Raw genomic sequence first — 72,089 nt, forward strand, 5'->3', positions numbered from 1 at the left:
TTTTTTTTTTTTTTTTTTTTTTAAGTTCAACGATATAGTTTATATTAATAGGAGGTTGCTAAGTCACACAATGGACAATCTAATTTGGTATCAAATTCGTTATATACAAGATTCGAACCTAAGATTTTTCACTGAAAAAAAAAATCACCAGACCGTAGTTAATTAGCGGTTAAAAATTATTGTTAGGTTGATACTTTTACGTATTGTACCTCTTTTACCTAATATTTAGTCATGATTTTGTATTAACTTGTTGAATTTAATGTGTTTTGTGCGAGTTTTGTTAAAAATGATTTGAGAACTAAACATGAATCTCATGGTTAATTTGGGAAAACCCGAAGATTATCGAGTTGTGCGCATGACTTTGTTGGACCGGTGCAATTATTGGAACTTGGGCCTTCAAAGCATTCCAAACCGTGTGAAATGGTTAGCTCAATTAAGAAGGTTGGTGTAAGTTTGTCATTAATTGGCTAGTCCAATTGGTTTAGGCGACAAGGAATTGTAGTTTTCTGGTCCTTTCTTTCAATATTTTCGAATTCTAACGTTGTATATTTTAATTTTATCATGAATTAATTCCTTTTGTTAGAACTAGGGTGGCTCTTATCATGAACATATAATTGGTTTAGGCAACAAGGAATTGTAGTTTTTCGGTCCTTTCTTTCTATATTTTCGAATTCTAACGTTGTATATTTTAATTTTATCATGAATTAATTCCTTTTGCTAGGACTAGGATGGCTCTTATCATGAACATATAATTCTCGTTATTTATATTAATCTTAGTTATTATTTATGTTGAGTAATTGTTATTGTGCTTTGTTGTTATTAAATAACTGGCTATTATTTATGTGAAGAACTAAATTGCGATTTACAAGTTGAGTTTAGTAGATTGCTTTTCATAACAATTATCATGAATTTCATAGCCGAGTAGACATACTGGTATGATTTCTGAAGTTTCGTATAATTATCTATTGAGTTTAAAGGGTTTTGATTATCTATAACTATGACTAGACATAGCATGGGTAGATAGTTAAAAACACAAGTAGTATATTCTGACAAGAAATATTGACGAATCAAGGGATAATTTCTAGCAACATGGGAATAATTTGAGGTTAATATGAATAACAGGATTAGATGGGATTGAGAATGAGAAACATGATGTCCTAGTGTTTTCATACATTAATCTTTTATAATTCATTCACTTTTACTTCGTGTTAGTTCAAAGTTAAATCGTAATAGTAAATTTAGGTTAATCCGATCCTTATTAGAATAACACGCTACTTATCACCACTAGCGGAGCCACATTGGGGTCATTGAGCTCACATGACCCCAATAACTCAATGTTTTCCCTCTTGTTTTTTTGTCTTGACCCCTATCAGTTTGGGAAATAAATGGTTTGTAGGTTAGCATTTTGTTTCTCAACGGTCTCCTCTCTGCTGCTACAGCTTCAATTTTCTTCTTTCTATCCTCTATCTTCTTCTTTTGTGGTGCATCTTCTTCATAATTCAGATTTTTTTTGTCTCTTACAATGTGCTTAACTCAAATTCTTATTAATTGACCAAAAAAAACTCATGTTCTAATTTTCACTTACGTCCTTGACTACATATTTCCTGGATGTATTGACTTCTTGATTCGTGGCTTATTGCCATGTGTGGTGCTTGATGTTTTCTTTTACTTTTTGTTAGCGCTTTACATATAAACAAAAAATACGATATTACTACGTGGACAAACTATAAACAAAAATATGCTTAATTTTACACTTACTTATCATGATCCCATTGTTATATAATTCTGGCACTGCCACTGCTTATCACTATATTACTTGGATGATGTTGTACACTTCCAATTATCACAACTATTAGTGGCAAACTACCGCATCCAAAATCTCCTAATAAATTAAAACAACTGCATCACAATACTGCTGTATTGTCCATGTACAGACTCCAGAACTGTTACAATAACTAATACTTGGTTCAAATGTGTGTAAACATTCCAAATTAAGCTTCAAGAAGCCAACTAAATGCAACAGACAAAGATATGAAATTAGACATATATAAATATTGCAGTATCTACCATCCTATCCCGTTATGAAGATGATGATGAGCTGCCAAATCTCTGTTTGCACTGCCATCTCCACTCTCATGAATCCTACTGAAATTGTAAGCGCCATGACTACTCGCCAAATTGTAATTTGAAGTCGTCACTTGCTGCTGCTGCTGTCGTCCCCCAACTGAATAGAAACCTTCATTCGAAAAATCCATCTTGTTACTTAAAATAATGTTGGTTTGACCATTAGAACCATGAGGGTGGTCTTCTTCTCTGGCCATGGAGTTCTTATCTCCCTCGGTCTCCCTGTACTTGTTGAGATACATTTTCAAGGGTCCAACATAATTCTCGAATCCCAGAGTTGTCATGGCCCAAAGTAGGTCATCCCCGTTGATAGTCTTTCTCTTTTCTCTCTGGCACTTGTCCGATGCTTCGCCCGTGATGAAGCTTATGAACTCCGATACACATTCTTGGACCGTCTCCTTGGCTTCCTTTGAAATCTTGGCATTTGCTGGCAGGGACTTCTTCATGATACGGCTCACGTTCGCAATGGGGAGGAACCTGTCTTGCTCTTTGGAACTGCTGTCTGAGACGTTCCCAGACAGCGGGCTTCCAACCGGGCTACACGTTTGATTTCTTTTTCCACTCATTGTGTTTAGGTTTTTTCCCTCTCTTCCTCTTCCTTGCGTTGAAGTGTTTATGTTGTGGAATCTATGAGGAAGAGTTGGGGGTTTTTAAGCTAACAGAAGTGGGGGGAAAAGAACCTAGAAGAATATTTTATTTTTGAAAAGAAAAACGAGTGGAAAGGCGGTTTGATGTGGACAAAAAAGAAAAACAAACACTGGTTGGTTAGAACAAATGCAAAGGATGGTGTGTGAAGGTATGGAATCTTTGGATGAGAGAAGAAGAAAAAGTAATATGTGGTGTTAAATAATAACAAGCTACTCAATACTATTGTTTGGTGGTATTTATCTTCACTTGTAAGTGAGGGATTCGAATCTTGTAGATGATGAATTCGATACCAAATTAGGTTTGTCATTGTATGGCTTAGCCGAAATCCTTCCTCCTGTAGTATAAAATATATCGTTATACAAAAAAAAAAAATAATAATAATAATAACAAAAGAACATCAATAATAAATTGACACTGTGACCTTTTCTGTGACGGAAGTTCCATGGAACCAAACATGAAAAATTGAGTTGGGACATGAAAAAACAAGCAATCACCTTTCCAAATATTGGTTTTTTATTATCTATTTTTTAATCTCTTTTGTTCCATAGTGTCAATTTCCTTTGTGGCTTTTGAATATAATTTAAAATCGATAAACCGAATGGGAACGAAAAATATAATTTCAGCCTGCACGGCAATGGGGAGACCTTAAAACTGTTGAACACGTCCACCGGCAACAGATACCGTGTGTAATAAGTTATATCTTGTGACTATTAATCAAAGCTAAAGTCCAATTTTGTAAACTCGAGAATTTTATTTATATTTTCAACTTTATTTTTTTTCTTTTTTGAAAATTTAAAGTAGTTACTCAACGAGTTTTTAGTTTTCAAAAAATTAAATACTATACAGTTATCAAATGACTCTAAGAGAGTGAAATATATAAGTTGCTTAATTTATACAAAGATGTGCAAGTGCAAATGACATTCCTATATTGCCCTATATGAGTAATACTACACTTACTATTTATGTGTATTATCTCTTTGATGGAGGTAGGCTCTTTCTGATAGAGGTAGAGCCCGTCAACGAATGTGGGTCTCATCTCTATTACAAATATGATACAAATAATAGTACAAATAAATAGAAAAAATAGTATTTTGACCCTACATAGGCTGCGACACCCCCAATTGCCTAGGATTTGTTGGCACCAAACAACTCGTGCCGCATCGATGCGTGACAATTTTCGGGACCAACATACATGCATTGTTGTCGACCAAAGAATCAACCACTTCGTTGTCCGACAGTTGGCCTTGTCTCTACACTATAGCACCTAGGTAAATTTAGGTGGCATATATGCTAAATAAAGTTTAGGGTACCATTGATAGTAGCCAGAAACCACACCATGTTCCTGTCTTCAACAATCCTTCTTTGTAGATACTTTGTTGATTTATCTTCAGATTTCATAAAAAACTTGGACTGCAATTTTATATCCAATGAATCACTCGGTATCTTTGTACGGCTTAAAAAGGCATAGCAAATGGTAGAGTGGAGCACATTAACACATATATTTATTTATATATATATATATATAAGGCCTTTAAAGAAAGATATCTCCATTTAAAAAAAAAAATAAGGATTAGTTGTAAGGACTATATCAGATCAAATTTCAACGATCCGAATCGTCTATTTTTCAAGTTAGACCTCATTAATCATCCTTGTACAATATTAGTCAAATCGAAAATATTTGAGACATCTAGTTGAATTCAAAGAAATTGACGAACATTTTGTTCTATAAGAAACAATGAAATTACATCATGATAATTAAATAGGCAAATGGTTTCGGATTAAATTAAATTTTTGGAAAGATGATCTATGAATTAAGATTTACAAAATAAATAGCTCGAATCGTTGAAATTCGACGTTAAATAGGCCCAAAGACCTGTATATATATTTATACACATATATATTGCTCAGCTATGAGCTATTCCTACTTGTCTTTCCAAGACTCTCTCTATCGATCACATCTCTAGACCGTAAAGATTATCATCTGCCTGCCATTCTCAATCTTTCTTTAGTTGAATATGGTTTCCCCCTTAATTACTAGTTAAAATAGCCTATATGTACGCATACGTAAGCCCTTCGCGGGCGTATGAGGTTTTTTTTTTTTTTTTATCCCAATTTGGGTGACTTAAAATCGCAAACAAGGACTTACTCATTTTAAAATAAGTGCTCAAGTTTAAGGTCATAGTTAGATGATTTATATTGCAAAAAGTTTGTAGGTCAAATAATGATACACGGGAGATCTTGTATCCGATTATTAACTCCGTAATATCGCTTGTATTAAATGGTTAATTACGGATACTAATATGGCCTAATTCATGAATTGTGGTTATAGTTAGATGATTAATCGTGCAACAAGTTTATAGCTCAAGTAACAAGACGCTCAAAGTTTTATTTGATCAATAACTCTGTAATTTCGCTTGTATTAAATGGTTAAGTATGGATAACAATATGCCTTAATTCATATCTGCAATGTGCCTTAATTTAATAAAATGATTTGCTTTGTACTTGCTTAATTATTTTAATGCGTCAGACGTTGTCCCTGATATGTAGTCTCCACCGTAGCTTTGAAAACAGTATAACTATCATCTTACAAAAAGGAAAATAAATGTATAATAAAACACACTAAACATCTTTTGATATGTTTTTTATTTGGTCAAAAGCCATCTTTTGATCAGGCTTGTGACAAATGGCTTCTTTATCAACTGCCTCGACCTGCCCCTCTCTACAGAGAATTCTGGACCTGTCCATGCCCTGCTGAATCGCTGACTTGCAGTAGGCGGTCTCTAGAAGGATTTGTATTTTTTTAAAATAAATTTATTATATAACATATTAACATATAAATATACATATATTCACACTTTGAAAAACCATATTTGTATAGAGAAATTAGAAGAAAAAAAATGTAAATTAAAAAAATACATAAATAAATATTTATTATAAAGAATAGTGGAATTAGTTTTAAATCAAAATGGACCTAACTTAAAAGAAAAGCCCATTTTTCAATTAAACCACCTTGATTCCTTGTCCATAGCTTTCTCCAAGGCCAAGGCTTTCACGACCATCATTTGGTTAGTGGAAAAGTGGCTCTTGCATTTATACCTTTTTTTCTTCCTTTTTCTTTCGACTCTCTCTCTCTCTCTCTCTCTCTTTTTTCTCTTTTCTTCTCTGCAACAGATCCTCTTTTCTCTGCAGCAAAACCCATCATCTTCTCAATCTACTTGAGGCGTCGTGAATTCTAGTTTTGTTCTTTAGTTTTTTTTTTTTTTTTTTTTAATTTCAATGGGTTTATCGACTAATGTTGGGTGCAGGAGTGCTGGTTTGAAGATTTGGGTTATTGGTGGTGGATCATGCGGATGTGAGGCAAGATTTGCAGCGAGATTGGGAGTTACTTCGACTGCCACCTAGGTCACCGCCTAGCACCGCCTAGACCGCCTTGAGCACCTATCGAGCGCCTAGGCGGCTGCCTAAATTCTCCCTTCCTCACCTGAACGCCTTAGCCTAAATCGGGTCGGGACTCCACCGTCGAGCGCCTAGGTGCCGCCTAGGCCGATTTTTAGAACAATGCTTAAACTACATATGATGTGGTGGGGGTTAGAAAATATTACAAAGATCACATTTTTTTATCACATTTTTAAATTATATGATGTGATAATTATTGTAATTATGTCACATCAATTAACACAATGAGCTCTATTTAATATGCTTATTATAATATTCTACTTAATAATTAGTCTCTTCACGCGCGAGAAAAATTTGTCTAGAACTTAACTTGTCATTGGACATGTTGTTTGATTCTAAACGATATCTTATTCATCTCACCTTGAGGTATATATACATGATTTACAAACACTATCTCACTACTACAGAATAAGTACAACTAATTAGGACTATTACATAAAAGTCAACATTCTCTTTTTTTTTTTTTTTTTTTTTTGGAGAATGGAATATAACTAAACTGGGAAAATATGCCAAAATATTACAGAAGGCCTACCCCGAGGCAAGTAGTCAACACAAACTACTAGGAAAGAGTAGTGTAAGGAGGTACAGAGAATCATGACGCCTCATCTAATGCTAAAAGCGTCCCTCCTTACACCACCTACTCATCTAGGGGGGACAGAAAATGCCATCATTACAAAAAACATGTACCAGGGAAGATGGCGGTCTGTACCAGGGAAGATGGCGGTCTGTCGACCCAAATTACATCACATACTTCCCTACAACACCGCCACGCCAAAAGGTCCGCAACCGAGTTGGCCAATCTTGGAACCCAAGACCAGCGGCAATTTTGAAAAGACCTCCCCATCCTGTAGCAATTTACAAGAATGGGAAAAGTTTCCCAACTGCCTAACTTTGCTTGGTCCCGAAGCTAAGAGATGGATTCGGAGGAGTCAAATTCAATGATTACAGAATTCCAGCCCTTAATAATCCCCAACTTACAACCATACAGGATAGCCAAAGTCTTTGCCATTGCTACACTAGTCGCCTTGACACCATATCTGCATGCCACCAGGAACCTCCCCTCGTTATCCCTCGCCACCACACCTATAAACCCCATACTCCCTGTACCATCCAACTTGCATCCACATTTATTATCACAAAACCCTAACATGGAGGACACTAATGGGTGATATTCTCCAAGATAAGAGAGGAGGGCAATGTCCAAATAATTGTAGAAGATGTAGCCTCCTTGAAAGCATTAACCGAGTGTGAGGTGGTTGCTAATACCTTCCTTGGGTATATGTGTTTCTAGTTAAACAGGAAGTTGCACCTGGCTAACCATATCTGACAGCATGAAAAATCAATATATGCTAACCACATACGCTTCTCTTCTTTCGAACCAATGACTGATTTAAATGTTTCCTTCAGCCACATCACCCATGTGGAAATGTCCATCATGTTAATACTTAAGTTCATATTCCCCCTAAACCAAACCACTTCCACCCAAGGGCATTGTAGGAAGAGGTGTTCAATTGTTTCCTCTTGCAGATTACAAAGGGGGCAGGTGGGTGATTAAGACAAACGTCTTTTATATAAATTGGCCATTGTCGCCATGGCCCCATGTAGGGACTTCCACAAAAAACACCGTATCTTGGGCAGAACCTTCAAACTCCACAGACACTTCCACAATTCTCTAAGAATAGAGGCCACCGAGTGATTGAAATGCTTCGAGTTGGCTGGTTTTTAGCTAGCACCCAGTAATATCCAAATTTCACCGTATAGCTTCCTTCTTTCACAGAATGCCACATAAGTCGGTCCGGCAACTCCGGGTCACCGATGGAAGTCTCCAGGATAGCCTCATACACCAGCTTTTCCACAAAAGGTTTCAGGAAAGTAATGTCCCAAGACCCATTATTTTGGTCAATGAGCAAATTTACCTTTAAGTTTTTTGAAACCTACACCGTGCCTAAGGGAGAAGAAAACCAGAGGGAATGGAGGGGATCCACATGTCAATCCAAACTTTTACATCAATACCGCTTATTATCTTCCAGTGTGCTCTCTCCCGAAGCAGATATCTTCCAACTAAAAAACTTGACCAGGCCCAAGAGGCTTTTCCCCTCCTATTCGCATCAAGAAAAGAGCAATTAGGGAAATAACGGGCTTTAAGCACCTTCACCCACAAAGAATTGGGCTCCATAATCAATCTCCAGCATTATTTCGCCAGCAAGGCCTTGTTGAACTTTTCAAACTCCTCAGACCAAGCCATCATTCCTCTTTCGATCAGCCCAACTTCTCTCTAGACACCCAATGGATCTGATTCTCCCCATCTTTTTGCCTCCACCAAAATTTAGAAATCAAAGCATCTAATTCATTGTAGAATGTCATGGGAAACTTGAAAAGGTTCATTGGGTATGCCAGAATTGCTTTCGCCACCATTTTAAGGAGGACTTCTCGCCCTGACTGTGAAAGAGAAGATTTATTCCATCTTTGAAGCTTACCCAATAACCTTCCCGTGACATAAGCAAGCCCATTTTTCTTCGAGCATCCCCAGATGGTCGGAACCCCCAAATACAGACCTGAGTCCCCGACCCTTACCATACTAAGGGTGATAGCCAACTGATTTATTAAAATGTCAGGCCCATTAGATCTGAAGAAAACACTCGATTTAGAAATATTAACCTGTTGACCAGAAGCCGAGTAATATTCATCGATCATATGAGTTAAATGTTGGCAATTTGATAGGAGCATATTCATGCGACTTAATTAGCTTGTTCTCGTGCATTTATGTTGTGTTTACTTAGTTATTTTAGTGTTTAAGGCCACTTTTGTGTATTTTCAGATTATAAGGCCAAAGTGTGCAAGAAGATGCAAATTGGAGTCTTTTGGAGCGAAAGAGGAGTGAATGAGTTGAAGACTTGAAGAAACGACGAATTCCTACTCCAACGATGAATTCTTACCAAAACGAGGAATCCTACTCAAACAAGGTTTCCTATTTTATATAGGAAAGTTAACCCTAAGTTTCCCGTTTTGGTAACCTTTCCTAAATTTAAACGTCCGTATTTTCTAGCCACTTTGTAGGCCTTGTATGCACTTTAGTACACAAGACCAAAGCCTTAGCCCAATTCCCTTCCCTTGCCGTGCAAGGGGGGGTAGTTTTGTCTCATTTTATGCACCTTTTTCCTAACCCTAGAGATTTCATTCATACTTCCCATTCACATTAATCAAAAGCCGCACCTAATTTTTAGTCTACACAATTCGCAGCCACCATCTACCCTTCTCTCCAATTCCCTCCTTCAATCCGTGCATCCATACACGAAAATATTGATTCTTCCCATAAGCCGTGCCCCCCCCCCATTAGCCATTCACCATAATAAAGTATTCTATCATTTACCCTAAGAAACCAAACAAAAGTTTCAACCCGTGGCCACCATCCCATTTTATTTTTCTTACCTTTGCCGTGGCCCCCATTTATCATGCACCCAAAAATCCCATAAGCCGTGACCCCCCCTCTCATTGATTCTACACACTAATCAGCCATTTACCCTAATATTTTACAACAAAGCCGTGGCCCCCCATTATAAACAAAAACCTAATTCCCTTAAAAAAGAGCGGCAGCACCATCCCATTTTTCCTTAACCTTGCCGCAGCTTTCCCATTATTGCCGTGCCTTCCTCCACCATTCCAGCCACCTTACACACCTTCCTCCACCTTCCAGCCACCTTCCAAACCTTCCTACACCACCCCATAACCTTGCCGCACCACCAAACCTCCCTAAATCCATCCCCAACCCAAAATAACATCCAAATCATCCATGTAACCTCACTGCCGCAGCAAGGAGAAGAGGAAAGAGGACTTAGACGCGCAGAAATTCAAGTGGAATCGTTGGGCGTTCTAGGTGTAATCCATCCTTTGTTCTTTATGTTTAAATTCAATTTTATTTTTCTTGTTGTGAACATGAGAGGCTAAACCCCTATTTAGCTAGGGGGTGATTCGAAACCATGTTTATGCTTGCAATATGAATTGATTACTTTTGGTTGGAATTTCATGAATGGTGAATTCAATTTGTTTAACTGCTTGATCGATAACTTATTTATGTATGTTTATTGAGAGTGCACGCTTAATTTTCATGCATGAATATGACGCTAGAATATAAGTGAGTTTCACCTAATAATTATGAACTTATATTCACAAGTAGTGGAGGTTGCTTATAAACAATCGCGTTAAATGAATTCTTGGCACTAGTTTCATGCTCATCATAGTAACGAATGCCTCGTCAACACTTATAGTTTTCATGATGTTTAATGATCTTTGATTGTATCTTTATTGTGCTTTTCACGTAAAGGACTTTTGGAGAATGTTTTGAATTGCGTTGCGCTAACCCATCCAATTCATTAACTTAAGGAAAACTTGACGGTTAATTTAAGCGGACCTAATTAACCCGGGGTGTTGAGTTTCATAATTCATCGAAAGACCAACTGAAAATCATCTTGTATGCAAGTGTAACATGTGTGGAGAAGAACCTTCTAGCTAGCATTCATCCATATTTTCATCACATTCATATTTACATTCTGTCTTTAAATTACAATCTGTGCATTTAGTTTAATTTCGTCAAAACCTCAATCCCCCTTTACTTTAGTGTCTTATTTAGTTAGAAAGTGTCTTAGTTTGTGTTTATAAGTGTTTTGTATTCTTTGAGTCTTTTGATTTGTTTTAGTGTTTTATTGTTTAGTTTTGCATTCTTTGAGTCTAGTTTAGTGTTTTTAACGTTTGTTTACGTTTTTGAGTCAGTTTCCAAGTGATTTAGTAATCCCTCCTAATCCCCGGTCTAGAACGATCCCTACTTGCATCTTTACTACAATTGTCAAAAGAGGGTTTTAATTTGTGTGCTTAATTAGTTCGCATCAAATTTTTGGCGCCGTTGCCGGGGATTAGCAACTTTGCTAATCCCTTGGTTCTTTTCTTTTTGGTTTAGTTGTTTCCGTTTTAGTTTCTAACTTAGTGTTGTCTTCTTTGTTTGTTGTTACTTTTGATATTTATTTAGTTATCTTTCTTTGATTTTAGGTACTTGAGAAGTAAGATATGGATTTTGCTAGCATTCAAGCTCAATTGGCAAATCTTACTTCTCAATTGTCGCCGTATGCCGAAAGGACCACAATGCAGAGTGTCCCTACATTTGGTGCTTCATATAGGCAAGGATTTCAAGCCAAACAATGTCCACAAAGAGATTGGAGGGATCATTCGAACTCTATGTGGTGGGAAGCTCAACAAGTTCAACGTGAAGCATATTGGCAGCCATATGAGGAGTTCTATTCAAGACCTATGCAGCCACCACAACTTCATATGCAATATGCTCAATTAAATTCAAGTTCGTCAATAGATTATAATCAAATTCTTAATGAATTAAATTCTTTGGTGCAGGGGTCACAAAATCAAGCCAAGGAAGCTCAACAAGAAGCATATTGGCAACCATATGAGGAGTTCTATACAACACCTATGCAGCCACCACAACCTCCCCCACAACAATTCCAATCAAGTTCAAGTATGTCCATGGATAATGATAAAAATTTTCAATTACTAACCTCTTTGACGCAGGACGAACAAAATCAAGACAAGAAGTTGGGTAAATTGGAGGAGCAAATTGGGCAGATTATGGAGTTCATGAAACAAATTCAAGAGCAATGTGAACTCTCCAACTCAACTATTGAAAACTCGAAGGAAGATTTTGAAATCCATAATGCTATCACTTTGGGAAGTGCTATGGAGGTTGGAGCTGACCTAAAAATGTCCAAACATAGCCTAGAAGTGGATGAGGAACTGCTAATTGAGGAGGAGGAAGAAGACATGCACACGGCAAGGGTAGAACAACCCTTGCCGCAGCCCCTTAAGCCCTCTAAACCACCCACCACAAGTAAGGACGTCCCAATTCCATGTTATTCTGATGTTATTCCACCCAATGTCCCTTTTCCTAGCAGGTTTTTGAGTCCCAACCAAGAAAAGAGTAAAAAGGACATCGTGGAAGCCTTCCCAAAGGTGCAGAATGCTATTCCAATTCTTGGTGCAACACAGCAAGTTTTAGATGGTGTTGAATTCTTCAAAGGACTTTGTGCACCAAGAAGAATGATTCAAGAGAAGGTAGTGGCTGGAGAAGATGTAGAAGGCATCAAAGAGGACATATTTGAAACCACAAAACCCAAAGAAGTTGAATTTGATGACATTGGACAAGTCATAACCATCACATGCAATCTGGCCAAGTCCAATATCCCTGAAACTTTCAAAGGAGTGGTGTTTGTCATTGAGTTCTTGTCGGACAAAACAAGTAAGTCATCTTCTCCAAATTCCATTACATTTTATACTAACTGGCTGATTTTGATGAATCAGGCACCTACACTAGAATTCAAACCAATGCCGGTTCACTTCAAGTATCACCTTCCATTCAAGGATCAATTCCATGCCGTGGGACCTAGGGAAGTTTGAATGGAAGCATTGTCCGGCTGCAAGACGTTAAAGCAAGCGCTTTGTGGGAGGCAACCCATGCATTCAACAAGGAGAAGATGGAATTTACACTCCATAACCAGATTTGCGTCCCTAACCTCTTCTCTTTGTTATTTACATTCTGCCATGTTTAATGAGTTAGTTGTTGTTTATGTGTTTGCTTGTGTTTGGTGTGATGTTAAGCTTGAAACATTGAGGACAATGTTTAGTTTAAGTGTGGGGGGGGGGGGGGGGGGTAACATTCTGTTTTGAGATAATTTTGCATGAGATTCGTAGGGTATTACCACCTAACATGTCTAAACTTGTTTCCCACTGTTTTTAAGTGTTTTTAAGCTATTTTAGAGTGTTTTAGAGTGTATTAACTTAAAAATCCGAAAATCCCATAAAAATTTGAAAAATTGTTTTGAAAAACCCAAAAAAGAGTTGTTTTTGTGTGTTTGTTTGTGTCGTAGGTCACCTTCCAACGCAATGATGAGGATTTGGTTTTTAATTGCATGATGGTTAAAGAAAGTTACAAACATGGATGGACGTTTGATATACTCTTTGGTTTATGCTTGTTTGTAGTTATAGTTTACGACTTCACATGTAATCACAAATGATAAAAATCAGTTTTTATAACATGCTTGAAGGAAGGAACTTAAACAAACGCTACATCCCGGTGAGACTTGAGCCTAAACGTTATTTGGAGAGTTAAAATCTGTGCATTATTGTTTTCTAAAGTCGTTGCATGATCTCATTATTCATTGCTTGGTTACTACTTAGAAGGCGTTTTATCACTTAGTTCCAAATGCTAGAACTCATGCCCATTTCATTCAAAGCATGTCATTGATTTGCATAACACATATTCAAGATGAAGTTGTGTAGTAACCACCATCAAAGCCAAATAGCCATGTGCCCTTAACTCATTTTGTGTTTAAGTTTAACCCCATTGAGCTATGTTAGCCCATGTTCTTTGTTAACCCATATCATCCTCACCTAGCCTAGATTAGGACCATCCGTACCCTTGTTCTTGAAGCATAGTAAGCATGAATGAATTCCCTTTGATTAATGTGTTGCAGAAAATAAGTGTGGGGGAAGGATTATTGATATGAGTTTATGTGCCATAGGCATGGTTAGAAAAAAAAAAAAAAAAAAAAAAAGAAGTGAAAAAGAGTTGAAAAGTATTGTTTGTTGAAGTAAGGGCCCAAAACAATGAATTAGGCCCTAAGAGTTGTTTGAATCTTCCCCATTTGTCTAAAAGTTGATTTCTGCATTCTAAGGGAATTCTAGGACTTAATTTCAATACTTTGCTTGCTATTGCTTAAAGAACTTTTGTTTATCCCTACCTTTCGTTGTTAGCCAATACCCCAGGCCCCGTTACAACCCTTGACTTCTATCTTGAGTGTTGTGCATTTCAATTGTGGAGTTTGAATTTGGTATGAGCATATGGTGTCACTGGTTCTCGCATCTAAGTAGTAGCATTCCATTCATGAGATCATATCTAAACATGTTTAATTACTCCAGAAATTGCGTTCTTTGTTATAACATATGTGAGTACTAGTCTTTCATGTTTACATCAATCTTCTCACATATAACTAGTGTAGGGTGTGTAGTCAGAAAATCTGAGTGAAAATTGAGTGCATAACTAGTGAGGAATTGAGGGAATTCTCTAAGGCATGTTACTACATTCAAAATGTGTTTTAATTGATTAAATGCGAACTAGTGAATGGTGACTAGAATTAAGTATGTGCTTGAGGGGAAGGAAGACTAAAAGCTATGTGAGTAATGATCTTTGACATGTCATGTTTCATTGGAAATCCCTGAGGCAAACGTTGGAAGGTTTAGGTTATGTTTTGTTTGTTTTGTTTCGTTTTGTTTAGTTTAGTTGTTTTGTTTTGCTCGAGGACTAGCAAAAGTTAAGTGTGGGGGAATTTGATAGGAGCATATTCATGCAACTTAATTAGCTTGTTCTCGTGCATTTATGTTGTGTTTACTTAGTTATTTTAGTGTTTAAGGCCACTTTTGTGTATTTTCAGATTATAAGGCCAAAGTGTGCAAGAAGATGCAAATTGGAGTCTTTTGGAGCGAAAGAGGAGTGAATGAGTTGAAGACTTGAAGAAACGACGAATTCCTACTCCAACGATGAATTCTTACCAAAACGAGGAATCCTACTCAAACAAGGTTTCCTATTTGATATAGGAAAGTTAACCCTAAGTTTCCCGTTTTGGTAACCTTTCCTAAATTTAAACGTCCGTATTTTCTAGCCACTTTGTAGGCCTTGTATGCACTTTAGTACACAAGACCAAAGCCTTAGCCCAATTCCCTTCCCTTGCCGTGCAAGGGGGGGTAGTTTTGTCTCATTTTATGCACCTTTTTCCTAACCCTAGAGATTTCATTCATACTTCCCATTCACATTAATCAAAAGCCGCACCTAATTTTTAGTCTACACAATTCGCAGCCACCATCTACCCTTCTCTCCAATTCCCTCCTTCAATCCGTGCATCCATACACGAAAACATTGATTCTTCCCATAAGCCGTGCCCCCCCCCATTAGCCATTCACCATAATAAAGTATTCTATCATTTACCCTAAGAAACCAAACAAAAGTTTCAACCCGTGGCCACCATCCCATTTTATTTTTCTTACCTTTGCCGTGGCCCCCATTTATCATGCACCCAAAAATCCCATAAGCCGTGACCCCCCCCCCCCTTCTCATTGATTCTACACACTAATCAGCCATTTACCCTAATATTTTACAACAAAGCCGTGGCCCCCCATTATAAACAAAAACCTAATTCCCTTAAAAAAGAGCGGCAGCACCATCCCATTTTTCCTTAACCTTGCCGCAGCTTTCCCATTATTGCCGTGCCTTCCTCCACCATTCCAGCCACCTTACACACCTTCCTCCACCTTCCAGCCACCTTCCAAACCTTCCTACACCACCCCATAACCTTGCCGCACCACCAAACCTCCCTAAATCCATCCCCAACCCAAAATAACATCCAAATCATCCATGTAACCTCACTGCCGCAGCAAGGAGAAGAGGAAAGAGGACTTAGACGCGCAGAAATTCAAGTGGAATCGTTGGGCGTTCTAGGTGTAATCCATCCTTTGTTCTTTATGTTTAAATTCAATTTTATTTTTCTTGTTGTGAACATGAGAGGCTAAACCCCTATTTAGCTAGGGGGTGATTCGAAACCATGTTTATGCTTGCAATATGAATTGATTACTTTTGGTTGGAATTTCATGAATGGTGAATTCAATTTGTTTAACTGCTTGATCGATAACTTATTTATGTATGTTTATTGAGAGTGCACGCTTAATTTTCATGCATGAATATGACGCTAGAATATAAGTGAGTTTCACCTAATAATTATGAACTTATATTCACAAGTAGTGGAGGTTGCTTATAAACAATCGCGTTAAATGAATTCTTGGCACTAGTTTCATGCTCATCATAGTAACGAATGCCTCGTCAACACTTATAGTTTTCATGATGTTTAATGATCTTTGATTGTATCTTTATTGTGCTTTTCACGTAAAGGACTTTTGGAGAATGTTTTGAATTGCGTTGCGCTAACCCATCCAATTCATTAACTTAAGGAAAACTTGACGGTTAATTTAAGCGGACCTAATTAACCCGGGGTGTTGAGTTTCATAATTCATCGAAAGACCAACTGAAAATCATCTTGTATGCAAGTGTAACATGTGTGGAGAAGAACCTTCTAGCTAGCATTCATCCATATTTTCATCACATTCATATTTACATTCTGTCTTTAAATTACAATCTGTGCATTTAGTTTAATTTCGTCAAAACCTCAATCCCCCTTTACTTTAGTGTCTTATTTAGTTAGAAAGTGTCTTAGTTTGTGTTTATAAGTGTTTTGTATTCTTTGAGTCTTTTGATTTGTTTTAGTGTTTTATTGTTTAGTTTTGCATTCTTTGAGTCTAGTTTAGTGTTTTTAACGTTTGTTTACGTTTTTGAGTCAGTTTCCAAGTGATTTAGTAATCCCTCCTAATCCCCGGTCTAGAACGATCCCTACTTGCATCTTTACTACAATTGTCAAAAGAGGGTTTTAATTTGTGTGCTTAATTAGTTCGCATCACAATTCTCCTCCTTCGCCTTGAGAAAAATGAGTGTATCATCAGCGAATAATATGTGAGAAATAGGTCGTCCCGTTGGGTTCATCCAAACTCCCTTGATCCAATCCCGGTCACTAGCCTATTGATTCGAAGTGAGAGAACTTCATTGACTAAAAAGAAGAAATAAGGGGATAAGGGGTCACCTTGGCGGAGCCCCCTTGATGGCATAAATTTGGATCCTGGCTGTCCATTCAAGAGGATGGCGAAATTGACCGATGAAATGCAACACAAAATTAAACTTCTCCAACTACTGTTGAAGCCCATCTTCTCTATTATTACCAAAAGAAAGTCCCATTCCACCCTATCGTAGGCCTTATCCATGTCCAATTTGATTCCCAACTCAAATATGCATTTCATATTTCTCGTTTTGAGGAAATGGAAAAGCTCATAAGCAATGCCAATATTATCTTGAATTTGCCTACCCGCCACAAATGCATTCTGGGTTGTCGAAATCAACTCCAGAAGAAACAACTTGAGACGGTTAGCCAAGACCTTTGAAAGCACCTTGTAAGAGTAGTTGCATAAACTGATTGGACGAAATTGAGAAATAGACTCAGGTTTTTGAACTTTAGGAATCAATACCAAGTGGGTAGCATTGATTCGCTTAGGATTCTAGGACCCATTCATCATTTCTCCAATTATTTCATTCATATTTGCCGCTATAATATCCCAATATGCTATATAAATATCATACGTGCCTAACTTATCTAAGAACCTAGAAAGCACTTGATCTAATACTACCTTCGTAAGCATATCAGCTAACTAATCATTCGTCCTGATTGTTGCTACTCCAATAATTTTATCTTCAACTTTCTCTTTAAGTAAAAAACAATCAACCTCAACATGTTTCATCCTATTGTGTTGTACCGAATTTTGAGCAATATCTCACGCAACTTGATTATCACAAAATAACTTCATCAACTGATTAGGTCCAAAATTCAAATCCTTTAGTAATCGCTGCAACCATATGATCTCGCAAACTCCCAATGACATTCCTCTAAACTTTGCTCTTGCACTCGAACGAATAACTGCATTCTACTTCTTACTCCTCCATGTAACAAAGTTTTCCTCTACAAAGGTAAATTAACCTGATGTCGAACGCCTGTTATCAATTGAACTTGCCCAATCTGCATTAGTATATCCTTTAACTTTGAGATGTCCATTCTTTGCAAACAAGATACCTTTTCCTTTACTCCCTTTTAAATACCGCAATATCTTCATAGTCGTATTCATATGTTGCTTTCTAAGATTATGCTTAAACTGACTAACCATACTTAAGGCATAGGCAACACAAGCAACACCATGCCTAGTGTGTGCCAGATACACTAACTGTGGGACCCATGATTTTCTAAGACCATGACACATGGACGTTGGATAGCAAGAAGAACATGAATGCCCATATTCATGACCTGTAGTTAGACATCCTTAGTCCTTGAAGATATTACTTGTCTTCCAAGTAAAGAAGTCTTAATTTAAGTCAAATTAGGATATCTTGAGGATTAGGCAATGGAATCATAATTCTAGGAGAATTGGATATCTTATTCTAAATTCTCTCATAGATAGTTTCCCGATTTAATTGGGATTACTTTCCCTACAAGGACTCTCCATATCTCTATAAATACTCTAGCTTAAATATTTATCAAAGGACGACCATCTTTTAATTATCTAAAAGAGGACGATTCTTCATCTTCTCCACAAGATTATCACAGACATATTGTCTCTATGCCTAACAAAGGCTCATCCTGCATACATGCTACAGTCTACGCATAGTCACGTCCATAAAGAACTCATCTCCTTAACGCCTCGCCATAAGCTATTCGCCAAGGATGGTTCACGATGTATTGCACATCACACCATTCTTTCTTTGAAATACATTAGTGGTTTGATTCTTATTCCTTAAGATGTGTAGACAATTCTACTCAGATGTCAAATTTCTATAGAATTTTGCGGAACTTAATTCAGAGCAATGTGGAAAAAGTTACTTCGGTTTTACCACTCACAGCACATATTGGAATTCTCTACGGAATTCCTCAAGTTCTTCCTCTGAACTCATATCAAATGGCATACAACGTACTGTAATGACCTATGAGTTCAGGACACACATACAATCATAATCAAGTTAACTATTCAACTATCTAACCAATGCAAGTCCCCTCCGACCAACTAAAAACTAAAGTCACTCACAAAGCATTACATGACAACTTAACACTTGTCCTTCTCCACTACTAACTTGTAATGGAAAAAAGACAGGGGCATACTGTATGGTGTAAGAAGAAAAACTTAATGAATTTGAATGACTCGTACACCTTATGTCGGTTATGGATCTAAATTGCCACACATGAAGAATTCTAAACAGCATATTACTTTGGATTACTTTGAAGTTATTCGGAGTAAGGTAGATCGGAGTAAACATGTCTTTGTAGTTTGGTTATGAACTAAACAGCTTCCCACTCAGAGCTACACAAATGGATCAGTGATGCCTCCATCATTTTATTCCAAGGCATCGTTGAGATTAACCATGCTTATTCTACAAGAAAAGGAACCCCGATTTGGTATGGAATTAGCCAAGTTTCCTATATTCTTGGAGTTCCAACAATTTAGGGATTGGCATGAGCCGCAAGTAATCCAACACCTGAGAGGATGCAATATCTACTTCTAGATGTCCCTTGGGATTCTTAAAAGCTTTATAAAAAATGAACGAGGAAAACAACTCGAAGGTCTATCCAACGGGTGAACAACCTTGATCCAAACCAGAAATTGTCGGGGGAAGGGAATTTAAAATGGTGCAAGGTTCAAAAAAATTTAGACAACTAAATCCTTTTAGATAGTTGACAGTATTAATTACGTTCATAATTCATCACTACAAACGAGTTACAATTGTTGCCGATGATGTTTCATGTAGGATGAGACATGTTGAACACCCAAAAACCTTTGAATCACTTCTCCTCTTTTGTTCACATAACACAATATCACCACCATTTGCAGTTGAAACATCTCGACATTCATCAACCAAAAGAGGAAAAAGTACAGCTTCTATATCTTTAGTAATTATATCAGTAGTTTCAACGGCATAAGCATGGACAAGATCTCTTTGAATATCGGAAAAAATATACTTGAGATTTTTTGGAGCATTCTCAAACATAACCTTCCTAACTTTGTCATCATGATCGGCAAGAAGTTGCATAAGCTCCATATAACTACCCCTATTGTTTGATTTCAATGATTCATCATGACCACGAACAAAAAGACCCTATCACAACAACCATCTAGTTCAATCAAGTGCGCCACTCAAATAATGTGATAAATAATGCGAGCTTCATCGGTTTTCTTGATCACAAAGGTTTCAATATGTTGTTTTTATGTCATCAAATCTCTAATTTGTTGTGAAGATTTACTATGAAGACTTCCAACACCTTCCTCATAATCTCGAAAATTTTCAGGTCCTTTCCTTCAATTTGTAAACCCTTCCTCAGTGAAGACATCATTGTGACATTTGAAAAGATAGCAATAACGGCAAAATGCAACATCTCTTGTTATACTATACTCTAACCACTAAAAATTATCTAGCCAACGGGTGAAAACACATCGATTGTCCTTCCTCATAACTTTTCTTGCCTTTTTGTGGGTTTTAGGTTGACAAAGATCATTTTGTTGATAGTGTTAAATTGCTTCACGATAATTAGGCTAATAAATCAATCATTTGTGGCCTAAGTCCATGGTCTATAGGAGGATTAGTCAATATTTCATCCAACTTAGTGACCTCACTTTGTTATGAATTACTCGAAATATTAGAAGGAAGATTTGGACTAACCGGAATTTTCAAAGGAAGACTACCTTTAACATTTGATGGAGGAATTAAGCATTGTTTCTTATAGGATCATTCCATTAGTAATTGTATAATGAGAAAGAAAAATGGGACTACTATGACTAATAACTACTATGACTAATAACTATTAATTAATCAGACAACAATTCAATTAATCAAGGGTTGTTTTATTAACACCCCACATATTGTTGAATACACCCCGACATACTAAATACACCCCACATCTACTTTTTCAATCAAAATTTATCTTAGTACACCTCACATACTTTCCTATACTACCCTCACACCCCAAACTTTCTACATACACCCCACATTCTTCACATACATTCAATATTCATTCTCACCACACCTCCAAATTTCAAGACTCTAGTTAAACATGTAAATACTAACTATGAGGCCGACTACATGACATTCGACTGTTGGTTTATTTTACTAGTAGAGCACAAATCCAAAATTTGTATCCCTCTCTGTTACTCCTCTAGAGCCAATCTCACAAAATTTTGACCCAAAAAAGAATGATAGGACATGAGTGAATTTTTTTTTTTTTTCAAAATTATAATGGGTTCAATTATTCTTACTGTACAAAACTTAAAAGTAGTGCCAACAGCCAAGCTTACCACTTAGCGAAAAAATTTGTTTATATAATAATGGATTTATTCTTTTCTTTTTTTTTTTTTTTTTTTTTTTTGGAGAAGTCAAAAATTTGTTTTGGAGTAGTTATAGATTTTGATAACAAAAAAATGTTGTAGTTCTTACAAAATCCATAATGAAGTATGTCTGGTTACGAATTCGTAACATTTTTTTATTTTTAGGGTTTAAGTTTCTATCAATTTGGGGTTTTTGTCAATTAGGGGTTTTAGGATTTTAGGGTTTGGGTTTAGAAAACCAATTTAGAGTTAGGGTTCATATTAATAAATAATTTGTGTATTCAATTTCTTTTAAATTTTTTGGGGCTAAATAGTCATTTCATGTTAAGATACATGAGTGATTTAGAGAGCTGTTATTCCTACCCCAATATATTATCTTTCCACCCACATTTTTATGAATTTTTTAATTACAAATTTGTCAGTATGTAAAATGACTAATAAGGACCTTAGTTACCCCCTTTTGCATTACTTTTTTTTTAATAAAAAATAAAAAAGAAAAGTTTGGGCGTGATAACTCTCACGCTATGTTTAGACGATTTGTCTCCCTTAAACCGTAACTCATCATTCCCATCTCCTTTCATTCAGAGAAAGCAAAAAAATTGAACTTAGAAGATGATGTTTCTATGGAAGAAATAGATGATTATATTTCCCTCGAAGAGGTAAAAGATAATTTTATGTGGGTCAACTTGATTTGTCGACATCGTATAATTAAAGCATAGCTCTGTGACTTTTTATCTCTAATTATATATATATATATATATATTAAGGGTTATTTTAGGAATAATAGTGGGGTAGGAAATAACATTTTAATTTTTTAACTTTTTATAGTGGGTGTAAATATAATGTGGGTGGGAAAATAAGACAACAAGATGGGTCTAGCAGCTCTCGTGATTTAATAATACATATTTATGTGGGGTGTATTCAACAATATATGAAGTGCTAATAAAAAAACTCATTAATCAATAATCAATTCAATTAACCAATAATCAATTTTCATATATATCTTAAACAATAATTCAATTAATCAATAATCATATATATATATATATATATATATTAAACAACAATTAATCAATCAATAACCATATTAAACTATAGCAATTAACCAAAATTTTATGTTGAATTATCAATTAGGGATTTGAATTTGAAAAATTAGAAATTTACCTCAAAATGACAGTGGCCGGTGGTGGACCTAATGGCTGATGATGGCATGGAGCCGTGGAGGGTGACGACGTATGGCTAGGGCGGCAATGGGCTGCAATGGGTGTGGTTGACTACTGCTTCCAAGTTTCAATGGTAGTGCCTCCTTAATGTTTTTGTCTATCTAGATGTATTCCTTTGTGTACGTGTGTGTGTTAATTTTTTTTTCAGGTCCAAAATGACGTCATTTTGGCATGGGTGTTTAAAAAAAATAGAAATGTAGCATCGGCGCCTTAGAGCAGCAATAGCCTAGCTGAGGGTCAGAAGTTTTTTTCTTAGGAACGAATTTCGGCAAACGAAGGTGCAGCCACACCTTTTTTTACCTATATGTCTTTACCACTGATCTAAATCCTGACCTTGTGCTAACAGGCAAGTTGACGCCAACCAACTTTCTTTTTTTCTGTTAGGCACGGTTAGCACATGCGCGAGAAAAATATTGTTTACTATCGTACTAGGTTGTAATGCTATGTTTTTGCCTTATACTTGAAGTAAATTATTGAAATTAGATAATCATTTTATTTTCATAGAACAAATTTTCAAAGCATAAAAAAATTGTAAATCACTTGCCTTTTCCAAATGAGTGGACTTGCAAAGGCAAGTACAAAAGAGAATAAATAGTGAAGACAACTTACATGCCCTTAGAGCAAGTCCAGCAATCCCAAAGTTGCCCTTGTAATTGGGTTAAACTGTCTTTGGACCAAAAAATCTTGCTTCGGTGGTCCCAAAAGAGGAGAGCAATTGGACCAAGGGCTTGTGCACATTTGATAGGAGCATATTCATGCGACTTAAATGGCTTGTTCTCGTGCATTTACGTTATGTTTCTTTAGTTATTTTAGTACTTTAAGCTATTTTCGTGTGTTTGTAGGTCCAAAGGGCTAAAGGAGCAAAAAGATGCATTTTGGAGACTTTTGGAGCACTTTTGGGCTAAGGATGGATAGCTTATGCTTGGCCCCAAAGTGTTGGACGAAATTGAAGACCTAATTGAAGACCAAAGTGTTGGAACCTTGTTCCCTTTAGTTTTAGGACATTTAAACCTTTCCAATTTCCTTAGCCGTGCATAACATTCCAACATTCCACTCCTTCATTTCAGCCACACTCCCACATATCATTACTTATCATCACCACTTATCATATCATAACCACATATCATATCACTCATCACTTATCACTTATCACTTATCATCATCACTTATCATATCACTTATCATAATCACTTATCACTTATCATCATCACTTATCACTTATCACTTATCATCATCACTTATCACTTATCACTTAACATGCATAACACACATCCATTCTAACACATTGTCATTGCACATGCATTTCCTTCATTAATTAACCCACATGCACCCTTTATTCTTTCATCATTTCAGCCATCTTCCACACCCTTTAATCATTCAAACATTCACCCACATGCACCCTAGATTCTAATCACCCATTCACATTTAATCATTCATTCCCATCAGATTTCTAGCATATTCACATGCATTCCATCCTTTAAAACATTGCACATGCACTCCACATGCATTCATCCTAGCTGTCATGTTTCCCCTTTCATCATTCCCTCACATTGTTTAAATCAACCAACACATGCATCCACCTTTCTCCCATCAGATTTCCAACATTGCACATGCATTCCCCTTACAATTTCAGCCATCCTAGCTGTTTTGCACATGCATTCACTTAACCTAGCTGTCATGTTCCCTCTCCCATCCATTCATCTCCCTATAAAAACCATACACACTTCACACAACATTCATTCACACTCATTCACACACAATTCACTCTTCCATATTCCAGAAATTCGTCAAAACCTCTCCACAACCTTGCAGCAGCCACCAAAACACTTTTCTCCTCCATTGCAGCCACTCCAACCACTCCCCAAACCATTCACACCATCAAACTATCCTTAGACCTTGTGCTACAACGAAGAGGAAGATAAGAGGGCCTAAACGTTCATACAATTCAAGTTTGAGTTGTTGGAATGTTTAGGTGTTTCTTTGATTTCAATGTTTAATTTCAATACTCTTTGTTTTGTACGAATGAGGAATGGAAGAGAAGAGGGCCTAAACGTTCATACAATTCAAGTTTGAGTTGTTGGAATGTTTAGGTGTTTCTTTGATTCCAATGTTTAAATTCAACTAAACCCCCCTTGGCTAAGGGGGGGATTCGAAATATATGTTTATGCTTGCATTTTGATTTGATTACTTCTAATTGCGTTTCATAAGTTGTGGATTCAATTTGTTTAACCGTTTGATTGATAACTTATTTATGTATGTTTATTGAGAATGCGCGCTTAATTTTCATGCATGAATATGACGCTAGAATATAAGTGAGTTTCACCTAATAGTTACGAACTTATATTCGCAAGTAGTGGAGGTTGCTTATAAACAATCGCGTTAAACAAATTCTTGGCATAAGTTTCATGCAATCATAGTAACGAATGCCTCGTGAACACTTATAATTTTCATAGAGCGTAATGATTCTTGCTTGTACCTCTTCTATGCATTCATGTTGAGGACTTGTGGGGAATGTTTTGAATTGTCGCATGCATCATCCAATTCAATAAACGTTAGGAAGATTTGAAGGTTAATTAGTGCATCACGGTTAACTTGGGGTGTTGAGTATCATAGTTTATTGAAATGCAATTGGAAATCATTTTATTATACAAGTATAACATGTATGGAGATGAACCCCTTAGCTAGGTTCCCATCCATTCAATTCCATCAAATTCATCTTTACATTCTGTCTAGTTTATTAACTTCTTTCGTTATTTCAATTCTCGTCAATTTAAAACCCCCCTTTACTTTCTTGTTCTTTAGTGTTTAGACTTTGTTTAGTTTATGTTTTAAAGTGTTTTGATTCAATTTATTTCCCAAAATTCGTCCAAATTCACCAAAGTGCTCAAAACTGCCCAGAAAGTGATTTTAAGGCTGTTTTGAGTGTTTTGGGTGATGTTTGAGTCTTTTGGTTTGTTTTAGTGTTTTAAAGTTTAGTTTTGCATTCTTTGAGTCTAGTATAGTGTTTTATATTGTGTTTTTACGTTTGAATCAAACCATAATCTTAAATTCGTCCAACATTGGGTTTAAGGTCAGAAACTGCCTAGTTAGTGTTTTTAGGCAGTTTTGAGTCTTTTGAACTTGTTTTGAGTCCTTTGAGTCTTTGTGAACGTTTTTAACTTTATTTTACGTTTTTGAGTCAGTTTCCAAGTGATTTGCAATCCCTCCTAATCCCCGGTTAAGAACGATCCCTACTTATACTTATACTACAATTGACAAAAATAGGGTTTAATTTGTGTGCGTATAAATCTCGCATCAACATTAGACTGCCCTTGCAATTGGCACCTAAGCTCACGCACGCTGGCAGTTGGAATCGACCCAGTGGGCCCCTCCATATGCACAGCCTAATGCCAAATGGCTCGTTTTTCCTCCAAGCTAAGCTTTTGGATTTCCAATAGTCAGTTGATATGTGTGACGACTCGTCCCTAATTTTCTATGTAATTTCTCCCCGAGTATGTGAATTGACTATTATGCCCTTAGAGGCAAGTGATGTGAACGTGTTTATTTCTCTCTCAATTTATTTTCTCGCTTCCGTAATTAATTTGTACACACTATTATGAGTGTGCGTGAATTTTTATCAATGTAGAAACACTATTATAGATACATTTCGATTTCCTTTTATTGTAGAAAACCTAAAACCTTATCCCTTGTATTCTTTAAATCTACCTATGCCCTCTCTCCTTTTTCTTCACTCACCAATTTCATAATTTCCCTCCACACGGCACCCAATCAAAAAAGCAAGAAAATATCCCACTATTTCTCTCTTCCTTCTCTCTCCCTCCCGAAGCTCTCTTTCTCTACAACTGCCATGAACGAGCACCAAAGCTTGTAGATCGAGCTTAAAAACCTCACCATTACATTCATCTCATCTTCACAAACTCAACCATACCAACCAACCTTTGTTTGATTGAGTTTTGGACGTCGAACTCGGAAGGTCTGAACTTAGTGAGTTTGTGTTCATCAATTTTCAAGCCGAGTTAAGGAGTTTTGAAGATTGAGGAAGCTTTCCCACAACTTCTCAAGACCTCTAGGACAATTTTGAAGAAGCTTGGACATCGAAACAACCGAGTTTCGAGGAGTTCACTTTTGGCCGGAACTTCAAGGTGATTTCCGACCACCTCCGTCCGCTTTTTGGACTCCAAAGAGGTATAACGCAATTCTACTCTTTATAAGCTTCAAATCCATATAAAGTAGGTTGAAGATAGTTGAGAAATGAAGAAGTTATGCCAGTTTGAAAATTTTCCAGAAACCAGAGATATTCGATTTGCAGACAGCAGCGCCGACGGTAGAGGACGGAACTCGCTGGAGAAGACAGGGAATATTCGGTCAAAGTTGACAGAATATTCTAACGACGTCAGGTAACGCTGTTAATCTCTATTAAGCATTTAACGGAATATTCCTAACGGCGTTAGTCACACTAACGGCACGTGCTTGCGCATGGGGGCGCGTCTGGCCGTGCCTTGGCCAGCGAGTGTAGGGGTCCAAAAATTTATATGAAAATTTGTGTAGGTTCATGACGTTGAGTAGATCGATTTCATGTATTTAAACCCTAGGTTTGAGCAAACTATGGGGGGATTATTTAAGTTTCCGTATATGTGCTTTAATTAACTCTATTATAGTTATTTCACATACAGGGGAAATGTATCCCAAGGACGTACGAGGCCAAGCTAGACTCGAGGGCTACGACCCTGCGACGTACTCGTGAGTAGGCAGTTTATTTTATACCTATACATATTTATAGTTTCCCTAAATGCGTAGTTACTTCACTTTTACGCTTATATTCCCAAGTATTCGTTATTGTGATATTAAATGTGATAAATGCTGCTATATAGTTAGGATACTATTGTCATGGCATTCATACATATATGTACATGCTCATCTTACTACACCGGTGTTAGTACTTGCCCCAGGGCCAGGGCCAGTCCTTCACGTGTATGTTCACATCGCACCGTTCACTCACCTTGGATCCAAGTTAGGTGCCAATCCTGTCGAGCATATTGCATTAGGTGATCCGACTTGTATGTGACCATGCTTCTGCACCAGCCTTCATGTGATCGTAGTACTAGAGCGTATTGATTACACCCAGTCATGTTTGTGTCAGGGATTATCTATTCGAACTTGTGTGTCAGCTTAGATGGATGAGCACTTAGCAATACTTGATTATCACATGATTATATTACTGTGGCATTTCATTATCATGACTTGGCATATTTCTGGTTATATTGCTGTTATATTGTTGTTTACGTACTTACGTAGTATGTTTTAAGGAAACTATACTTGTTTTACAACGAAGGGTTAGTATGTTCAAAAATAAAGGTTTTTGTATAAGCATTGTTTTGCTAACCCACTCAACTTTGTTTTTCACCCTTCCAGGACCTAAATAGTTGATTTCTTCGTGGCACTCGAGGAACCTTTGGCAGTTTTGACATTATCTTCGGTTGAGACGTATGAACTTATCACTGTTGTGTAATAAGTGTACTTTAGCTACTTGGACTACTCATTGGTAGTTGTACTGTCTTTTAAGCTTTGAATAATTGTAGTGGCTTACTCCCACGATTGCACACTCTTCCACTGTTTAATATAATTAGTTCTAATTAGTTTTAAATTTATTCACTTTTTCACATCACTTACCCTTATGGTTACGTCACCTCACGGTGATGGCCAGCATGCGTCAACCTTCCTCGGTCGGGGTGTGTCAATATGGACCATGGGAAATGCAATGATAAAACAAATTGTAACTTTTTGCAGCTACCATGTGGTGCAATCTGAGACATCCAACATCAATAATTTTTAAAAATCAACGGCCATGATTATTTCAATGGTAAAAAATAAAAATAAAATACCAAAAACAATTTTAAAAAAATAAAAATACTCAAAAAAAAATCTTTTGTAAATACCAACCACCTCCTTCATTCTCCACAGATAACTCAATATTTATTTTAATACTTTTGGTGGGTTGTAATGCTATGTTTTTTCCTTGTATTTGAAATAAGTTATTGAAATTAGACAATCTTTTTATTTTCTTGGAGCAAACTTACAAGGCATAAAAAATTAAAAATATATATTTGTGAATAGTGCCCTTACCTTTGCCCTTCACAAATTGATGGACTTGTGCATAGGCACTTACTATTGAGCGTGAATAGTAAAGGCAATTTCGTTGCCCTGGCCTTTTTAAAACAGATGAACTTGCCCTTGCCCCATCGACCTCATTGCCTTCTTCCACTATATCACTTGCATCAACAACCCACATAGGCTCGCCGGTGTTTGGCTCGCTTGCCTCTAAAACTCCACTGTCTCCTACATCCAAGTCAATGTTTCCGAACCCACACCAATTTAACATGCGTCATTCCAAAACACTTGATTTGACCCTTACCCACTTCGATTTTTCTAGCAATAAGCTTCCGAGGAAGATTATCCAATTCCCTGTTATTCCTCAAAAACCTCGAAAGCTTAAATCTTTCTTCCAATTCCATCAATGGCCAAATAGCCTATTCATTCAGGAACCTGATTTGACTAAATAATGTATCTTTGTCCTCGAATTCTTTATTCAGCGGCAATCAAACTTAGATTTAGTTCATCTCAATTTGAGCTTGAATCAATATGAATGGAACAATCCTAAAGTTCCTCATAGAAATAAAGAGATTGAAGGACTTGAATCTCGCAATCGAGTTCTATGACGTTCTGCCATTCAATGAGTTGTCCATAGGTGGATTGCAATTGTTCAAGATTAGTAGGACCAGAAACCTCTACTACAACCACTCTATCTTGTCGACTATATCAAAGTTGTGGAATTTGCGCTATTACAAACATAGATTGACCGTGTCAGTGCCACCAGCGATAGATGATGATTCATCCAAGTATGACAGTAGCAATTCAGACTACAATGAAAGTGATGGTGGAAAAGGGAAAAGAACGAGATGAAAGATGAATTTTATAATTTTGATTTTAAAAGAATTAATTCTATTGTATACTCCACATGATACTATATTGTCGTGGGTCTTATATACGTCTCACATCAACACACTAATATAATTATTGACAAACTTCTAACGAAATGACCACATTGATGTGTTGTAGTTAATCTGATCTAATCCCAAATCGATCGATTTTGAAACTCAATGACCAAACTGAGGAGTTATGTCAATTTTAGGGATCATTTGCAATAAAAACCCATCTTTTAAAGCTACAATTTTAGGGTTTTTCTATATAGCTTGGTAAATCTTTAGAATTTAAGAATTTGGTTAGTCAGGTTACATTTATGGGAGCTTTAATGAAAATGGCTTAGACTAAGTTTATGTTAACAAACAATTATCATATAACTTTATTTAGTGAAAAAGACTTAAATGTTAATGAAAATGACTTAAATTTTAATGAAACAGACAGAATTTTAATATAATAAAAAATGAAATAGGAAAAGTAATAAAAAAGCTGACACGCGACCACGTCCATCGCACATACTATTTCTGAAATTGACGGTATTGCATTATTTCTAAAACTGAATGTTACTACACTATTTGTAAAACTGAACGATGCTACATCATTTCTGAAACTAAACATTATTTCTGTAAACTAAAAACTAATTATTTTTTAAATTAAACATGAGTACTACCCTATTTTTAAAATTGAACACGGGTACTACATTGACACACCCCGACCGAGATCAGGGCATGCTGGCCGTCACGTGAAGGTGATGAAACCATATGCACAGTGCGGAAGGTAAAAATAATAATAAAAGTACGAATAAATAAAAACCAAGCTATACACTGCGTAAATAACATACATGTGCAAGCGCAAGTGTGAAAAACAATATTCAGAGCACGGAAAACCTAGTGCAATACGGGGGAAACAAACACTAAATAAACACACCCAAAGGTGGTCCTACACTGGTGGTAATCTGTCAGATATGCCGTGAATCCCTCGAGAGCCACCAACAGAGCTATCCAAACTAGAACCTGGAGGGGCGCAAAATAGAAAGTGTGAGTGGGCAAAAAATAAAGCTTTACAAAATCATTTCAACATCAAAAGTACTAACCCATCGCCGTAAAACCTGTATAGTTTCCCAGAAAATAGAATATGCACATATATATAACTCATGTTCAGAAAATATGCCATGTCAAATGCCTCCACATAGAAATGCAAGTACTCAAGTAATGTCAAATCAATGCCATATAGTCTGTCAGCTGGAGTCACCTAACGTGACCTGTATGCCTGAATCTAGAGCTCAAATCTCCAACTCACTATCTATACTGGCACACGAGTCGGAACCACCTAAAGTGGTCTGTACAACAAGACTGAGTGTAAATAAATACGCTCAAGTGCTACAATCACGTGAAGACTGGGTGAATAATCGCGGGTCACCTAGGAGTCGGAACCACCTAAAGTGATCTGTACGACAAGACTGTGCACCTAACTAGGATCCAAGATGAGCGTGTGGTGCGGGAGCTGAACATCATATGAAGGACTATGCCCTACTCAAGGCGGGAACACTAACACCGAAGGTGCAGATTATGAGCTCTCTATGCATCTCAAATCACTACTAAACATAAACATAACCCATAACTTACCTGACACTTACATGTGCGTCCGCAGCACCAAACATATGTATATATGCAACTAATAATGCATAATTAAACGGGCAAACATAATGCATGGCATATAAAGCATATAAACGTTTAATTTCATTTTCTGGGAAAATCACAAGTATATAGGTATATACAGAAAACCAAAAGCCCACTCACTGGTATGTAGAAGGGTCGTAACCCCCTTGCCTCGAGTGACTGGGCTCGTCCTCGGGATAGGTCTCACCTATATGCGAAACAACACTTTCAAGCACTAAAACCAACGGAATCTCGCAGGAAAAACTCCACCAAAACCAGCCAAACCTACAACTCACGATCCCGATGTCCAAAACCCTCAAACGAACCACCCCGAGCCTCCTAAGGACCTCACCAAACTTCCTACAAGCCTGAAAATCCCAAAAACACAAGATTTTACATGTAAATGAACAATGACCAAATCGGGGATCTTGAGTTCGACGTGAAAACGAAGGTATCCTTACCTGAAATAGGTATGGTTGAACTCCTAAGAACCTCACGAGCACAATTGTATGGTTTTCTTCCACGATCCGTAATGTTTTCGAGCACTATGGGTATTGTCTGTACGTATGGTGAAGAAAAGAGAAAAAGAAAGAGGCTTCGGGATAAAGAGAGTTAACAGGAGAGGGTGATGAGAATGATGATGGATGTGTGGCTGAGATGCAGCCAACCAAGTACTCAAAGCAACCACACAAACAACAATTATCCATTAAGGGCAAAACCATCATTTCACCCCTACGGTATGAAAAATCTGGGACGGGCTGTCACAACCTACCCACCTTAATAAAATTTCGTCCCGAAATTCATAACAACCACTCAGACCAACCACTAGCGATCAAAGAACAACCGAGGATACAAATCTCTCATTCGATCTTCAGTCTCCCAAGTAACCTCCTTAGCTGAATGATTCCTCCACAAAACTTTCACCAAATTCACTGTCTTGTTCCTCAAAACCTTTTCCTTCCAATCCAGAATCGTCACTGGTTCTTCATCATAAGTCAAATCCGGATTAATTTCCAAAGGTTGAGGAGGTATCACATGAGACGGATCCGCAACATAATGTCGAAGCATAGACACGTGGAAAACATTATGCACTTTTGCTAGCTCATAAGGCAACTCCAGCCTGTAAGCTACTTCACCAACTTGCTCAGTGATCATGTACAGTCCGATATACATGGGACTCATCTTACCGTTCTTCCCGAACCGTACAACACCTCTCCACGGTGAAAGCTTCAGAAATACCCAATCGCCAACCCCATACACTCTGTTAGTAGCATGCCGATCCGCTAAGCTCTTTTGTCGATCCTAGGCCGCCTTCAGGTTAGACTTGATTACCTAAACATTTTGAGTAGTCTCCTCAACAATCTCCGGGCCCACCAAAACTTTTTCTCCAACCTCTTATCAACACAAGGGTGTGCGACAAGATCTACCATACAACGTCTCGAATGATGTCATGCCGATACTCGAATGAAAGCTGTTGTTGTAAGCAAATTCCATTAAATCCAACCGCTTGTGCGAAGCATCGCCAAACTGTAACACAGAAGATCTCAACATATCCTCCAACGTCTGAATAGTTCTCTCTGACTGTCCGTCTGTCTGAGGATGATATGTCGCACTATAGAGTAACCTCGTACCCAAAGCTTCCTGAAAAGCCACCCAAAATTTAAAAGTAAATCTTGGGTCACGATCTGAAACAATACTCACAGGAACACCATGGTACTTCACGATCTTCGAGATGAACAACTCAGCTGATCAGCCCAAAGAATACGTTTCCCTCACTGGAATGAAATGTGCTGACTTAGTAAGCTAATCAACAATCACCCAAATGCCGTCAAAACCATTATGTGTATGCGGAAGCTTGTACACAAAATCCATAGTAATGTTTTCCCATTTCCATTCTGGAACGGGAAGCGGCTGTAACAACCCAAACGGTTTCTTCCTTTCAGCTTTAACTTGCTGGCAAACAGCACACCTACTAACATACTCAGCTATCTCCCTCTTTATACCCGGCCAATAATAAAATGGTCTAATGGTATAATATATTTTAGTAGCTCCTGGATGCATAGCATAAGCTGAGATATGTGCTTCATCGAGAATTGCTTTCTTTAAATCCAAATTATTAGGCACAAACATCCTACCCTCCTGCATAAGCATGTCATCCGATTTAAGAACTCTAAGGTCTTTCCTCTTCCCCTGATTCCTTGCTTGGATTATTTCTTGAGTTTCCTCATCAGCTACCTAAGCTTCAAACACACGATCAACTAAAATTGGCCTAACTTGAAAATTAGCAAGTAAAGCCACCTCTTGGTCTTCTGTCTCTAGCCTCACTCCCGTGGATCTTAAGTCTGCCAGAAGAGGAACGCGACTAGCGTAAAATGCATTGATACGGCCTTGAGACTTCCTGCTAAGTGCATCAGCTACCACATTTGCACGACCAGGGTGATAATCAATCGTGCAATCATAATCACTAAGCAGTTTCAGCCACCTCCGCTGACGAAGATTAAGATCCCTCTACGTGAAAATATACCAAAGACTCTTATGATCTGTAAGGATCTTGCATTTTTCTCCATAAAGATAATATCTCCACAACTTCAACGCAAATATGATGGCTGCTAATTCCAAATCATGCGTAAGGTAATTCAACTCATGAGGCTTAAATTGTCGTAAGGCATAAGCTATTACCCTACCATGTTGCATCAACACACATCCCAGACCATTCAATGAAGTATTACTATAGACCTCGAAATCACCACTATCGTCCGGGAGTGCCAAAACAGGTGCATGAGTGAGACAATACTTCAATTGCTAGAAACTCTGCTCACAATTATCATCCCACGCAAATTTAACATCTTTCCTCGTTAACCTCGTCAGTAGGAAAGTAATCACAGAAAAATCCTTAACAAACCGTCGATAATACCCTGCTAAACCAAGGAAACTCCTCACTTCAGTGACGGTTCGCGGTTGCTCCCATTTCTCCACAGCTGCCACTTTTTGAGGATCCACCAAGATACCTTGAGCTGAAATGACGTGCCCCAAAAATGCTACTTGATCTAACCAGAAATGGCACTTGCTAAACTTAGCATACAATTGGTGTTCCCTCAACTTTTTCAACTTCAAAGTAAGATGGCGAACATGCTCCGATTTAGACTTAGAGTATACCAAAATATCGTCAATGAAGACAATAACAAACCTATCTAAATACGGCTGGAATACTCAGTTCATCAAATCCATAAAAGCAGCTGGTGCATTCGTCAATCCAAAAGGCATAACCAGAAACTCGTAATGACCATAACAAGTCCTGAAATCAGTCTTAGGGACATCCTCCCTACTAATCTTCAACTGATAGTATCCAGACCTCAAGTCACTCTTGGATAATACACAAGCACCTCGAAGCTGATCAAACAAATCATCAATACGCAGCAATGGATAACGGTTTTTAATCGTTACCCGATTCAATTACCGGTAATCAATACAAAGCCTCAAAGTTCCGTCTTTCTTTCTCACAAACAACATTGGAGCTTCCCAAGGTGAAGTACTAGACTGAATAAAACCCTTATCCACTAATTCCTGCAACTGAACTTTTAATTCCCTCAACTCAGCAGGAGCCATACGATAAGGAGTCAAAGATATAGGATTAGTACCTGAAAGCAAATCAATGGTGAACTCCACGTCTCGATCTGGCAGGAAACCAGGTAATTCCTCAGGAAAAACGTTAGGAAAATGCCTGACTACTTTTACATCCTCCACACTACTAAGAGCAGCATCATTCAACACCACATGAGCTAAGTATCCCTGGCAACCTTTCAATAATAACCTTTTCGCTCGCATAGCAGAAATAACTCCATGTCTCACCCCACTCTGCTCGCCCACAAAAGTAACCACAGGTAATCCAGGACGATGGAAGGTGACTATTTTCCCGTAACAATCAATATTGGCACGATTGAAATGCAACCAATCCGTGCCCAAAATCATATCAAAGTCAACAATATCTAACGGGATAAGATCAGCTGGCATAATAATATCTTCCACCATCACTGGACATCCTGGATACACATAATCTACAATACATTTCTCCCCTATAGGCATAGCGAACTTTAAATCATACCCTAAAGGTGTAGGGTGAAGTTGCATCACTTGAACAAAGGTATGAGAAATCACAGAATGTGTAGCACCACAGTCAATTAATACTCAAGCAAAATAACCAAGGATATTTAACATACCTATGATCAAGTCTGGATTATTTTGAGCGTCCTGCAGAGAGATATTGTGAATACGCCCTTGGGTCTGCTGCCGTCCACCACGACTCTGTGCACTACACCCCTGACTGGGCTGACCAGACTGCCTCGATGATCCCGAACTACTCGCAGCGATCTCCCCCTGCTGAGGCTGTCCTCCCTGGTACCACTGAGACCCACCAGTTGGAACTGGAGGATACGGTATATAGCCACCAGAATACTGGGGATAACCACTATAAGAATATAGATCTTGGGGATATGGATACTGTCCTGGGGCATAAGGAATAGCATCGCCTTGATAGTAATAAGCACCACCACGACCCGTCTGCTCATAACTACCAGGACCAAGAACCTGCTAGATTGGTGCAGGTGGTGGCAAGAAAGTCTGCTGGGGCCTCTGCTACTCTGGGGACAATTTGCAACCCGATGTCCCATTTGCCCACAAATGAAGCAACCACCACTACCTCTCCTACACTCTCCCAAATGTCGATTATTACACATGCGGCAAACCAGAGCTCTTCCTCTACCAGTATCACCCTACCTCTGACCTCTAGCACCCCCAGCAAATCTACCACCACGACCCTAACCAGTGGCACTAAAACCACCGCTAGAAGAGCTAGAACTGGTTCCACCCCGCTTAAAGCTCTAGGTCTTGCGAGGTCCGAGAGACGTCTGACCCTTACCCTTGTCATCTTTACTCTAGTTACCATCTTTTTTTTCCTCCTCACTCTCACTGGGCATGTTCTCGGAATCCTCAATCCTCAACAGAATCTCGTAGAACTCCTGGTAGGTATCACAAGGGGTAGTGGTCGCCATAGAACGCCACTTCTTCTTAGTGCCCAAACAAAAACGACGAAGCATCTCTGCCGGATTGCCAGCAGCATCCAGATGATAACGGGACAAGTCAGTAAACCTCCGGTAATACTCGTTCGTCGTCAACTTGCCCTGCCTCAACTCAGTGAATTCCTGCTTTTTGCGGTTTATATACTCAAGAGGCACAAACCTTCTCCTGAACAACTCTCTGAATACCTCCCAATCAGTCCTCTCCTTTGGGGACAAACGACGAACCTCCTGCTCCCACCAGGATGCCTAATCCTTACCCAAAAACCAAGATGTCGTCTCAACCCACTTCTCAACAGGGAGATTCCCCTAATTATGCAGAACACGAAAGGTTTTCTCAATATGTTCTAGCCACCGCTCTGCTCCCTCAAAACCCTCATAGCCTTCGAACTTATCCAGCTTCAGATTGTACATAGTCTCCAGATGAGTCCTTTGGGGAGAGCGAAGCGTCGACTGAATAGCGGTGGCGATAGCTTCCCCCAATTGAGCTACATCGGAGAAGCTAGGCTCAGCATAGCAACGTGGTTCCCTACGAGGCGGCATAGTTTTGACAGAAGACACCAAAACAATTAGAATACTCACAAAAGTACAGGACTGCCAAACATCTGCTCTGATACCAAACTGACACACCGCGATCGAGATCAGGGCATGCTGGCCGTCACATGAAGGTGACGAAACCATGTGCACAGTGCGGAAGGTAAAAATAATAATAAAAGTACGAATAAATAAAAACCAAGCTATACACTGCATAAATAACATACATGTGCAAGCGCAAGTGTGAAAAACAATATTCAGAGCACAGAAGACCTAATGCAGTCCGGGGGAAACAAACACTAAATAAACACACCCAAAGGTGGTCCTACATTGGTGGTAATCTGTCAGATATGCCGTGAATCCCTCGAGAGCCACCAACAGAGCTATCCAAACTAGAACCTGGAAGGGCGCAAAACAGAAAGTGTGAGTGGGCAAAAACAAAGCTTTACAAAATCATTTCAACATCAAAAGTACTAACCCCTCGCCGTAAAACCTGTATAGTTTCCCAGAAAATAGAATATGCACATATATATAACTCATGTTCAGAAAATATTCCATGTTGAATGCCTCCACATAGAAATGCAAGTGCTTAGGTAATGTCAAATCAATGCCATATAATCTGTCAGCCGGAGTCACCTAACGTAACCTATACGGCTGAATCTAGAGCTCAAATCTCTAACTCACTAACTATACCTGCACACGAGTCGGAACCACCTAAAGTGGTCTGTACAACAAGACTGAGTGTAAATAAATACGCTCAAGTGCTACAATCACGTGAAGACTGGGTGAATAATCGCGGGTCACCTACGAGTTGGAACCATAAAGTGGTCTGTACGATAGGACTGTACACCTAACTTGGATCCAAGATGAGCGTGTGGTACGGGAGGTGAACATCACGTGAAGGACTGTGCCCTACTCAGGGCGGGAGCACTAACACCGGGGGTGCAGGTTATGAGCTCTCTATGCATCTCAAATCACTACATAAACATATCCCATAATTTACCTGGCACTTACCTGTGCGTCCCCAACACCAAACATATGTATATATGCAACTAATAATGCATAATTAAACGGGCAAACATAATGCATGGCATATAAAGCATATAAATGTTTAATTTCATTTTCTAGGAAAATCACAAGTATATAGGTATATACGGAAAACCAAAAGCCCACTCACTGGTATGTAGAAGGGTCGTAACCCCCTTGCCTCGAGTGACTGCGCTCGTCCTCGGGATAGGTCTCACCTATATGCGAAACAACACTTTCAAGCATTAAAACCAACTGAATCTCGTCGGAAAAACTCCACCAAAACCGGCCAAACCTACAACTCATGATCCCAATGTCCAAAACCCTCAAACGAACCACCCCGAGCCTCCTAAGGACCTCACCAAACTTCCTACAAGCCTGAAAATCCCAAAAACACAAGATTTTACGTGTGCATGAACAGTGACCAAATCGGGGATCTCGAGTTCGACGTGAAAACGAATGTATCCTTACCTGACATGGGTATGGTTGAACTCCTAAGAATCTCACGAGCACAATTGTATGGTTTTCTTCCACGATCCGTAACGTTTTCGAGCACTATGGGTCTTATCCGTACATATGGTGAAGAAAAGAGAGAAAGAGAAGGGCTTCGGGATAGAGAGAGTTAACAGGGGAGGGTGATGAGAATGATGATGGATGTGTGGCTGAGATGCAGCCAACCAAGTACTCAAAGCAACCACAAAAACAACAATTATCCATTAGGGGCAAAACCGTCATTTCACCCCTACAGTATGAAAAATCTGGGACGGGCTGTCACAACATTATTTCTGAAACTGAATACGGGTACTATTATTGAAACTGAATATAAGTTAGCATGCATTGACTATTTCTTAAATTGAATATGTTATCTCTCCATGAAGTTTAACAACCATTCTTCTCTCTTATCTTCTTGCATTTTCTCAACACTTTCTCATTTTTCAAACACCTTTTCTTCTTCTAATTTTCTTCAATTCCCATCAAATTTTCTCTAAATCTCATCAATTTCTTAGCTATCAGTTTAGATCCTTGTTAAGAAAAACAAAAGGCACAATTAGGTTGGGCCCAGCACTTGTCAACCACATCAACATTCCTCCTCCGTGTTAAGGAAAACAAAAGGCACGATTAAGTTGGGCCCAGCACTTCTTAACCACATCAACATTCCTCTAGCTTGCTTTATAAAAGCTCCAGTTTCCAACCTTGAATTCCAAACCGTAGTGGAATACCCGGTTTTTGATGCCTGGTTCAGGAGCATACGCTGGGTGTATCAGTATTGTCCTAGTTTCAACTACATGGAAAAATTGTGGGCGGCGCAGGACACGTGCTTTGTTTGATTTTTTTTTTTTTTTCTTCTCATTACGAAAGATCTTATTATTAAATAAAGTTATTAAATAACTTTTAACTAAAATGCAAATATTTGAAATTTTTTTCATTAGTTTTTTCTATATTTAATCCTATTAATTTTTACCTACTTTTGTGCTTTAGACTTTATTTTTCTAATTATTAAGTCTTATTAGGTTTTACCTATTTATGTGCTTTTAATTTATTTTTTTTTCTTCTACACATTAGCACAAAAATTAATCCCACAATTGCCACATCATCAGTGTAATTGTTTGTGTTTAATTTTAAATTAAAAAATTCAAAATGATTTATGGCCGTACGATGTATGATAAATAAATAAAATGTGTGAATCCTTAGCAAATAGGATCCTGATGGGAGGGAACAGTCGACATTGAAGAGCTGACAATGCCAGTTACCATCATAGTCGTGCTATTGGGACTTGGGTGTGGTACTGCGGGCAAGTTCTGCCTAGACACATTGGGAGGGAACAGTCGACATTGGGTTATATGGTGGGTGATCTTTTGTGCAGTGCACTTCTTATCTAGTATCTTGACATCTACCTAGTTCTGATTCTCTGTGGACCAGTGGATGTGTCCCAATGAGCAAAAACAAAAACAATGTTCCCATACAGTATCCGGCGGGTGGTGTTCTTTGTTATTTTGTTTCTAATTCTTCCGGCATTTCGCGGCCTCTTGCCTTTCGCAAGCCTTGGTGAATGGAAACATCATTTCGTGGTGTGGGTCACTTATCTTTGTTACTGGTGATGAAAGCTGGTTTCTGGAGTGCTTTTGACTTTCGGCATAACTCAAGCTGGCATTGTAATTCCTTTGCAAGTTATGTGAAGCTGCCGTTGTATCATATGCCGAAAAGCTTTTTAGTCAAAATGGTTATTGAGATTGGCATAACTCATCATTTTGGTTCTTAAAATTTGAAATCAATAGAAGTAGTCCCTGAGTTTGTTCACCATGAATCATTTTGTCCTTCCGTGAAATATTCTATTAAATAAGGACTAAAATGATAAAAATACTTTCAATTTAATAAACATGGGCCAAAATGATTTTACAAAAATTGAGAGTATTTTTGTTATTTTATCTTTATTTAATGAAGATTTTTCACGTAATGACCAAAATAATTTAAGGTAAACAAGCTTAGAGACCACTTTTATTGAATTCAAATCTCTGAAACCAAAGTAAGAAGTTATGTTAATCTCAATAATTATTTTGGCTAAAAAGCCTAGGCTGATATAACTCAGGCCGGCATTCTAATTTGTTTGTTCATGTAGCAGTAAATTTAGAGGGCCGTCTTGTACTATTAGCATTTCGAGCGTAGTAAGGAGGCGTTTGTGTCCAGGGGTTGGGAGGTTTTTAAGCTCTTGATATGTATTAACAGATATTTAACCAAGTTAATTAATTAATGAAAGAGCCTGAGCCTGCTTTGTTTCGTTAATTCTAGACTGCGATTTGGTAGCGATTGCTGCCTCCAAGTTCCATTTACATTGTACAAGTTTCAGTGTTGTGCTTTGTGTGCGACCAAATTTTCTAATACAAATCGAATGTCAATCGGTTGACAAACATTTCTCCACAACTAGTACAAAATTCCAGCTTCTCAGCGCAACTAGTACAAAATTCGAATGCCTCAATGTATCTTACATCTTCCTGCTCCTATGTACAAGAGCACCTCAACTTCTATCTATAACTTCTGAATCTACAAGTTTACATCCGTCCTGGGTCGAGACATCTCGATGGCATTCAAGGCATTCTATATTGAGGCACCAGGGGGATTGCCTCCCATACCTCACCTTGTATAAACAACAATCAAGTCTTCGGCAGAGTACTTAATTCAGCACAGCCAAACGAGGCTTGAGACTTTCATGCCTTGATATCGAGGCACCAGGGGCATTGCCTCCCATACCTTACCTTGTAGTATAAACAACAATCAAGTCTTCGACAGAGTGCTTAATTCAGCACAGCCAAACGAGGCTCGGGACTTTCAATCTGGCACCTTCTTGACCTTGGTGATCACAACAGCTCATGAGCCTTGCCATAATACCTGTTGATGAATGGAGCCTGCAAGGCAAGACCAGCCAAACAGAGTAAATATATTGAAGGGCTCTAAACCCTAAAGCATCAATTAAATAGAAACATGCTAAAAAGGGGGAATGACAAACGAAAAAACAAAGAAAGGCCAAGGAGAGGATGTCTTGACCATCATACCAACCCCCGAAAAATCACAATACTTACTATTTGATTTTACGAACAGTCAATAAGTTGAAAAGATATCACTACCAAGCTTAAGCATTTGCTACACCAACTTCCTATCAAGATAATCAGAGAAGCCAATATGATTCTTTCATGCATGTCATGAGAAGCTAAGTTTGTGAATTTGACTTTCAAAATACGAACTATATTCATGATGTTACAGTGAGGAAGCCCAACTGTCTTCACGTACACTTTCTCAGGATCTGGATTCTCTTCAAGTCAGGCCTAAATTTTGAATCATTACCGTATAACATCAGAATCCACGATCACAGCTGTGCTCACACGGCCTTTAGAACTCAAGGTTATCACCTTCCGACTCCCACTCTTCACTTCCTCTTCGTACTCATTCTAGATCTCTTTGTTAGGTGTTTAATCCCTACAACCCACCAACAAAAAGGCAATACGAGCTTTCCTCTCCTTTGTTTTTACTTTTGCAATGGTCTGTTGACAACTTGACATGGCTTAATTCTGTTATTTTCATTATCCAATATTACGTACTATTATCAAAGGCATTGAATATCCAGATTATGCCTTAAAATCGAATATATTTTAAGAAAAAATCTAGCCAAATAGTTAGTTTACTTTCTTCCTCTCCACATTAAACAAAAACAGCTACCCTACAGAAACCATCACGTAGAACCCCTCTGTTTAAACTTTAAACTTCAAACCCACTACAAAAAATGCCTACAAGATGCAAGATCTAACTTCTTTTGAGAAACGAAGCTAGAGAAACAGAGAACTTAGGCATAAAACCCTATTGAACACAAAATAGTTGGCATTAATGACACAAATCCGATCCCATATAACCAGACAGAAACTTTATCCTAGCGACTGATAGTGATAGTGCTACAACCAATACATTTGGAAAACCAGCTGCATCTGCTCAGTAAAGCAACATGACCTCTGATTCAGCCAAATTTTCCAATGAACAAGAAGCAACATTAAAGACATTCAAGATGGAAAACCATAGACCATTCAACATATTTTGAACATCCACCTTTAAAACATGACAACTATCCGCAACCCTCAACCTTGTAAACTGAATCAAAGCTGCTTTCACATACCAATATAAATCCAAAATATCAGTGTTTGGGACGTTACCTTAACAATAGAAATGTCAGGAGTATCTGGTGTATGTACTGGGTAGAACTTGTAAAACCTCACATTTTCAAATGCTGTTTTAGCTTCTTCACTCATTTCTTCAATGGCTTTTCTCCGGGTTTCCCTGGCCTATAAAAGAATAGAAAAGAGAAATATAAAAGTTAAACCGCTGAAAAACAGAGTATACTTTTAGAAAAATATTGTTCAAACGCACAAATACAATTCATGATATCTGCCAAAAAGAAAATACCTCTCGATTATATTTCTTTTGTTCATGGACTTTCTCCTTGACAAACTCCTGAGATAGAACAAAAAAGGAAAACCTGTCACTACTGGTGCAAAAAGAGGGGAAACAGGCAGAGAGAAGTGGGAAATTATGCATCTTTAGTACATTTTACCTTGAATTCATCCTTCTGGTCTGCAGATAATTCCTCCTCTTCTATCAGTTTATCAGTGCACTCCTACAGATTTAGATGCAATTTAGTGCAATGCTCTTTATTGCTTTTCATATCATCAATTTGTTCTTAAGGAGAGGGGTTTGGCAGGGGAACAAATTCAACAAAACTCAGCTAAGCCAGGAATCAAAAAAAATTCTAACAACAGTCAACAGCATCGCCTTGACAGAGATAATAAGCAATAAGAAGTCACCAGGACATGCTATTAACACTTCACAGATCAAAACCTACCAAATGTTTGTAACTAGTTAAAATGGTTACAAGAATGCAAGGTTGCAAACACACTAGTACTTGAAGAATAAAAAAAAAAAAAAAGTAAATCAATAAATAGATGTTAACACACTTCTTTTTATATCATCAGATCTCTTTTTGGGGGTTGGAGACATTCCTGGGTCAAATTGATGAAAAAGGGAGTCAATAATCTCATCAATGCCAGATACTGGCATTTTTCAAGTAATTCCATCATGTATTAATGCATCGTTGATGTATTTGTAATTGCCTGAAAAATGCCAGATACTGTCAATGTAATGATTTCTTATATAAGACTACGACCTGGTTTGGCACTGAGGTGATTCTGAAAAAAGCTGGTATCAAAAAAAGCTGGGAGCTGTTTTTGTGTTTGGTAAACATTCAGCTTCAGCTTTTTTTCACAGTTTTTGGTGAAAAAAAGCCAAAAACAAGAAGCTGCAAAACCCAGCTTTGAAAAATCGGCTTTTTTTCACATCTGTTTTACATAAAAGTTTACCAAACACTATAATACTGTTTTTTTTTTTCAAAAGCACTTTTACAAAAAAGTTTACCAAACACTCTGCTGCTTTATTTCACAGCCGCTTATTCTCACAGCACAGCAGAATCAGCTTTTTTTCAAAGCACAGCAATACCAAACCAGCCCTACAAAGCATAAATAATCTAAATACTTGAATAGTGGGGCTATAATAAAATAAGCCTAGCAATTAAAATAACCGTGTCTGTGTCAACGGACAGCAACCGGATGCAAAAGACAGTTGATAAGAAGCACGATAAGCCATGTGATTTCACAACTAAATTGATCCAAAACATGCACAAACATCAAAAACTTGATTACGTACCTCCAGTTCATCCAATTCCCAATCAAATTCACAGTTAACCTGAAAGGGCCATAAAAGAAAGTCACTTCACAAGAGACCTGAAAGTATACAGTAATCATTCAAATTCACATGAGTACATCAAGGAGTATGTTGTTTGTGCAAAAGCAGAAATGAAAAGCTTGATCTTGTAATTTATTGGTCCAATTCCAGAAATTTATGGACATTGACAACCAGCATAAGCCTCATAGGGTTCAAATGGAGGCGCGCAAAACCAAATAAGGAAACTGTTATCCAACAGTAACAGAATGTTTGACAAATATCTCACTGAAAGCATGCCCATGTGTTGTACTTAAATTAAAGTTCAGATGAAAGAACAGATGAGGATGTAGGAAGAAAAGAATATTATTTTAGGCATTGCTACATGTCTGGAAGCTAACCTAGTCCAGTCTTTCTTTTCCCAATTCTTTTTTATATATCTTTTCAATTTAGGAACTAATTCTTGAATATCCTGGATTACTTAGATTTAAGCCCTTCTTCACTCCTGCTCATCAAATCCGTAAACCCAGATAGACCCATACAATTCATATCAAAATAGTTTTTGTCCATGGCTTTGTTTAACTAATAATTATTACCCTTACCGACTTTGGCTCTCCTGGAAACATTATTGGGACCTCAGTGCTCTGCTCGAGCTCATCTTCCTTGAAGGGTTGATAGAATGACCAGATGTCAAAACCAGTACAGTTCACCCAAAAAAATAAAAAAAATAAAAAAACATAAATATATGTAAAACAGTACAGTCTAGCATGCACTGTAAACAATGATGATTAATCACCATCAAACATGAACTGAACCATCCTATGTCAATAACCAAAAAATAGCAAAATCAAGCCGCAAGTTTACGTACATATTTTTTTGTAACATGTAGATACTGTTTTCACTCCGTAACAATACAAAATTTGAAAAACATTCTTGAGAGAGAGCGAGAGAGAGAGAGAGAGAGTATCAGATAATGTGAGATTAGGCGAGCGTAACAGCAAAAGAGAATTTTGGAAACCTACATGGCAAGCAGTACTCAAATTTCTTGAGTCGCTCTATCTTCATGTGTTTCAAAGCAGCTCTGCAATAACATAAATATAAAATAGCCATAAAACTGTAAATCGTCGAATAAGGTACAAATAAATAAAAACTGATCTGAAAAAAAAAATGAGCGTAAGAAAACTCAACAGCAGAACCCAAAACACAACAGAGGTAACAGAATACTTGTAAAACAGAGGACAGAAAGAAAGTTGCAATGACAAAGACATAACCCACTCTGTCTAAGGCATATATGTCAACTCAGACCCAGGATACTTTATAATTTATATAGAGCATGCATGTCAATGTATGGCACATGATCTCAAGTACAAACGAAGGCTTTCAGTTAAGACAAGATACAGCTAAGGAGGCTTCACTGGTTAACCTCAATCCAGGGTTAAAAGCCAGCCAATGACAAAATCAGACACACAAGTCAAAATTAATGTTATGATATAGGTTCAGTTAAACATTGTCATGTATGTTGAACAGTAAGTCATTCAGTAGCAAATCAACATACTGTGACTAATGTCTATAAACTAACCTTTGATGAAAAGTGTCAGAAAAGCAACTACAAATAGATCAATCAAGATTTACTCATTTTAATTTTTTTTATATAAAAATTCCTGCAAAGCAGAAAAAAAACATGGCTCTTCAAGACTATTATACTTAATTGTCAAGAAACCACACAAAGTCTATCAACTTGGCTGTCTCTGTAGAAAGTTCGAAGTGCACAACGATATCAAGACATTGACAAACAAAAGTCAATACAGAAGCTTGTCCTAAAATCAGTTCAAAACCACCAACACTCAAAGTGCACCTATTCTCCATAGGAATACACGGAATCCAACCATTTTCATTTGTTTCATGGGAATTATTTCTTCCGCTTCTCTCTGAACTGAGTTAATCCCAATCATATCGGAAGGGGGGAAAGGCGACACAACCTGTAACAAAGCAAAACCATAATCAAAAGAATTTAGCAAGCAAGAGATCAAGAATACGCATTCTAACGCACAAGAACATTACAAATCAGGTTTAGCGGTTGCCAAAATGTTAATCATTTACAACAAACCAGGTAAAAAGTTGAAAGAAACAAATTACAAAGGAAAGAAGAAATGTAGGATGCAAATTCCATATAAAAAAAATACCCGGCAACGCAACTGCAACAGCAACTTCATTTGCTTTTTCATAACCAAATAAATCATTTTCTACAAACATGAGATATACAACGAAAAACAAAGACAAAAACCATTTCTACGAAGCAAGCATTGCAGTCTAAGAAACTCAACTGAATATATAGGATGAAGAATCAGTAAACCAGTCTCGTTATAGTTAATTAAACAGTAACAAATCCAGCTTCCAAAAAATAAAGGGTTTTTCTCTTTTGCTTTGTGTTTTGAAAATTAAAAAGAGTGGACCATATGTCTCATCTAGTTTAGCAGAGCAAACAGAGATGAGCTGTTGAAACTCACCGCGACCACCACCGGTATGCAAACAACTTTGTTTTCGCCATTGATGGAGACCGATTGAGCTGCGAAAAAGACAATGCGGGTTTCCGAATTCAAATGCAACGGGATAAAGAAAACAGAACAGAGAAGGTGGGCAGGTAAGAGAAGACAAGTAAGCTAAAGCTCAGTGTAGCCTAAGAGGTAGACATTTTTGGTGCCGACAGGGAATGCAGCCTTCCATAGATCTTGCAAGTTGCGGGGGTCCTCCGATTTCTGCACCCGCTTCGTCGTCCGAGTCGTCCTTGTGGCTTTGCTCGATTCCTTGTGCTTGTCTGCCTCCGCCTTCCGCTTGGTGCCTCTCCTCATTTTTTTGCAGCCAGCAGCTTTGCTACTCTCAGGCTCAGCTTGCCTCGCCTGAAACGGAAGAGAGAGAAATAGCGTTTGGCGGTGGATGCGTATTCGAATTTTGGTAAGAGAAAGAGAGGATTTTGTGTTTTGCGTCAAAATTGTTTAATTAGATGAATCCGGATTTTAGATGGTTTGGAAATAGAGAGTTTTTATTGATATTAGTCAAAATTTAATATTTAATTTTATAAATGTTAGTTTTTTAAAAAAATTCAAAAATAATATGAATAGCATTTAAATAGACTTAAATATTCTTAAAATTAAAACCAAACAAACATAAGAACGTAGTTGGTAATGTAATGGAAAATATTCTCAATTGTGGCCTCTTCTAACTACATAGTTTTTCAATGAGGAAAAATAGTCACTGGCAAGTTGGCAACAGATTGGGATCTGAGGTTAGCATGCCTCATTTTGTACACATTTGACAAGAAAGATAACTTTTGGCAGCTGTACGGTGATTTTCTACCCAGTGTTAAACCTCAATCGGCTCGTGACTTTGAGTCTGAAACATTCATTTGGGCACTGAGTATCGCACAAACACGATGCATTGACATGCAAATGAGAATTGGTGCGCTTGTTCAAGATGCAAATATGCTAACGGAGCAAATGGAGAAACAACAATTCATTACAGGCATCAGGAATGTTAGGAAGACACCCATGACCGCAATCTTGAATCCCAAACTTTCTTGAATTTCTTCTATATATGGATGTGGATTTTGAGGGTATTTAACACTATTCACATGAGTTTTCCATTATAATTGAAAGTTTTTATAAAACGCGACATTTATAAAAAATTTTCACATCCCCGCCCAGGTGAGACCACTTCCCAGGCCCGACTCCACACCGTAGCACGATATTGTCCGCTTTGGCCCCCAGCACACCCTTACGGTTTTGTTCTGGGAACTCACACGAGAACTTCCCGATGGATCACCCATCCTAGGAATGCTCTCACGCGCTACTCGCTTAACTTCGGAGTTTCGATGGAACCCGAAGCCTGTGAGCTCTCAAAAAGCCTCGTACTAGGTAGAGATGATAATATACATATAAGGCTCACTCCCCTGGGCGATGTGGGATGTCACTACCATCGTAGCACGATATTGTTCGCTTTGGGCCCCCAGCACACTCTCACGGTTTTGTTTCTGGGAACTCACACGAGAACTTCCCGATGGGTCACCCATCCTGGGAATGTTCTCGCACGCTACTCGTTTAACTTCGGAGTTCCTACGTAACCCGAAGCCAGTGAGCTCCCAAAAGGCCTCGTAGCCAGTGAGCTCCCAAAAAGCATCGTGCTAGGTAGAGATGAGAATATACATATAAGGTTCACTCTCCTAAGCGATGTGGGATGTCACAAATTTGGTGTTAAATTTTGACTATTAATAACAATTACTCTTAATTAGGACAACAATAAAAGACTAAAGGGATGAGAGACGAAATTGATGAGTTTGAAACAAAAAAAGACCAAATTACTAAATTGACAAAATGTACAACATTATTTGTGATAAAAATCTTATTTGACAGAGAGATTATATTTACGCACCTCAAATTACTTTCCGCACACCTTTTTAATTTTTAAATATTTTTCTCTCTATTTGAATTATAAGAAATGCTAAGGTGACTCTCACAAAGTGTGACTCTCTATAGACTTTCTGTCAACACAATTTAAAGTTAATTTTTGTGCCAACATTTAAAAGTATTGGGTAAATTCTCGTCTCTCATCTCCTTTAGTCATTCTTTTCCATCCCAATTAAATAATGTAAATTTGGTAATGTACAATCACTACGGAAGAACCATGTATGAAAATTTCATATCGTACGGCTCAAACAGAAATACCCAAATACTAGTTCTAACGAATGTGTGTAATATAAAGTTAGAAATTTATTAATTCTATGATTTATGATTCTTTTTTTTTTTTTTTTTTTTTTTTGGAAGATACTAAAGAATAAAAATCCAAAAGCTCTTCTTTGTGGTTATAATGCAAAAAAATCAAGTCGGCTCATTCGCCTATATATTGATCATTATATGCCTTTTGAATCTTCTATTTACCTATTTTCTTTGGTGTTATTTATGTGTAATGCGGCTTTAATGCTGTTTTCTTTATTATTGATAGGAATTCTCTTGTTAAGACCCTATGAATGGATTAAACCCTCAAATTCATACCAAAACCACGATTATTCAATAAAACCCTTTCAAACTAAGTCTAAGTGCCAAAAATCCATGAGTAAGAACCATTGGATCATCAATTATTCAATGAATAGATGTAATTACTGAAAATCCAAACCAAAGAAACCTTTGTTTTGTCCTTTGATCAAAATAAGCGTAAAAATAATATATATGTGTGTGTGTGTATATATATATATATATTTCTAAATATATATTAGCATATGAGCACACACAAAATGTGTGGGAAATTTTTTTTATTTTTGTTTTTAAAATGGAAGGAGACAAAACATGAGAAGTGGGAGAGAAGGAAGAGAGCTTTATTTTTTATTTTTTAATTATATATATGTTAAATTTACATGTAGGTGAGGTTTTGAAAAAAAAAACAAAAAAAAAAAAGCCAAATTTTGATTGTATGAAATTACATTACTGCCCATATTTCTTATTTATGTTCAGTTTTAATTAGAGGGTTAGACTGGTAATTTCATGAGATTATGGTTGACAATGATGGTTTTATTAATGTATTTTAGATGTAAATTAAATAATTGTTGTCATTCGAGTGGGTCCATTTCAATCAGGTTATTAAATTTTCAACCCCTCAACCCACATATGCAATGAGTGTCACCGAAAGTAAATTTTTTAAGTTTACAACTCAACCCAATCTAACCAATTTTGCGTGGGTCGGTTGGGTTAGGCGATAAACCCACTAAAATGGCCACCCCTTCCTTCAAAACACTCATAGCCAAAACCTTTCACCTTTGCAAATTTTAGTGCATCTCTAAGAGCAAGTCCACCTAGGCAATTGGGCAATTGAAGCCCCCACAACCCCAACAATCATCTCCACCCTAGCCCAATCAATCGGGTCAAGACTACTAGACAACCCAATCAGGCGATTATAGCTTGATTCAGCACCCGAGTGGTCTCACATCATGACATTAGACACGTAACAAAAAAATTTGGAACCAAATTTGCCATTTTTGAAAATGCCCTGTGAAACACATCTTGAATTTGAAATTTTGAACCCTTGATTTTCATTCATATTATAGGGGGGTGGAATTGCTTTTAAGAACAATAGCCTTTGCCACTAAAATAGTATTCTCTTCGATGTTCCTGGCACCAACAATAATTTTATTAATAGGAGCACATTTTTCGTCCCAGATTTTTTTTATTATACGTTTATACCTGTAAATGTTTCAAATTAAAAAAAAAAAAAAAGGAAAAAAAATAAAATGCTTTCCTATGGAAGGGATACAGAGTTCTATAGTATCATCAATAAATAAAACCATCGCAAGTTTAAATTTATGAAAGGATTGATGTGAAAATCCATAACTATTTGGAAAACAATGAAATTGCATTAAAGTCTGAAATTTTGAAGGGAAGATATGAAAATGCGAGCGTTGCATACATGAATTGTAAGAATTATCTGACTTGCAAAAGCTGATGAAGAAGTCATGGAGCCATAATCTTCAAAGGTGACATTCTCCTCTCTATCAGATTTTCTATGTTCAACTAACGATAGGTTCTAGACACTTGGTGGCTGCTCATGTCTTTAAGAGAACCGTGTATTCCGATGAAATGATTGAGAACCTATTTTGGTTGTTCAACACCTTCGATACTGATGTTAATGTATCAATTCGTTTTTCACCATTAATAAAAATCAATTTATCTTCGGAAAAGAAAATATATGAGAATTTCCACTCGTAATATCCCTTAAACCTTCTATGACAAATCCAAACTCAGTAATAAGTGATAAGTTGGACAATATTGATAATATTTTAATATTCCATAATATTGATCTAAAAAATTTATCGCGTAACAGTGTATCCGTGTTTGTAAATTATTCTCCTTCCTTGGACCATGTCCATTAGAAATTGGGCAAGATCACCAGAGTCGGATGCCACTTGTCATCATCATTGCCACAAAGTCCATGTGGATCTCGTGGAAAACCTCTCATCATCGTCAAGGAAGCATAATGGCACCCCACACAAGTCAAATCACCGTAAACAGCCTCTTCTCCACGACGTGCGGATTACATTTCAAACAACGAGATTAGTAGACAAATTGGCGAAAAAATCGTCGTATGCTTTGAAAGATAGATTATTACGAGCCCAGACTGGTTACGTTCTTTAAAGTAAATCCGTGATTGCACAGTTCACAGTTCAATTTTGACTCGCTTTTCCTATGCTTCCATAAGAAGTGGCCCAAAACCGTCGGGGGACCCAACAATGTTATACACGCACTACCGGTGGATAAGAAAAGGCCTATAAATCCTAATTGGTTGGGGGCATCTAGCGGCCTCAGGGCGAAGAGACTTTTCAATATGATTGATACACGAAATAGTATATCATATATTATTATTGAAATTGTGTGATATGTGTGTTAAAAAACTACTTTAAAAAATAAAAAATTTCCATTATTTATATAAAAATACGTAGTGTACCACTTGTGTTTCAATCGAAAAATTTCTGCTCAGTGCGCATCTTAGCACACTACTGCGCCCTTCTCACCCCACTTGCATTGCGCTTTTTGGCTGGAATTAATCATATTCATTCATTTTTTTAATTTTAATTTTAATTTTGGATGAGATATATTCATTGGTTTGGGTTACTTGTGGCCACCATAAACCCTAAACCATGGGATACAAAACTCCACGCGCCCTTTAATTAATATTTTTCTTTTATTTGTTTTGAAATCTGACTTTGTTGCAAATATTTTTAGATTATAATTTAGGGAGGACTATGTTATATGCATTTTTAATATATTCATCATCTAATCGTCATAAATATAACCAATATAGAATATTGTATTTTACTATATCCACTATTAGATAATGGATATTTTAAATAAATGCAAATATAGCAGTTAAGTCCCTATAATGCAGAACTAGTTACAGTACTTAACATATTCGTCATTTAATGGCTAAATATACAACGAAAAAAGAAGGAGAATATAATAAATTAAAGGAAATTTTTATTTTAACTTGTATTACCTTTTTTTATACTCAACTTACTCTTTATAGTCATATCACTTTTAATTAAATTATCAATCTCTTTAAACCCAAACTTACTATCAAACTACCCTCACATACCCAATTCCATATATAAATTTATCTTTAAACCATTTAAAAAATAAAAATCCAAAATTAATGTTCTGCAACTTATTCAAGGTGTAAAGTGTCACATCCTCGCCCAAGCCTCCACCACATTCCGGGCTCAACTCCACCGTAACACGATATTGTCCGCTTTGGGCCCCGACCATGCCCTAACCGTTTTGTTTCTGGGAACTCACACAAGAACTTCCTTGTGGGTCATTGGGAAGTTCTCCCATCCTGGGATTGCTCTCGCGCGAACTTACTTAACTTCGGAGTTTCGATGGAAACCGAAGCAGTGAACTCTCAAAATGCATCGTGCTAGGTAGAGATGAGAATATACATATAAGGCTTACATGATCCATTCCCCTAGGCGATGTGGGATGTTACAATCCACCCCTCTTAGGGGCCCGACATCCTCGTTGGCACACTTATGGCAAGGGATTTGCTTTGATACCAAATTGTCACATCCTAGCCCCAGCCCCCATCACATTCCGAGCACGACTTTGCCGTATCACGATATTATCCTCATTGGACCCCGACCACACCTTCATGGTTTTGTTTCTGGGAACTTCCAAGTGGGTCACCTATCTTGGAATTGCTCTCGCGCGAACTTGCTTAACTTCGGAGTTCTGATAGAACTCGAAGTCAGTGAGCTCCCAAAATGCCTCGTGTTAGGTAGAGATGAGAATATACATATAAGGCTTACATGATCTATTCCCCTAGACGATGTGGGATGTTACATAAAGAGAGTAACATCATTTATATATTTGTCGCGTACCTAACTTTTGCTAATTTTGCTTAATCCATACATGTTTTAATTAATCATTCATCTACTAATTTTACTTTAGTTCCATATAGATGATTAAAAGAAACTAAAAAAATTTAAATCCCATAGGTTTCTGATAATAATTATGCTTTGGAAAATGCGCTAACTTTGTTCTTAAACCCTATACAAAATTGAAATCGAAAAAAACTTGCATAAATCGAGTCATATCTTAGTTATAGGATAACCTCAAAAATTCAAAAGTATCATCCATCATTCAAAAAGAGTTTGTTTGTTTTTCTATGAGAGCATCTTAGAGTTTTAACTAGAATGAATGTAGATAAAGATTGTGTGATGGTATGTTTTGATTATTGAGTATGAGTTTATTTATAAATTAATTTTATTATTAATTTCATTGTGTACTTCATGATAATTATGTAATTAGCTATGAAAAGAAATTATTTGGATTTAAATAAAATTTCCTAAATTAAAATTAAAAAAGTCCACGTGATTGTCATGGATTCGTGTCACCGCCACAAGCCTCTCAAAAAAAAAAAATAAAAAAATAAAAAAATAAAAAAAAAAGGAAAATTTTATTTGAATCCATTTGACCTCTTTCTACCCCAAACTTACTTTCTTCACCCATATTATTTTTGAGAGCTATTAACTCACCCCATTATCCTATTTTTCCACCCACATTTTAATAAAAATTTCAAAGACATGTATATCCTTTTAGGAAAAGACTTTTAAATCCCATGTTTATCTCCCCCACCGCCTCTCCCTTCTCCATTCTCTCTCTTCTTGGCTTCTCCACCAACAGTTACATTATTTCTTCCCATCTCTATCTCGGAAACCAATCTCAAATCATTCGATTCTCTCCCTCTCTTTCGACCTCCTCTCTCTTCCCCAACCCAAATCTTATGTCACCTACAATCCAAATTGCATCATTGAAATAGCGGAAACCTCTCCTCACCCAATATCCCTTTTTACCCTCTTTGTCTATTTGTGATTTCTATTTGCTTCCACTATCAATTTTGTATTCGAATTAATTTTGGAATTAATCAATTTTCGAGCTAGGGTTCATTTTTATTTGAATAAAACAAGATTGGTTGTATTTGCATCTGACTCCAACAAAACCAATGACTATGTGGCTTTCAAGGTTGTAAATTCTCACCCTTTTTAATTTTTCACAAGATAAGTTAATTTCTGGGTTTGTTCAGAGATTTGCAATCTTGATTTTGGTTCAAAGTTAGTTCTTGGAGGTGTGATGTTTAAAGGTTATTTTAGGAATAACAGTGGGTGGGGAAATAAAATGTTAAGTTTTTAATTTTTTATGGTGGGTGGGATAATAAAGTGGGTGGGAAAATAGGACAATGTGGTAGGTCTAACATCACTCTTGTTTTTTTATTAAATAATTAATCTCTTTAAATCCAAATTTATTATCTAAACTACCTTCTCAAACTCAATTCAAAATGTAAAATTATCTTTACACTCATTCCCTTTTATAAAATAACATTTCTAATTGAATGTTTTTTTTTCTTTTCAAAATGGCATCCTTTGCCCCTCTATAATTGCATATGCCGTATATCAATAACATTTCCAGGGTTGCTTTTTTTTCTTTCTGCTACCACAACCCATCCATGAACTTTCTTCACCCATATTGTTTTTTTATTAAAGAATTAATATCTTTTTAAGCCCAAATTTATTACCTAAACCACCATCTGAAACCCAATTTAAAATGCAAAATTATCTTTACACCCATTCCCTTTTATAAAATAACATCTCTAATTGAATGTTTTTTTTCTTTTCAAAATGGCGTCCTTTGCCCCTCTATAATTGCATATGCAGTATAGGACTAGCATTTCCATGGTTGCTTTTTTTCTTTCTGCTACCACAACCCATCCATGGACTTGAGATCCAAGAGATCATTCCATAGATTTGAATTTGCCAAGAGAATGTTATGCAAGCCAGTTCAATCCTTTTTAAATCGAGAATTTTCATGTACTTTTTATGAAACTTTGAACTAACATAAGATTATGTGTTTTGCTGCTATGTTAATAAACAAATAAACAAAAAGTAATGTTAGGGTTTAACTATAGTATGTGGGTCTATTGATAAGTTTGATTTTTATTTTTAATTTCATTTTGTACTCAATAGTAATTATGAAATACGGTAAAATATATAATTAACATTTAAAATTTAAATTTGATGTAGAAAGATGTTAGATGGATTTAAATAAAATTTTCCAAATAAAAGCCACGTACATTTACCGGCGCAGTTTAGCACGACCCGCCATGTCAGCAACCGGTTACCATAGCAAGTGCTCGACACGTGTCGGTCAATACCATTCCTAGGGCTTGGAGGTCAGCGTGCGTGCGGTTGAAGCAGCAGCCGCTTCTTCTTTCGTATTTTGTTTTGTCTGTCCTGTCTCTCCCTTCCCCCGGACCTTTGGGCGATAAACTTCAGAATTCCATTTTTGTCCTCGTCTCTTCTCCCCGTCTCTCCTCTCTGTCGCACGTAGGTTATGGACGGTGCTTAATTTTAATGGCTGCTGCAAAACCCTAGCCGCTTTCTACTGTCAAAACGACAGGACCTGTGAGTTCATCTTCATCATTTCTCAATTTTATGTGCAATTTCATTGTTTGAGCGCTGAAAGTTTTGGACATTGATGTATTCTTTTGTTCAATTTTTTGATTAATTTCGAATTTTGTTCCACATCATCTTTCTTTTGATCCCTGTTTGGTTCCCGAGAAAATTGAGGGCGGGGAAGGGGCTGGGAAATGTAAAAATGTTGGTTAACTTTGCCCATCAATTGTGCTGAACTTATTTTTGTGTTTTCAATGTGCCCACCAAACAAAACAAGTTGTGTGGATTGTTTCTGAAACTTAGTTGTATGTGTTGAAACCGTGAACTTTCAGGTCGTGGTTGTGATTTGAAGGGCGTCTGAGTTTTGTTTGGATGGATCGGTTTTGGAGATAACTGGATTTTCGTAAGGAGCGTTCGAGTTTGAACGAAGATTAGAGTTAGAATTGGGCATATATTGCTTGTCCTTGTTCAGAATGGCAGAAGACGGCCTACGAATTGGTGGGCTTTCTTCTGGTCTAGCCGTGTTATTGAATGGCGAAGGCAGTAAAGAGAAGTCGTCGAAAACCCATCTTGTTTCAAATTGTGATGATTTTGGCCATCAATCGGTGGAGCGTACCTTAGAGTATGTTCTTGGTCTCCCTAACAAATCTGTTGGGTCGCTGGCCAGTCCAATTGACAGCAATCTAGTTCGCTGTTTGATACATAATGAATTCTCTAAATTGCATGCAAGTTCAAGTGTGTTTGGAAACAGAGATGGAGTTTGTATTTCTGGAGATGGCTGTGCGCCCCGCATCATTGGTCTTGATGAATCCAGTATTCGTGGTGATATTAGAGTTATGAAGCCACCTTTGCTTGTAGAGAGCTTGGCAATGTTCAGCAGTGCCAGGGCTAATGCTTTTGTGTGGAAAGGTAAATGGATGTATGAAGTTATTCTAGAAACTTCAGGTATTCAGCAGCTTGGTTGGGCAACTGTTTCTTGCCCTTTCACTGACCATAAGGGTGTAGGTGATGCTGACGATTCATATGCATTTGATGGGAGGAGGGTTAGAAAATGGAACAAGGAAGCTGAGCCTTATGGTCAGTCATGGGTTGTTGGTGATGCCATTGGCTGCTGCATAGATTTGGATTGTAATGAAATATCATTCTACAGAAATGGTGTCTCACTTGGGCCCGCATTTCATGGCATTCGTAAGATGGGACCAGGATCTGGATATTATCCTGCAGTTTCTCTTTCTCAGGGCGAAAAATGTGAATTAAATTTTGGGGCCCGCCCCTTTAGATTCCCCATTGAAGGCTACTTCCCCCTTCAAGCACCTCCATCCTTGGTTCCGTTTGCTACTCAGTTGCTGTATTGCTTGTCAAGGCTGTTGGGTATGCACTCTGTGGAGCAGGCAAGTCACTCTTCTGTTCAGAAGTTGAGGAGACTGAAGAGGTTTGTTTCACATGAAGAACTTTTTTATCCTGTTTCTCATGGCATATGTGAGGAATTTTTCTCAGTACTTGGAGCAGATGTGTGGAGCAGAGAGTACATTGCCTGGGGTCCATTTCTATCATTCATGATGGAAGTGTTCGGGTTGCAGATTCCACATGATTATTCGAGTTTAGATAGAGTTCTTGATGTCTTTCTAGAATTTGAAGGATCACATTTGTTGTTTGAACATTTCATAAATGCCTTGGCTTGTGGTTGCAAAACAGCTCCGCTGGTTCTAAAAGACTGCCCATGTTCAGGGTCGTACCCATACCTTGCGCTGGCATGCCACATCCTGCGACGACAAGAACTTATGGTGCTTTGGTGGAAATCACCTGATTTTGAATTCCTTTTTGAAGGTTTTCTGTCACGGAAGAATCCAAACAAGCATGACCTTGAATCCATGATACCATCTGTTTCTTGGCCTGGTTCAAGTGAGGATGTGTCATATGAAAGTAGCATGTTGTTGACAACTAGAGCTCTATCTGAAGCTGTCAGTAAGGTAATAACATATTGAGCTAAAGAGCTTGATTTTATTCGATGCCATTGTTGAATTTATCTTGTTTGTATTGTCCATGTTGTATTGAGAACATGAAGTTTGGGCTAAGTGATGAATCTTTTAGAAAATATTAATCATGATAAACTAGAGTGGAAGTATATGGAAACATTTGTCAGAGTGATTGAGCACGAAGTATTATGAATTTCACAATTTCCCCCGTGGATGATTTCAATTAGGTCAAGTCACGTATATAAGTTAGTTTAGTGTTCAATAAAATTTTAAATCATATACATTGTCAGTACACATAAATGTCGTTCTATTATTTCTACCAGGAAACATACACATAAGATCCATTTGAAACTATGAGTAGGATTCTACAGTAATCCCATGAAACTTTTTATAATATATTTGATTTTTTTTGAAATTTATGGCACATGATATGTTTCTTGCTTTTTTTTAATTGAAGGTAAAGACATAATGAACAATATATAACATACGCAGCTTGTTTTATTGGGGTTTTCCTTGATCGTGGTTATTTAGAGCTTATTATGGGGAACGTTCACATTGTGCACTTCCACACTAATTTTTAGCTGACAATACATATTATTATTCGCAGATTGAGGAGAAGCATAGGGATCTCTGTCACTTGGTCATACAGTTTATACCACCTGTGACACCTCCCCAGTTTCCTGGTTCAGTGTTCAGAACTTTTTTACAGAACCTTTTAATAAAGAATAGAGGGTCCGACCGCAATCTTCCACCTCCTGGAGTTTCAAGCAATTCTGTTCTTGTTTCTTTGTACACAGTCATACTTCATTTCTTATCTGAAGGGTTTGGCATGGGGGATATTTGCGGCTGGTTGAAAGGCACTGAAAATGGCCCTGATGTTGGTTTTCTTCATAGGGGTGGTCACCGAAGCTTTCCTGTAGGTCTATTTCTTAGAAATGATCCTCATCGAAATGACAGTTCTAGGCTTGGAGGGTCGTTTAGTCATCTTTCAAAATCATACCAGGCATATGATGAGGAAACAGAACTAATTCGGTGGGAGGAAGGCTGTATGGACGATGAAGAAACCAGAGTGACTCATTCAACTACAAAAAAGCCGTGTTGTTGCTCATGCTACAATGATGATTTTACAAGAATCTTGAAGTATCCAATTCCATACACAGCCAAAGGTTCTCGTGTCCATTGCAGTTCCATTCCAGAGAGATCTGCCCATGTTGCTACAGAATGCAGTACTGGAAGTTTGAATGATGAAATAGAAGATAAACCTAGTTCAAGTTATCAATCTGAATCTGAATTTAGTTATCGCCCAGTGCAGCATATGAAGTTTGTACAAAGGGAAAGTAATATATCTTCAGCTACACTCAGAGAAGAAGAACTTCTAGACGTTTTGCTGCTGTTGTATCATATAGGTCTTGCACCAAATTTTAAGCAGGTAAGGAGATAATGGGGTATGATTGTTCGTCTTTTCAGAATACAGAATTTTGCTGATAAATGTTTTTGTTATCCTTAACCTAACGTGCTCAATATCAGTCTGATTGCAGTTGGCTTTAATAGGTTAACATTCTTAAAAAGATGAAAATTTGTTAAGGCTAAAACGCAGGAATTTTGATCTTCTATTTGTTGATTTGAATGGTAAACTGTTGTTTGGTTTTATTTCTTGATTTAATTGTGGTCTTCTATTTCTCATTCTTTTATTCTGCTATTTTGTTGTGAGCTTTTATTTATCAATTATGATCATTGTATTCTTGCTGATTAATCTTAAATGCCTCAAGGAAAAAGCTGCTATCCTGTTTGTATCCCCCTTGTTGTGCGCATTTGTGTCCGCTTGTATCCTGATTGTTATGAGATTTCTGAATTATTGAAGCTCCTGGTTGCAGGCATCATATTACATGTCTCACCAGTCGCAGTCAATATCCCTCATGGAAGAAGCTGATAAACAATTAAGAGAAAAAACTAGCAACGAGCAATTAAAGCATTTGAAAGAAGCTCGTAATGGTTATAGAGAAGAAGTTATTGATTGTGTCAGACAATGTGCTTGGTAAGATGACCTTGAAGATTAGCTTGTTTCCATAATTTGTATATGACTGTTTCATCAATTTTCTTGCCTCCAAGTGTTCAGAAGATTTAACTGAATTTTGCCCCCATTTTTCTGTTTAATATACATTGCACTATTTGTTAGTTTAATTTAACCATATATATAGGTATACTGCTCAGTGGAGTCTTGAGAATGATCTCTGATAAAAGGACAACTAAACAAGTCGTTTAATTTATGCAATTTATTATGCACCCGAAAATATTATACATATAGTAGTTATTTGCACACATTTACCTACATCTGTTTCCTTTGGTCACTCTGTCATGCCTTGCAGGTACCGTATTTCTCTATTTTCTCGATGGAAGCAAAGAGGAATGTATGCAACATGCATATGGACCGTCCAGTTGCTTTTGGTTCTTAGCAAAGTTGATCTACTGTTCCTTTATATCCCTGAATATTATCTGGAAGCTCTTGTAAGTTAACTCTTTTTTAATTGAACATAACACAGTTTGATATGCAATGAATTGTCGTCATAAAATTACGTGAGCTTGCTTTTGAGTATGAATGCTTGTGTTTTCCTTCCTGATAGGAGAATATTTGTGTTTTCCCCTTGTTTTTGTAATAAGCAGACTTTGGTGTTTGCACTTGTTTTATTGCATGTAAAAAGGATAACCGTTTCATCAGTTTATTTTTTAAATTATATCATTCGATGTTTCTTTGATGGTGACATTTGCATGTTACTGAAACTCTCAAGAAGAGTATCAGGTGGATGCAGTATGTGCTCACCCTTAGAGTAGTTCTGGAATTACATTAGGATACAACTGCTAGGGAATATTCTGAGACAGCAAGTTTTTAATTTTCTACAAATAAGTCAACCTCTGATTTTTGATATGTGACAAATCTAAAAAAGAGAGAAAAAAGTTTATCTGCTTGTTAAAGTTTATGGATATACTGGATTTAGCTGCAAATTGCAATGAGCTTTCGTGCCAGTTCTTCCGAAGCACTATATTTGGAATTATTCATTACTCTTCTATTTCCTTGCAGGTTGATTGCTTCCATGTATTGCGCAAAAGTGATCCTCCATTTGTACCTTCATCGATATTTATCAAGCAAGGCCTTGCTTCATTTGTATGTTTATTCTTTTAACGTTGTCTTTCCTACTTACTATTTTATGCTCTGCTCTGCTTGGGATATAATGAAATATACAAAATGTAGGCCTCATGGATTTGAAAACGATAAATTATTTGGTTTAGATATGATAGTTGAGCATCGAGATAATTTATATTTTGATTTACCTGAACAATATTATCTCATAAATTCAATATTTAAGCATGCCTATGAAGGAAAACAATGTCTTATGTGATTTTCTGCACGTTTGTTTTGGTTCATATAATTTGTAATCACACATATTTCATCTCAACAAATAGTAGATCCTCTGAAATTTGGATCCAGTCATTGACAGGCCAAAACATGGCCTGACAGGACTTAATGAAGATTATGAGTTATTTCTTTTGGATTGTTTGTTTTCCCTAGATTTTTGAGTGTCTTGTTTCCCAGGTCACTTTTGTGGTCACGCACTTCAACGATCCTCGAATATCGAGTGCAGATCTTAGGGATCTGCTTCTCCAATCAATCTCAGTCTTGGTACAGTACAAAGAGTATTTGTCTGTTTTTGAGAGTAATGAAGCAGCCACCCAGAGGATGCCTAAGGCATTGCTGTCAGCATTTGATAATAGATCCTGGATTCCTGTGACGAACATTCTTCTGCGTTTGTGCAAGGGATCTGGCTTTGGTTCTTCAAAGCATGGAGAATCATCATCTTCATCTGTTGTCTTCCAGGTGAATGTCCATTGTCGCTTTAGGATTTTTATCGTATACTTTAATACAACCGAATAGCTTCTGATTTTTCTTTTACCTCTTAATTCATGTAGAGATTGTTAGGAGAAACATGTATCAATGATGAGGAATTGTTCTCAGCTTTTCTCAATCGCCTATTTAACACTCTCAGCTGGACAATGACTGAATTCTCAGTTTCTGTCAGAGAAATGCAAGAGAAGTACCAGGTATGGATAAATATTGTTGTTATTTTAATAATATTAATTATTATCATCATAGTTTTATGTTGTACTTGGTTTTATCTGTGTTTTCTGGATATATATCTCTAAGCTTAAACACTGTGGTCCTTTTGAGAAGAAAGAGTTTCATGCGGTATTATATATAGGTATACACACATTGAAGGAAAATTTTTACATGTCTCAGGGCTTGTTTGGTGGAGTTTACAGAAAACTTTCAAACTTGTTTGGATGTTTGAGGAATGGAAATGGAAATCAGTTTTGGTGTTTTTGAATGAACTGCTGTATGGAAGCTGCAACTTAGAACCAGTTTTGTATTTTCTGAAACCTTTTTCATAAAGTGAAAACGTATTTGGAAATGACCACTAAATGAAAACATGAATTCAAAGCATCCTTAGCATTAGAAATTCTTGTCTACTACAATTTCTGTGCATGATGCTAGGAATTTATATTAAAGAATGCTTTTTTTGTGCTTTTAGTTGCTGAAAAAAAAAAGTGTAGTGAAAAATCCAGTTCTGAAGATGGGTAATACAACGTAATTAAAGGCCCATAACAAATTAAGTGAAGCAAGTCTGTCTTTGTCTAACTTGGACTGGCATGCGAATTCGTCTCTGCCTAGATCCAATGCCTTGTCGACAAACCCTAGCCATGTATTTGGGCAACCCAAACCCTCAACTTGCACAAATCCTCTGGTGGAGCCTTGGTATGGGGTACTCTTTACTGGAACAAATCCTGAAGGGAAGAGATTACTCAAAACCATGGGCACGATGCCCACAACCACAAGGCCACTCAAAGCCTTGATGTGGGTTGATAGGGCAGATGAGTAATGAAAAGGGGAAGTGCTTTCTTGTTTGTACACATTATAAGTGAAGAAATAACTGGGCAGAATAAAGAGTGAGTTTTTTTCTTCATGTCTATAGTAGTTTTTGGCAGATAAAATAGATAACCTCTGAACTGTAACTCGGTTCCAAAATTTCTTGAAAGCAGAACCAAATATGTTCCTTACTAAATATTCTCAAATCTCTTTGGGCAGAATAAATAACGAGGGCACATTTGTTAAAGCATACTTAATATTTTAAGTTACTTTTGTTTGTGACCCTCTTATTTGGATAAAATATGTACAATCAATATGCTTTTTTAATTTGGACCTTGTCTGAACTTTGGTTTATTTTTCTTAGTAGCAAAATAGAATATTGTTCTAGTTTTGGTTTTGGATAATGAGATAATAATGGAAATAAATGGCCTAATATTTGACCAGTTTGACTTGGCTATTTTATGTTCCAGTCTTTCGTATTTACCCTTCATACTTCTTTTGTAATTTGAGAAAACATTTTTTGCAGGTATTAGAGTTCCAGCAAAAGAAATGCAGTGTCATATTTGATCTTTCATGCAATCTTGCAAGGCTTTTGGAGTTCTGTACCCACGCGATACCTCAAGCATTTCTGTTTGGAGCTGAAACAAACCTTCGAAGGTTGACCGAGTTGATTGTCTTTATTCTGAACCACATAACTTCAGCAGAAGATGCTGAGTTTTTTGATTTGTAAGATTCTATGCTTTCAAATGCACTCCACTATTGCTTTCCATTTTATCTTCTGAGATGATATATGCACTCCAAAAATGAAGTCTCACACTTCTTTATGCCCTCACATTAAGGCATGCAAGAAAATTCTAGAGTGCAAACAAAGTCCTCCTCTATCTTCCACAGTGTTTTCTTTTCCTCATTTATCTTTTTTGTCTCCTTTTTTATTTGATATGAATGATTGTGCTGTAACTGACATGCTGCATTGTACCGTAAAGGACACATATTCATGTAAGGGGATTGGTATTTATTGCAAACTGTTTCATGAACTTCATTTTCTTATATGATTCCTAATGGTTTTCAGATTTATTTGGAATTTTCATTGTTAATTTTAGACTTTTGTAGCTTGGTCTACCTTTCCCATTGTTGGTTCTCATGATCTTGTCTTTGATAATGTGAACCTGGTCTGTTTACTTAGCTACCTTAACATTTATGGATTTTTTGGCAGGTTGCTGAGACGACATGGTCAATCTTCAGAAAAAGTAAACCGAGGGATGATATTGGCACCTCTTGTAGGAATTATCTTAAACTTGTTAAATGCCGGTGAGCATATGGAATGCAGGGAGCACAATGATGTTGTGAGCATCTTTGCAAGCATGGGTTGCCTTGACAGTTTTCAATGCAGATTCCAGTACCTATTGGATTACAACTGGGTTTGCTCCTCTCTCTCTCTAACAAAAAACAAGTTCTTAAAACTCGTTTTTTTCTGCTCCTTGGAAGCAAGTTCAGTTCATGTGTAATGTTGACTGCTTTTGATGATATGAGAGATACTGTGAAATATCATACTATTTGTCAATCTGGTTTTATCACTGGTCCTATCTTGTTTACAATTGAACATCAATAACCACGATTAAAGCTCTACATTGGATTGTCTGCAAATCTTTCGTGTTTGCTGTCCTTGTTTATACTGTAGTTTGTTTATTTTTCAGGCTGGAACCTTTAGAGGCGATGCTTATCTTGTAAAACTTGCCCAGCTAGAGAATTTTCTGAGCCTCCTCAGCCGGAGCCAATCACAAGAAAATACAATATGCGAGGGAGAAACGGATGGGGATGATGGCATGTGCTGCATCTGTTATGCCCGTGAAGCAGATGCTCAGTTTTCACCTTGTTCCCACAGGTCATGTTATGGCTGCATAACCAGGCATCTTTTGAATTGCCACAGGTGCTTTTTTTGCAATGCAAGAGTGATGGACGTTGTCCGGATCAACGAGAAGACGGGTTGAAAACATTGCTTTGTAGTCTTTGCTTTTTAGTTTGTGTTCTCGTCTCCCCTTCTAGTGATCCTTGAGGTAATCAGCAACCGATCAGTTGCTGCTGCCTAAACGACAGCCGCAGATGGTTGTGACAAGGAAGAAAAAGTAGGAAGAGGGGAAGGGACGAAAGAAATATAGAAGATAGGTTACTTCCAATTTCTGCAGTTGGATTTATAATTATACAGCGTGTATATGATCGATTTCAGTTATTATAGTTAGGATCTGGAGAAGATGGTAGCGGGGGATGGTTGGTTAAGAATTTTGTAGAAGAGGTTAGAGGGCATTATTTTGTAAATATGAGATGTAAATGCAAAGGAAAATCTTTCGGCTTTCTGTCTCTCTAACAATGCAGCCTTTTTATTGTTGATTTGAACGTTACTGCACTTGGAAATTTAGGGCATGTCAAAAATGGTGCTTGCAATTGTTTCTCCTTTTTCCGCTAATTCGATTTGATAATCCGATGTGTTTTGTAGGACAGTTCTTGTCCCATTTTTTAAGTTAATGAATATTTGATCCAATAATTTGATCCAAATTTAAAAGTGTAGGGGATATTGAATGCATGTTTAGAATATTTGGAGTAAACTGGCAATTTGGTTACCAGTTAAATTAAGTTTATGATTTTTTAAACTCGTTTTAGACTGTAAACTTATTATAAAGCTTGAACATTAGTATGTTTGGCTTGTAAAGCTCGTGAACAACTCAAAATTTTTTACAAGACAGCTCAAGTAGGCTTGAGGTCGGCTTGGTCATTCAAACTCCGACAACTCTTGTGAAGCATGTATTTGGAGGGCCAAGTCCAACTAACTCAATTAACAAAACAAAGAAACAAAGAAATAGAAACTTAGGACAATGGTCTTCACTTATAAGTGAGATGTCTTAGCGTCGAATCTCGGGAATGGTGAGTTTGCAACCAATTTATTCCAAAAAGAAATAGAGACTTAGTACAATGGTCTTCACTTATAAGTGAGATGTCTCTGTGTCGAATCTCAAGAATGGTGAGTTTGCAACCAATTTATTCCCCTACCCACTTAGCGTAAATATATCGTTGTACTAAAAAGGAGTAGGATTCTTTGCCCTCCTAATCGCCTCCCTTCTAGTTCCCTCCTCTCTCACTTTCCTCTTTGTTTTTCTCTCTCTAGAAAGAAGTCAACAAAGATGTTGACATTGCTTAATCGTGACCGTTCAAATAGGAGGGGACCCAAGGGGAGAGAAATTTGGAGGGGAGAGAATCATACTCCATTAAAAAGAAAACTAAAAATGATACTTTGATGGGGTTTCTTATTTCTTGTGGAACTAAGTAAAAACATATATCATGATATTTTTTTAGGGAAATTGATAGGAATGACCCATTTTCTTAATCTTAGGACTGAACTAGAATTTTTCGAATATGCACAGAGTATGCACAAGCCATGCACAACAATAGAACAGAAATAAGATTTTTCTTACACCTTGAAATGACCTAATTGCCTTTGTATATAAATGGGTTAATTTGTCAAACCCAGTTAGCATTTGCACCTCCTTATTCGAAAATCTATAGCGCCCAACCCTTAGCTCTAAGAACTCTAACCCCAAACGGCTCAACCCTTTCCACCCTAGTTTCTGACCGACGCTAACTTTGGAATCTGTTCTATATATTTCTCGGCCTAGGCGAGAGTGTTATCCATCCTTTAAAAAATTTTCAATGGTAAAATCGAAAAAGGTATGGTTTGAAATGAATTTTATATTGTCGACCTAGGTTTTGTAATTTTTGGAATTTTGGGTTTTGGGGGCAGTTTAGTGTTTTGTACTATTAAGTGGTTCAATATTAATTTGCGCTGTGCATGTGGTTTAGATGTTGTTGGAAATTAATTAATTCAAATTTGTTCATCATTCGTGTATATTGTGTGCATAATATGTGCATGTCTCTATGTTGGACACGCTTGAATTTGGTTCATGAATTGGTTAAATTTGTGCATACTGTATGTATATTTTATGCTTATCCCTTTGATATTGCTGGAAATAATTGATTGAATTTTGTTCATGAATTGGCAGATATTATATGCATAGTATGTGCATATTCTATGCCTAGTATGTGCATCTTCCATGCATGTTTAGATGTTGGGCATATTTGGTTGATGAATTGATTCAATTGGGGCAGACAATATGCATATACTGTGCATATCATGTGTGCATGTTTATCTTATTAATTTGATTTGCTTATGTTGAAAATCTTGCATGTCGAAAGTCAAATCTTCATCTCTGTCAGAACTTGTGTGTCCACCGGATGAGGTGTTTCCTACTACCATTCCTGTCTGTCATACAACTCGGGGTGTTTGGGTAATAATAGAAGACGATTTTCAAGGGATTTCTTGAAGAAATTCAAGGATTCTTGTTTCGGTCATTTGGTTGATGTGGATCGCATTAACTGGTTTGGGTAGTTCAACCACTACATTATCCTTACGGCTATTAAGGATACAGTGAGTGATGATTCCATCTTTTTCCTTTTTGGGGAACGTGTTGTGACTTTTGGGAGTCGTGCATTCTATTTGGTGAGTGGACTCAGTTTTGGAGGATTTCCTCCTTCTTAAAGACAATGAAGATGAATGTTGTATTAGAGAGATCTATTTCAGGGAGAAGAAGAAGATAACCCTGAAACAATTGGAGGATCAATTTAATTTGTGCCAAAACCAAGGCGATCTCTACAAGCTGGGACTACTGTACTTCATCCACTTTGTTGTTTTGGGCAAGGAGAATGACTCATCCATTAACTACCACCTGCTTAAGTTGGTAGATAATCAAGAAAAAATGGGAGACATATTCCAGGGGATTTGCATCAATCCAGTTGTCAATGCCAAGCATAACCACGGCCGCTTTGGCCCGCCATAAGTTTGTAAAAGAAAAAAATGTAGACAAACTGGGGGCTGCGATCCAGGACACCTATAGCTTAAGGGGGTTTACGTATGTTTTTATAAGTTTAACGTACTTTTGCATTCGTTTTCACTGCAAGTTATTTACATTATCACTTTACATTTTGTAGAACTAGTTGTTTGAAACTTTGCTATACTTGAAGACCAAAAACTATGTGAGGGTGCGGACGGAGAACCCTAAGTTATTGTCCTTGAATTGCCTTTGGGACACCAACTTAAATCCGTCCCATGAGAAGTTGAAGAGGAGTTTTTTTGCTCAACAATCGGTATGTGTTTGTTCCAATTTAAAAAAACTTACTGAATTTTTATTAACAATTGATTGTCCGTACTTACACAACACCGATTTTGTCGGATGCAGCTTCTTGTCCAGTCGATTACTCCCACCAAGGAAGAAAAGAAGGCGGCTTACTGGAACATCATGTTTGATAATGTTCTGCCTTGTAGGGATGAAACATCGGAAGACGAAAGTAAAGATTTTGCGGATGCTGATCACGACTCCGAGGCCACTCCTTCATCCAAACATAAAGGGAAGGCGAAGACGAGGCACCAAGGCAAGGGAGTGTTGCCATCCTCGTCCCGTTTAGCGGTGAGTACATAAATCCGTAAATTGCAGTTTCAATTTAGATGCTTGTACTGTTTTGGAACAGATATCGATTTTGGTGGAGTTATGAAATCACTGTTTTTTATACGCAGGATTATGAGTTTGTTCCTAAGCGAGGGTTTGAAGATTTTTCACTGATGGTGGATGTTGGATTTAGGATAGTTTTAGAGGATTTAGAGGCTGAGTGGTGTGCCCACATGGCCTTGGCCGAGGCGACGCAAGCGCTCAATCGTTTAAGAAGGCCCCGAGCCCTGATAAGTTGGTAGGGTCAGCACGGGACATAGAAAAAGTCCCCGAGGATGCAAAGTTTGAAAAATCCCCTTCACCTCCATAAGACCACGACATGGGTTTTCGAGATCTTACCGCATTGTCCCCTCAACTAGATACCTCTGCCAGCGAACATAAGTCGGCTTCTGGAAAAAACACAATCGAATCGACAGCCCCTCGATGTGAATTTTCCTACTTTTGATGTCGTCTTACCAGATATAATTGAGGTTAGCAAAGGAAATGATGGCGCCCAATCACTTTTGCGTATATTGGAATTTAGATTGGATGGTGACTTGGGAGAATGGCAAGTTGTCTATCTTAGAGAGGAAGACGAAGACATGGAGGTCAGCAAGCATAGTAGCCACATTGATGAAGCTGTCGACATGGATGAGGCCGTTGGTCCATTTGGTTCTGTGCCCCTTCTCGGTAAGAGAATGTTGCAGAAACATAAAGGAATGCAGCTCATGCACCTTGTCAACCGTCTCCAATCCTACAAAAAAGGAAACTTGGCGATAGTTGAGCCATCGAGGATTTTATTGTTGCCCTGGATCCCATGCGGAGCATCCTGGACCCCGATGTGGTGGTTTTTGTTGACATCGTGATGCGTTGGGCGTGCTCACCGAGGTAAGTTTGCTTTCGGTGGTCATTCAAACAATTGAATATGGAACGAGTATCCATATACCCCTAACAACTTGTGATTTTTTTTGTGTTAGCGATATAGTTGACTTGTACACATTGGCTACTGTGGGTTGGGATTTTTTTGTTGAATCCCACATCGGTCATACAAAAAGAAAAGTAATAGTTTAAATATCCTAACCTCACTCTAACTAACACCGATGCCTTTTGTGATAAAACCCCACACCTGACGGATTGTGTAGGTGGTAATTACCAAGTTGGGGACAATATCGGTGTTGTTGGAAGAGGGCCGTATGGCCTGTCTCTCTGATATTTCTACATGGTATCAGAGCCAAAGAGTGGGCCTGTATTGTACTGCCACGTGATGGGTGGGTCCCCTTGACCTCGCACGATGATGGTGGGTCCCTTGGCCCTGCGTGTAGGGTGAGTCCCCTTGGCTCCACGTGGTTGCCGATGTGTGGATTTCCCATGTGTGACCCACTAATTGGGTCCCATGTGAGGGGGCGTGTTGAATCCCACATCGGTCATACAAAAAGAAAAGTAATAGTTTAAATATCCTAACCCCACTCTAACTAACACCGAGACCTTTTGTGATAAAACCCCACACCTGACGGATTGTGCAGGTGGTAATTACCAAGTTGGGGACAATATTGGTGTTGTTGGAAGTGGGCCGTATAGCCCGTCTCTCTGATATTTCTATATTTTTTACCGCACTCTTCCATTCCGAGGATGCTCTGAACAACAATGCAAGTATTTGTTCTTCATTTTGTAGCTAATTTCTGTTTACCACATTATAAGTGAGTACAAGAGTATAATTTTGCCTTTTACAATGCATTTCACCTTTGATTCAGCACATCAACATCGATCTTCACTTTTTGAGGAAGCAAGCATCTTAGAGATTTCAGGGATCGGTGGAAACTACTGACTTTTGTTTCTAGGTGAATGTTATGTTATTATTGATACCCTCTTTTCCATTCACTTATGTTCCTAATATGAATTCATTGTCGTTTACAAATAGCCATACACTAGTAATAGTGCCCGCGCGTTGCCGCGTGTTTAAAAAATGTATAAAATATAAGTGCATTCATATTAGGTGTATTATTTACAATTGTATTTATACACATAATAATTTGTACCTGAAAGTTATATTGACTGTCGCTTCCCAATTTTTTTGTTTTATTTGTGATGATGTACATGCTTCTGTGTTCTGATATGAGAAAATAGAAGCTGTTAGTACAAATAAATAAGAATGTTAAAGAAGAAGAACGACTTTTATAATTGGTAAAGAAATTGGGTAATTTTTGCAGTTTTTAAATAAATTTAATAATATACTACAAAGAAAACTGCAAGGTACCTATTACTTTGATCAGCAATCTTCTCCAAATAGTAACACTGGATGATGGCATAGACTGTCATAGCCTTCAAAAATGACAATTGGCAGAAACCTGCAGTTTATATCGGAGATAAAATTTTAATAACATTCACAGGATAAAACCTGTTATTATTGTTCTAATATAATTGTTAAAAAAAAAAAAATAAATAAAAAAGAAGAAAAAGCATTGATTGCTTTCTTTGTAAATTGAATTTACATACCATATGAGAGGTTAATCTAGCTTTGATCGAGATTTGTAGTACATGCTGAAGTTCTCAATGATTGACGGTGATGGTATACAGTTGATTGACTCGTTTCAGATGAAGACAACTGTGAACATTTCTGAGCCAAAAGCTGTTGTGGAGTTTGTTAGAGAATTTGGCAATATATGTAAAAACTGAGAATTGTTCCAAGTGATGAACCATGGATATAAATGAGTTTTATTTTATAGTGGAAAACAACATAAAACAATAAAAGAAAATCTTTACAAATTCGTTTGAATTTCCTATACCATATGTTACTGGGTTTTCAATTTTACACACCAATGTGCCTATCTTATTTGCAGCACGAAACCAACATTAACATATAACAAAAGGTTGAGTGTTTACCTGCCAATGTAGCAATAGGAACGAACACTATAGCTCCAATTCAAAGGTCAAACCTTTCTGCAAATAAACCACTCTACGTTTCACCAATTTATTCCATCTCACCACGAAAACTAAGCAAACACAAACCCACATTACAAAATTAACATTTAAAAGAAAATGGAGCTCGTCTTCTTGGAAATTTAAGCACCAATGCATAAAATTGTCCACTAATTCTTAGTTCTTCTATGCATTGCGGGATCATATGCTAACTTGCAATTGACGTTATAATTTGTGAATTTTATGTAAACGACCCTCAAGTTTATATCTTGACAGTTAAGACATAAGAAAAGCTAAAATATATTTACTCTGATTGATCAAATTACTTAGTCTAATTCCCAAAATATGTAATGTACAACATGGTCATCTTTACACATGTATTATGGAACAAACCAAAACCAAATTAAGGAATTTTAATTTAAAAACAAAGGTAAAACATAAGGTGCAAATTACACTAAAGTATGGACATTGCATCCAAAAAAAGAATGGATCATTTACTGTCAAGTTAATATTGTAATCTCTTATTACATTATTAAGGTCGTCTTTGTACTGCAAAGATAATAAACAAAGTTTAAGTCCACTAATCTTGAGGCCAAATAAGAAATAATATCATAATTAAAAACTAAAATAGCTGCAAATAATTTGATCAAAATGAATAGAAGATGAGCTGACAATGTCATACCATACGATCAATGATAATTTGATACAATGCCACGTGGAAATTGCTTAGCCCATCTACTGAAGACTAAATGTGTGAAAAAATAGGCTGCAAAAGAAGAGTAAATGAAGCATAAGTTGAAAAAGAATATTTGGTCACAAATGACCTTACTGTTAAAAGTAAATTATAAGAACTTACCATGGGTATTGATAGAAGCAGGAGACTGTTCATAAAGATTTATCTATTACCAAAGAATTAGTGAAACACATGACTAAAATCAAATTCCTATCTACCCAAGTCTTTATACAACTAAAAAAGTTGGGAACATTTAATCATAACCTGGAAGAAGAATTCATTTGGTGATTTGATTCAAACCTGGCTGAAATCTTCGAGTCTTCTTATGATTTCAAACGTCTCCAAACCACCTGGTGTTTCAAAAAAAACATCAAGCCCAATAAATACTACTCACACAACAAAAATTAATAAATATAAAAACCGAATTTGTTCAAATCAACACAAAAAACCAAAAACTCATAGGAGCTTCCTTATGAAAATCTCAAACTCTAACCAT

General features: G+C 37.3%; 2 protein-coding genes, 2 long non-coding RNA genes and 2 pseudogenes across 26 annotated transcripts in view; 1 reads left to right on the forward strand and 5 right to left on the reverse strand.

Moving 5' to 3' along the window:
• Positions 1-1,871: 1,871 nt before the first annotated feature.
• Positions 1,872-2,771, reverse strand: LOC137720021 (nuclear transcription factor Y subunit B-1 pseudogene; annotated as a pseudogene). The gene has a single exon (XR_015956387.1). The product of XR_015956387.1 is annotated as a nuclear transcription factor Y subunit B-1 pseudogene (transcript).
• A 26,410-nt stretch (positions 2,772-29,181) lies between these two features.
• LOC148690571 (uncharacterized) lies at positions 29,182-36,768 on the reverse strand (annotated as a pseudogene).
• A 3,811-nt stretch (positions 36,769-40,579) lies between these two features.
• LOC137709549 (protein HEAT INTOLERANT 4) lies at positions 40,580-47,061 on the reverse strand. The gene is given in 11 exon segments (XM_088684956.1): positions 40,580-41,169; positions 41,569-41,829; positions 42,480-42,608; positions 42,730-42,777; positions 42,878-42,940; positions 44,023-44,061; positions 44,640-44,721; positions 45,062-45,336; positions 45,745-45,923; positions 45,926-46,016; positions 46,545-47,061. Coding segments are annotated over 10 exon segments (1,323 nt in total). The 5' UTR covers positions 46,887-47,061; the 3' UTR covers positions 40,580-41,169; positions 41,569-41,754.
• Positions 47,062-55,211: 8,150 nt separating this feature from the next.
• LOC137744513 (E3 ubiquitin-protein ligase RKP) lies at positions 55,212-64,843 on the forward strand. Its single transcript, XM_068484312.2, has 11 exons — positions 55,212-55,531; positions 55,855-57,492; positions 58,106-58,927; positions 59,373-59,533; positions 59,865-60,003; positions 60,575-60,658; positions 61,088-61,369; positions 61,462-61,593; positions 62,943-63,142; positions 63,630-63,834; positions 64,111-64,843. Exons 2-11 carry the CDS (start codon positions 55,996-55,998, stop codon positions 64,402-64,404), a joined length of 3,816 nt encoding a protein of 1,271 aa, XP_068340413.2. The 5' UTR covers positions 55,212-55,531; positions 55,855-55,995; the 3' UTR covers positions 64,405-64,843.
• Positions 64,844-69,889: 5,046 nt separating this feature from the next.
• On the reverse strand, positions 69,890-70,292 carry LOC148690572 (uncharacterized). The gene is made up of 2 exons (XR_015956517.1): positions 70,199-70,292; positions 69,890-70,044 (listed from the first exon to the last, which is right to left on the reverse strand). It is a non-coding gene; the product is annotated as an uncharacterized LOC148690572 (long non-coding RNA).
• A 111-nt stretch (positions 70,293-70,403) lies between these two features.
• LOC137715818 (uncharacterized) overlaps positions 70,404-72,089 on the reverse strand; it is a 4,600-nt gene continuing 2,914 nt past the window's right edge. For 6 of the 22 annotated variants that reach the window (XR_015956530.1, XR_015956535.1, XR_015956525.1 and 3 more), the window contains 3 exons: positions 71,543-71,943; positions 70,825-70,934; positions 70,407-70,570 (listed from right to left, as the gene is read on the reverse strand). This is a non-coding gene — a long non-coding RNA (uncharacterized LOC137715818). Of the gene's footprint in view, positions 70,571-70,824; positions 70,935-71,542; positions 71,944-72,086 lie in introns of all 22 variants that reach the window. The other 16 variants (XR_015956533.1, XR_015956527.1, XR_015956536.1 and 13 more) reach the window with 8 other exon arrangements.

This window comes from Pyrus communis, chromosome 15, assembly GCF_041283825.1.
Source record: "Pyrus communis isolate YQ-2024b chromosome 15, ASM4128382v1, whole genome shotgun sequence".
Taxonomy (NCBI): domain Eukaryota; kingdom Viridiplantae; phylum Streptophyta; class Magnoliopsida; order Rosales; family Rosaceae; genus Pyrus; species Pyrus communis.

What these genes read in the sequence shown, in the direction of transcription:
- LOC137744513 (XM_068484312.2), top strand. Translation starts at nt 55,996, where the DNA reads ATGGCAGAAGACGGCCTACGAATTGGTGGGCTTTCTTCTGGTCTAGCC. An exon ending in AATATTATCTGGAAGCTCTT is followed by an intron (nt 60,004 to 60,574) that starts GTAAGTTAACTC and finishes ATTTCCTTGCAG; the next exon opens with GTTGATTGCTTCCATGTATT. An exon ending in ACCTATTGGATTACAACTGG is followed by an intron (nt 63,835 to 64,110) that starts GTTTGCTCCTCT and finishes TTTATTTTTCAG; the next exon opens with GCTGGAACCTTTAGAGGCGA.